At 41.5% G+C, this 72,089-nt stretch overlaps 1 protein-coding gene across 1 annotated transcript; it reads left to right on the top strand.

Moving 5' to 3' along the window:
- The first annotated feature begins 21,828 nt into the window (after positions 1–21,828).
- On the top strand, positions 21,829–68,206 carry SLC1A4 (solute carrier family 1 member 4). Its single transcript, XM_037807356.1, has 8 exons — positions 21,829–22,644; positions 41,505–41,547; positions 43,684–43,746; positions 49,623–49,789; positions 52,863–53,096; positions 54,350–54,544; positions 54,849–54,983; positions 65,178–68,206. The coding sequence occupies exons 1-8, from the start codon at positions 22,118–22,120 to the stop codon at positions 65,410–65,412; spliced, it is 1,599 nt and encodes a 532-aa protein (XP_037663284.1). The 5' UTR covers positions 21,829–22,117; the 3' UTR covers positions 65,413–68,206.
- Positions 68,207–72,089: the final 3,883 nt, after the last annotated feature.

The raw sequence follows: 72,089 nt of genomic DNA, 5'->3' as shown, positions 1-72,089 counted from the left end.
TATCTGATTTGGTGGCAGGTTAGGAAACCAGATAAGTTATTTTGTTGGGATTGTATCTAAAATGAGAATAGCAAATATTTACACAATACTCAATGCCAGCAACTGTTCTAAATGCTCTTGTGCATTATTTCCAGTCTTCTCAGCATCCTGAGAGTGTAGGTTATTAGGCTCATTTTACAGAAAATGAAACTGAGGCTTACAGAAGTGCTGCTGCTAATTAATGCCAGAGCTGGTATTTGAACCCATATCTCCCTGACTCTAAAGCCTATGCCTTATTAGCAGTTAAAAGACCAATAAAAGTGGAAAAAGCAGCAGGTTTGTTTTTTTTTAAGAATCAATAATTAGGTCAAAATAATTTTTTAAAGGAAAAAATCTTAGTAATCCCATTAAAATCCAAATCATAAGCAATATTATAACTAAGACACCACTTGTGAGATTCTCCAATTCCCTAAATACAACCTGATAATGTTTGGGAGCTGTCCTATCTTTGGCAATCACTAGCGGTTGCCCACCCAACAGCCCCATCCCATCCTCAGGTGCTATGATCCCACATTCTTTACGAGAGGCAAGGGGTGATTCGTGAATGGCCTAACTCTATCATAGCTGGCAGATTCCTGGGTTTCCAATCGCTTGTTTAGACAAAAGCATAGGATGCGATCAGAACTAATGAGACATGAGGAAGGACTGCAAGCAGATTTCCAGGAAGATTTTCCTCGTTTTTAAAGAGGAACAGATGATATGGACATTTCTTTTTTCTGGCTTGGGATGTCATTCTGTGAGTATGTGATGCTGCAGCCACCTTGTAATCATAAGGAGACAAGCTTGAAAACAAGAGCTTATCACTGAGCATGGGAGGGCAAAAAGATGGAGAAAATCTGGGCCTCTGATGTTGTCACTGGACTTCTGAGTTAAACCCAGGATTACTCCAACCTCCTGACTTCTTGTTATGACAGACAATAAAGATCCTTATCTTAAAGCCAATTTCAGTGGGTTTTCTATTTCTTATGGTGTAAGTAATCCTAACTAAAATATTATTCAGCTTTCCAAAAGAAAGATGTCTTTCAAGGGTAATTCTGAAATATTCTTGACACACAGAAAAAAAAAGGTTCTTTTTTTAAAAGAAGGTCTGAACAGAAAGCTTTGTTTTTTTTAATAGTTTATACTAGGTGTATTTTTTCCCATGTAACACCCTATTGTTAACACCCTGCATTAGTGTCATATATTTGTTATAACTCTTGAAAGAACATTCTTATATTTGTACTATTAACCCTGTCCATCATCCACAACATGGTTCACTGCGTTATACAGTCCCATATTTTATCTTCTAACTTTCCAGTAACATACACAACCCAAAACTTCCCCTTTCAACTACATTCACATACATAATTCAGTGCTGTTAATTACACTCACAATAATGTGCTACCATCACCACCATCCATTTCCAAACCTTTACCATCAACCTAAATAGAAATTCCACATGAATTAAGCATCAACTCCCCATTCTCCCATTCTCTACTCCCAATATATCACCTCGTAACCTATATTCTAGATTCTATCTCTATGAGTTTGCTTATTATAATTAGTTCATATAATATTTGTCATTTCATGTCTGGCTTATTTCACTCAGCATAATGTCCTCAGGGTTCATCTGTGTTGTTGCATGCATCAGGACTTTATTCGTTTTTACAGCTGATTAATATTCCATTGTATTACAAATGTATACCACATTTTGTTTATCCATCATTGGCTATTGGACACTTGAATTGCTTCCATCTTTTGGCAGTTTGGGACTTTCTATATATAGGATCTCATCATCTGCAAATAGTGAAAGTCTTCCTTCTTCCTTTCCAATTTGGATGCCTTTTCTTTCTTTTCTTTTCTCTTCTTTTTTTTTTTTTTTTTTTTTTTTTTGCCTATATGCTCTGGCTAGAACCACCAGTACAATGTTGAATAACAGTGGTGATATTGGGCACCTTTTCTTTTTCCAGATCTTAGAGGAAAAGCTTTCAGTTTTTCAACGTTGTGTATGATATTACCTGTGGGTTTTTCATATATGCCCTTTATCATGTGAGGAAGTTTCCTTCTAGTCCTATTTTTCTAAGTGTTTTTATCAAGAGAGGATGTTGAGTTTTGTCAAATGCCTTTACTGCACTGATCGAGATGATCATGTGTTTTTTCTCCTTTGTTTTGTTGATGTGGTGTACTGCACTGCTTGATTATCTTATGTTGAACCACCTTTGCATACCTGGGATAAATCTCAGTTGATTATGGTGTATAATTCCTTAGATGTGCTGTTAGATTTGATTTGCAAGTATTTTGCTGAGGATTTTTGCCTCTATAATCATAAGAGAAATTGGTCTATAATTTTCTTTTCTTGTATTATCATTATCTGGCTTTGTATTACGGTGGTGTTGGCCTCATGGAATGAGTTAGGCTGTGTTCCATCCTCTTCAAATTTTTAGAAGAATTTGAGTGGGATTGATATTAATTCTTCTTGGAATGATTGGTAGAATTCACCTGTGAAGCCATCTGGTCCTGGGTTTTTCTTTATTGGGAGGTATTTAATGACTGATTCAATCTCTTGTCATTGTTCTGTTCAGGACTTCTTTTTATTCCAGAGACAGTGTAAGTTGTTGAGTGCTCCTAGGAATTCATTTCATCTAGATTGTCTAATTTATTGGCATACAGTTGTTCACAGTATCATCTTAGATGCTTTTCATTTCAGCAGGGTCAGTAGTAATGTCTCCTCGCTCATTTCTGATTTTATTCATTTGGGTTTTTTCTCTTTTTTTCTTAGTTAAGGGTTTGTCAATTTTATTTATTATTTTCAGAGAACTAACTTTTTGTTTTGTTAATGCTCTCGATTGTTTTTTAATTCTCAATTTCATTTATTTCTGATCTAATCTTTATTTCTTTCCTTCAGCTTTGGAATTAGTTTGCTGTTCCTTCTCTAGTTTGTCCAGGTGTTAGTTAGGTCTTTGATTTTAGCTCTTCTTCTTTTTTAATGTTTTCTTTTAGGGCTATAAATTTCCCTCTCAGCACTGCCTTCACTGCATCCCATAAATTTTGATATGCTGTGTTCTTGTTTTCATTCATCTCAAGTTATTTACTGATTTTCCTTGCAATTTCTTCTTTGACCCACAGATTGTTTAAGAGAGTGTTATTTAACTTCCATGTATTTGTGGATTTTCCATTCTCTGCCTGTTACTGACTTCCAGCTTTATTCTGTTATGGTCAGAGAAGATGCTTTGTATGATTTCAATCTTTCAAAATTTATTGAGACTTGTTTTATGACCCAACATGCAGTCCATCTTGGAGAATAATCCATGTGCACTTGAGAATAATTTGTATTCTGCTGTTCTGGGGTGCAATGTTCTGTATATGTCTGTAAGGTCTAGCTCATTTATTATAATTTTCAAGTTCTCTCTTTCTTTATTAATCTTCCATCTATATTCTATCTACTAATGAGAGTGGTGTATTGAAGTCTCCAACTATTATTGTAGAGGTGTCTATTTGTCCCTTCAGTTTTGCCAGTGTTTGCCTCATGTATTTTGGGGCACCGTGGTTAGGTACATAAATATTTATTATTGTTATTTCTTCTTGGTGGATTGCCCATTTTATTAATATATAATGTCCCTCTTTGTCACTTATAACAGATTTGGACTTAAAGTCTATTTTGTCTGATGTTAGTATAGCTACCCCATCTCTTTTTAGGTTACTATTTGTACGGAATATCTTTCTCCATCCTTTCATTTTCAACCGAGTTCTGTATTTGGGTGTAAGGTGAGTCTCTTGTAAATAACATATAGCTGGATCATACTTTTTTTAATCCATTCTGCCAACCTGTGTCTTTTAATTGGGGAGTTTAATCCATTAACATTCAGTGTTTTTACTGTAAAGGCAATACTCAACTTCAGCCATTTTGTCCTTTGATTTTTATGTCATATCTTTTTCTTTTCTCTCTTTTCCTTTATTGCAACCTCCTTTTCTGTATAGTTGCTCTTTTGTGAAGTAGCTGACTGATCCTTTTGTCATTTCTGTTTCAGTATTTTAAAAAATATTTTCTTTTTGTTTACCCTGGGGTTTATATTTCATAACCTACATCTATAACCTACTAATTTGAAAAGATCCCAACTTAGCTTCAATAGCATACCTGTTCTCTGCTCTCATATCCCTCTGTTTCCCCTCTTTATGTTGTTTTTGTCCCATTTGACTACTGTATATTTTGCACATCCATTATGAGGAAATATTCTGATTCTTATATGAATTAATTAATAGAGTTGTACATTGAGGATACACTACTATTGGGTTTTGCATTTACCCATTTAATCACCCTTACCGATGATCTTCATTTCTTCACACTGCTCCAAGCCACTCTCTCCTGTCTTTCCCTTTCAACCTGCAGAACCCTCTTTAGTTATTCTTGTAGGGCAGGTCTCTTGTTGACAGACTCTCTCAGTTTCTGTTTATGAGTATTTTAAGCTCTTCCTCATTTTTGAAGGATGGTTTTTCTAGATAAAGAATTCTTGGCTGGCAGTTTTTATTTCTTTCAGTACCTTAAATATATCATACCACTATTTCTCACCTCCATGGTTTCTGATGGTAAATTGGCACTTAGTCTTATTGATGATCCCTTGTATGTAATGGATCACTTTTCTCTTGCTGCTTTCAGAATTCTCTCTTCATCTTTGGCATTTGACATTCTGAGTAGTATTTGTCTTGGAGCAGGTCCATTAGGATTTATTCTATTTGGAGTACATTGTGCTTCTTGGACATGTATATTTATGTGGAAGTTTTTGGCCATTGTTTCCTCAAATATTTCTTCTGCCCTCTTCTTCTTCTGGGACACCCAAATGTTTATATGTTTAATGCTTTCACTAAAATCCCTGAGACACTGCTCAATTTTTCCTATTCTTTTCTCTATCTGTTCTTCTGACTGTATGATTTTGATTGTCCTGTCTTCTAGTTTGCTGATTCTTTCTTCTGCCTGTTAAAATATGCTATTGTATGCCTCTAGTGTATTTTTAACCTCTACTATTGTGTCTTTCATCCCCATAATTTCTGTTATGTTTCTTTTTATACTTTCAAATTCTTCTTTATGCTCACTCATTGTCTTCTTAATATCCTTTATGCATATTTTCCTTCATCTCCTTGAATTGATTTAGGCTATTTGTTTGAACATCTTTGATTAATTGTTCCAACTTTTAAGTCTTCTCTGAAGTTTTAATTTGTTCCCTTGACTGAACCACATCTTCCTGTTTCTTAGAATGGCTTGTAAATTTTTGCTGATATCTAGGCATCTGATTATCTTGATGAGTTCATTCTGAAGGCCTGTTTCTTCCTCTTGTCTAGGGTTTTATTGTTGATTGGCTTTAAGTCTCTTCTTTGATGCTTTTCCAACTTGTTCTAGGCCTTTAGAATAGCCTGTGTTTAACTGTTCAGATTTTCTCAGCTCTTTTTCATCTGATTCTTGCCCTGGATATGCAATTCAATTTTTAAGATTGCACTTTTTGTTCAGTTGTTTCACCTCCAGGAGAGAGTGTTCTTTTCTCTATTTCATCTCCAGGAATCTTGATCTGTTCTGTTTGGTTTTGTGCAGACTTTTCTCCCCAGCTCCTGTGATTTATTTAAGTCCTCTCCCTTAGTAAGTGCCCTTTTTTTTCGGTTCTGGGACCCATCCTATCTTACAACAATTCAGTTTATACCACCTAACCCCCCTTTTTTTCCTGCCTCCAGTTTCTTTCCTGTCAGGGTACCCTGCTCCAGAGTGCTAGATGGGATCAATCCAGAAGGGTGGGTCAGTTCAGAAAAGCCCATTTTGCCTTTAAGTAGTCCAGCCAACTGCAACTGGATTGTGTGAAGACACAACAATTCTTGCCAGCATTTCTAGCAGTCTCTCCCTTCCACCCCACTGCCACCCCAAGGGGTCCTTTTGTATGCAACACTCCTCAGCGGCTTATGTCTGCCCTTGGTCTCTGTAGACTTTGGTCCCTGTGCTTGGATAGGTGTGGAGTTCTAACTCGCTGCTGTGAGTTGCTCTATAGTGTCTGTCTGTGATGCTATGCAACTCCTAAGCTGCCAGGATCGAGTGAGGGGGAGGGGAACGGGAACACACCGGCAGTCCCATATGGAATTTTCCTACCTGATATTTTCCTGTTTCTTTGATTCACTCTCTACCATCCTCTAGAGTTCCAAGCAAGTGGGATTGGTCCTTTTATTCACTAAATCCCAGGGGAGATTTTTTCAGGGGATGTCTTAAAGCTCCGTGTTGATCTGAATAGAGAGTCAGAACAAAATGTTTTTGATCTAATTATTCTCCAGAAAACTGGTTCATTCTGCTAAATCAGGATTTATAGCAAATTCATTTTAAGTTTGAAAGACTGGAAACATTCATTTGGAGTGAAATGCAAGATTAGAGAACCTTGCGGTGACGTCACCAAATTCACCTTTCAACTGGGAGTCCATAAATATAGAACAAATCAAAGAGAAAGCGATTGGTGGAATTAAAATGGAAGGCACATAACCATTCCATTAAGAGAGGCAGACTAGTAAACAACAAATTAAAACATGACACTGTGCTTCTGGGTGTTTTTTGTTTACTTTATGGATTCTGTTGCCTACTCAAAGATCACTTTACTGTGAAATTTTAAAAGCAAAGATACCACCTCTTCTCTGTCTGCCAGGGGCTGTGGCACGTTTGTGGGTGGGGCAAGGCAGGACTGGTGAGAATGACAACGCCAGTGGGACAAGAAGTTCTCGTCCTCTACCACAGAATCTCAGGCTCACAAGGAAACGGCAGGGGCTTCAGGGCAGATGGAAGACACCATTGAAGAAAAGCAGTACATATTAAATGAACCCAGAACATTGTTCCAGAATAACAAAACTCTGTGAAGTCACAGACCTGATTAAGCAGTGTGTAGGTGAATGCACTGCAAGATGGAAATTGGACTGTGTTACCAGACTCTGTATCCAAAGCAATGGGCAGCCACGGTTCTGGGTTTCCAGTTCACACAGGACAACATCCATGCAGAGGAGAGGCTGCCTCTGCCTGGTGACGTGTGTCCCCAGCAGACTTCCTCTTGAGTCCCATTGGCCAGAATTGTATCATGTGACCATTCTTAAGCCAATCCTTGGTACAGGAAACAGCTTGAATTTCCTGAACAACAGGGGTTGTTTAGAAAAGAACAAGGGTAGATGTGTAGGCAGACAACAACCTCTGCCATGTGAGCATTTTTACATATTAAAATATATATGCATAGAGAAACTCGGCAAGAATATAAATGACATTAACAGTTATCTATGAGAGGGGACTCGTGCTAAGATATGCATGGTTGTAATGTTTTAATATTTTTTACAATGAGCCTGTATTATATTTTTAAGTAGCAGACATTATTATTACATCTAAAAAAGAAGTCTTTTAGAATTAAATGCAGAAAAAGAGGATTAATTTCACACAGGACATGGGCCAGTGTCTATAGAAATATTTAAAGAAGAATTTTGGCTCTTGCAGGGGCAGAGGCCTCTCCACACAAAGGCAAGTCAGTACTGAGATGAAGACACTCCTGGATGCCATTTTATTTTTCCAAGTCAAATCATGTGTTATGGAAAACAATTTGAGAATGCCAAAACAATGAAGCAGACAGTAGAAAGAGTCAGGTTAATAAGTTTTATTGATTTTTTGAGAAGTTACCCAGGAAGTGTACAATGAAATGGAATTTGGAAATGAAAATTAGTGGTCTTAATTTGGATACAATAGGTTTGGTACTGAGATACATAAATAGATTTTTTTAATTCCCTAAGACAGCCTAATATTTAAAGAAAACTTGAGGTAAGTTTTTGGATTTTCTTGAAGTAAAATATATCTGTAGTTTGAAACAGGTTATTTCTATGACTTAGGCCCGAGTTTCTGAAACTGCTCTGAAGAAATTTAGTAAGTGTTCCATAAAAAATAATTGATGCCAGTGCTGTTTTCTACAAAAATGTATTCTAGAGGACACATGTACAAAAAAAATCAATTAAACAAATATTGTTATTTCAATTATGCGATAATCTGTCTATAACAGAAACAGCCAGAGCTATTGCTGGACATTTGCTCTGTGCTTTGAGGCAGGGGCTGTGTTCACCAACTGACTTGTAAGCCGATGATGGCATACCCTGCTAACTGTCTATACCACATCTGCTCTCCTGTCTTCCTCACCAATAAACTCCAAAGGCCCAGCTACAAGACTTGGTTTTTCTTGGCTCCCTTGCAGCTACTAGTAGCCACACAGCAGAGCTTTGGTCAGGGGGCTGTAAGAGGCTGTCTACTGAATGGGCTTCTAGAAGGATGTTATTTTCCTGCATAAAAGGAAAGACCCAGCTGCTTTGCACCCTTTGCGCTTTGTCTTTGTCCTCCTTCTTCTGTCACAGACTTGCTACCTAGAGATGCAGCAGCTAACATGTAACCAGGAGGACAAAAGCCACATGCTGCAGACGGTGAGTCAGGGAGCTAGACAAAGTGGGCTCCTCAGTGACATAAGAGAGTCACTGCACTAGCCAGGGACTGCTTGCTTCAAAATTTCTTTTTACAGGAGGGAAAATAAAACCCTTATTGAGTTAAGCCATTGTCATCAGATTCCTGTCCCATGCAGCTAAATGCAGTCCTAATGTGCACCCATGTACATCATCTATTGATTGATTACCATAAATGTCACATACCATGTCACATAATTTAAGCATATGCTCATGATATTGATTAATGTTTATTGAATAGTAAACAAATATACAGTACTATTTCTTCTCCTTAGATCTATGGCTAAAACAAGAAAGCTTTAAATGAAAAGAAGGCCCTTGGGGTTCTAAATGGTACCTGAATACACACAAATTTAGAATACTTTAAAGTGAAAATGAGCAAGCTGAGCTTTAACTTTCTAAAGGAAAAAGTACATATAGATGTGAGTTGCCCAAGATGAAACAATGAACACTATTTGGAGAAAACTAATATAAGAAGGCACAAATATCACACAGCATACAGCTCACATTCTTCTTTACTACAATGTATCTGTGCAGGGTGGGGTTTTTCACATCACACTGCACTAAAAGCACAGATTTGCTATACCTCTCAGCCACAACAAAGCTGTTTCCAATATAGAGATAGGTGATTTTAAAGAAACACAATGAGGTGTTCTTTTCAAAACTATCTTTAAGAGTTTTATGAGAGAAAAAAAAAAAAGACAAAGAGTTTTATGAGAAAATGTGAAGTAAAAGATGTTTCTCCTCAAGGTAATCAATCTGTAAGCTCCTTTCCTTAAGATAATCCAACTATAAGCTCCTTTCCCCTGCCTTCTTCAGTGCAAACTTGCATTACAGCATATGTATGTATGCTAAGGTGCTGTCAATATGTTATCATTTTTAATGTGTTCCACAGTCAAGGTTAAGATAGTTTGAAAAACACTATCCTAAACGGATAGATCTCTAGTCTAGACCTAAAGAATGTTTAAGAATCATAGTCTGAGAATAGGTGTTGTGTGGCCTACGAAACCCAGGCTAACATTCATAAGGAGAAGCTTCTACTCATCATTTTATTCAGATTTCTGCTGTAGTTTTTATTCCTCAGAAAATCAGATTATGAAAGTAGATCATATTCATTGGAAAAATATTCAAAAATATATATGGCCATTGTCTGATGGACTGTAAACTCTGCAAGGGCCTAGACATGCCCGTTTTATCCACCTTGGTCCCTCCAACCCCTAACTCTGCACATGTAAGGGCTCAAAGGGGCAGCCCCCAACCGCATTCCACTTCCCAAAGACAACCACTGCGAACAGGCAGAGACACTTCATTGCAGTCCTCTCCTATGCAGATTTTTAAAAATAAACCTTTCATTTTAGACTAGCTTTAGATTTACAGAAAAATTACAAAGATAGTACAGAGTCCCCATTTATTCCACATCCAGTTTCCTCATTTCTTAATATATAGTATGGTATATTTGTCACAAGAATGCACCAATATCAATACATTACTGTATTCAGAGTTCCATAATCTTTAGCCAATGTCCTTTCTCTGTTCCGGGATCCCATCCAGGACACCAGCTTACATTTAGTTGTCCTGTCTCTTTAGGCCCCTAGTGGCTGTGATATGTTCTCAGGCTTTCCTTGCTTTTGATGACTTTCCCAGTTTTGAAGAGTCCTGGTTAGTTGCTTTCCAGAATGCCCCTTATTTGGGGTTTCCACGATGGCTGTTTTTCATGATTAGACAGGGCTTATGGGTTTTACGGAGGTGAAGTACCATTCCCATCAGATCATGTCAAGGGAACACTCTGTCAACATGACTTACCACTGCTGATGTTCACCCTGTCTCCCATGCAGACAGCCATGCTTCCTGGACTGCTAGACTCCACGACCCTCTGCCTTTTACCTCAAGGCAGGGCTTTAGTGCCAGTTCATAACAGTCAGCATCCCCGATTAGCTTGGGTGTGGGCAGCCTAATCACGGAGATGATTCAAAAGAGAGCCCTGTGACCTTCACACTGGTCCTGGGTGTAGGAGAAGGGTGCCGGTGGAGTAGAGTTGGGATGACTTGCTCTCTCCTGCAGCATGCCAAAGCAGTGGGGGAACTTGCCAAGGGCCAAGATCAGCTGCCAAGCAGGGCCAAATGCCCAGTCCTCCTCCTGTCGACTGGTGTTGGCCTTTCGTGGTGCAGTTTAGATTTTTCAACCCGCTATGCTGTGCAAGGGCCTTGCTGTGGACAGTGACTCATTCCCCAGCACTGCTCAGGGGCAGGGTGAGGCCAAGAAAGCCGTGCCAGGCATGAAGAGAGATAAAAATAAAACAAGGAATTGGATCTGACAAATTCACCAGAAAATATCTGACCTCCCGCCCTCTTACACTGGAAGGTTTTGCTGGGATTCTTCTTTGCGTTATTCAGGCATATCATGAACAAGAATTCAAATTCCTTTTCCTTGGATGAAATTAGGACTTGGAGTGATTTTTTTTTCTTTTTTCTGACACATTAACTAGTTTAAGTAATTAAACAAGGCTGCACAAAATAATAATAAAAGTATTATTGTATAATTATTATTTTAGTAAACATTTATTAAGCATTTTACAATGTACAGGAATCGTGCTGATTATTTTATGTAACAGTCGTTTGATTTTCAACAGCCCAATGAGGTATACAAATGTTAGCTCCATTTTATGGAAGACAAAAACGAGGCACAGAAAGGTTAAGTAACTTCCTCATGATCAGGCAGTTAAGAGTGACTGTGGGAGCCCCTGGCCCCCAAGTGTCTTGAAAACTGCACACAGCAGTTTGCTTGACCTAGGACAGCTGAGGTTTTACCTATTCTTGTAATATCAGATGCTAACTGTAATTTATACCCAAAACTACCTCCTCTCTGAGACTCCCTGAGACAGTCATCTCTATATCCTCTCCTCCTCCCTGTTGATTATAATCAACCCCTCTCTACATTGCACGACCTCCCTCCCTGCCTTATGCTCTCATACGCGTTGGAATGTCAAGCCCTTATAACCAGCTTATTCAACCCCTCAAAGTGCGGACTGTTCCCACGTTGTGCTCTGAACACACCGCCATTCAGAGCAGCTCCTAAAACCATTCAGAGGAGCTCCTGATTTCAGGGCAACATGGCTCGACTTCCCCACCCTGTAGGTAAGCCCTGTAATAAAAGCTCATGTCTCAGAATGTGTCTGGTGCTTTGTTTAATCCTTTAGCTACAAAAGCTCTCTTGGGCCGTGACAGTAACAGAGAAGGATATGAGCACAGAGAGTCTGTTTAACCACTGGGTACTGCCGCACCATTCCGCAAGTCTACTCCGCACGGCAGTATAACCAGCACAGAGGACAGGTCAATCTGAGCAGCGGCAGCTTTGGTGACGGGGTGGGGCCAAGCATTAGCCCTGAATCTAGCCCCTAGAGATGGACCAGCAAGTGCCTGGGGTCCCCCAAGTCACCTCAGGGTCACCTAGGTGCCCCTCCATGCTCTCTTTTTTTTTTCCTTAAACATTTTTAAAAATTCATTTCAAACTTATGGGACAGTTGCAAAGATAATATAAAACCCATATAGAAAATTCCAACATACTGCCCCTCCCCAGATACCCAGAGCCACCAATATTAACATTTTGCCACATTTGCCTTATCATTCTGTCTATTTTCTAAACATTTCAGAGTAGGTGGTTTTCTTAGTTTCCTGGCTGCTATGATAAATACCACACAATGGGTTGTCGTAAACAAGGGGAATTTATTGTCTCATGGCTTTGGAGAGTGGAAAGCTTGTTCCTCTGGGGTCATAGCCTCCTGGCTGGCTGGCAGGCAATCCTTGGGTTCCTTGGCTTTCCCATCACGTGGTGACTCCTCTCCTTTCTCTTCCAGGTTAACGCTGACTTCCTGCTCCCAGCTCCTCCCCATGGTTCCCACTTTCTGACTTTCATTCTGTTTATAAAAGACTCCAGCAATCTGGATTAAGGTTCAATGGGCTCACACCCATAGGAATGTGGGATAAGATTAAGAACATGTTTTTTGGGAATACATAACTCAATCTGCCACAGTTGTATGCATCATGCTCCTTGAATACATAATACTTACATGTTCATTTTCTAAGAACAAGAATAGTCACTTATGTAACCACCTTAAGTACAGTTATCAAGGTCAATTTAACATTGATAAGAAGCTTACAGTCTATATTCTAATTTTTTCATATGCTTCTCTCATTCTTTGGCAAATATTTTTCCCTCTCACCTTTTGACCTTTTTCTTAAGTATGCAGTAAATGTAAAATAATTTTAAAATATATATATAAAGAATGTAATTAAGGAATAAATTCTCCATGATATCTTAAGAAAGGACCGGAAGGAGAGGGAGGGTTGGTTGGGTTTTTAGCATCCATGGGGTGCTATTGTGTGTGGAAAAGAATACTTGGTGCCACTCATGTTTTCATTAATATTGAATTAGCTTCTTAATCTATAAAATTCGTTTTTTCCTAAAGACTTTAAGCTCAACATATGGATTTTATTTATAAGTCTAGTAATTTTTGTTTTAAAACTGAAATTAAAAACACTCATTTTCACTTGTTCTTTGTTTTATTCTCAATAAGCTTATATACTTGACAGATTATTTCTCCCTAAATATTTAACACATTTACAAAGTTGATTAATTAAATTCCCTTACAGATTTCAAACCAGTCACAAATATATCTGATTCTTCCAAGTACTTCAAACACCAAACAGCAGACTTATAAATCTAATAAGTAAAATCTTCCTATTTGTGAAAGAGACTTATAAATCTAATAAAGCAGAGTTACAGATTTAATAAATAAATCAGATTCTTTCAATCACTTATAGCATCATAAGGAATAAACCATATACAAAGCAGCACAAAAATTTTAAAATGTGTTACTGTACTTCTATAAGCTCAATTTGCACAAAGGAATCAATACTGTTGATTCATTTCTTCATCCCAGAGTTACAGATTACTCATGTAACCAAGTGGAACAGAGTTGCCATCTTAGGCTTATTATAGTGACTGAGTTTATGGACTCTGGATAATGACGTTCCCAGAGCTGAATCCTGGGGTTTCGCATCTTGCCTATCTTCACTCCCTGGTCATCTCATCCAAGCATGGCTTTAAATGCCATCTACATGCTGATAACTTCCTACCCTATCCCTCCAGGCACTGTGTGACTCACCCATATTTTTTGGTTCTTCTCTTTGCTAGGGACACAGGAGAATTGCACTACCTCATCTTCTTGAGGTTAATTGTGACCGCATGACTTACTTTGGGAGAATTCAAGTCGGAGCTTTTAATTTTGGTCTGAGATTCACCAGCTCTTTTCTTCCTCTTGCCACAGTGACATTCCAGGTAGTACAGCCTCTATTAGTCTGCATCCCAGAGTGAAAATGACGTGGAGCTGAGCCTTATGCAAAAGAAATAAGCTTTTGTTGTGTTAATACAGTGAGGTTTTGTAGTTGCTTGTCATTGCACCCTAGGCTTGCCCATCAGGACTAGTATGTAACAGCCAAGACCTCTCTCTTGACCTCTAGATTCAGATCCCACCTGCTGACTCAGCATCTCCACTTGGATGTCTAAATAGACATTTCAAACTTAACATGTCCACAACCGAACTTCTCAAACCACCTCCTACCCCTGCCAAAAGATCTGCTTCTCTCAGCCTTCCCAGTCATAGGTGTCAGTTCCAGCCTTGGAATTGCTCAGGACCAAAATCTTGAGTCATTCTTGTTCCTTCGCTTTCTCTCACATCCTATATCTAATCCATTAGCAAATCCCTTTGGTTCTACCTTCAAAATGTATTCAGAATTGAACACCTCACCACCTCCTGTGCCACCACTCTAATCTCAGCCATATCACCTCTCACTTGGATAATTACGATAGCTTCCTGATAGGTCTCCCTGTTTTTCTATTGTCATATTCTCCCTATAGTCTTATTCTTCGCACAGCAGATCCTTTTAAATCAGCCAAATCCTACTGAAAACCCCACAGCAGCTCTACCTCTTACTTACTGTAAAATCCAAAGTCTTAACAATGACGTACAAGGCCTGTGGTTCTCTAGGTACCTCTTGGACACAGCTCCTGTCACCCTCCTCCGTATTCCTTTCTCTCTAGCCACACTGGCCTCCTTGCTATTCCTTAAACACTCCAGGTACCTTTCCAAGTTGGGGCTTCGGCTCTAGATAGTCTCTCAGTCTGAAATATTCTTCCCCCGGATATCCACTTGACAAATGAGCCCCAAGTTAATATTCAACCTGTCCATCTCTGGACCTTCCCATCCTTGCTACCCTGCTCTACTTTTTCTTTTTTTCCACAGCATTACCACCTTCCAACCTATTATATAATTTACTTCCCTTATTAGACTTATTGCAAACTGACTTCTCTCTTAGCTAAAATATAAGCTCCATAAAGAAAGGCATTTTTGTATCTCAGGTGCCTAGGATAGTATGCATAGTTGGCTATCAATTAGTATTTATTGAAATAATTTGTTGAATGAATGTTAATGAATGAGTAAATTACTATTTAGGACCAGGACACAGGATCAGTGTCCTCCTTCCAGGATAATTTTGTCCCAAGCAAGTATTTGTTGGGCTAAGCTGAATTGTTACTGCCTACTTTTTACTGCTATATTTAGGTACTTAGATGCTAACCAAATCTGACCATGGGGTGCATATGGTTTGGGTTTGCATTTAGAGTGGTTTCTGTAAACATTACTGGAAACTCATAATTGTCATTTCTTTAACATACCACATTTTAGTTGCTGCTTTTGAGTATCGATAGGTACTCATTGTTTTTGCCCAGGGATGTTTTTCTTTTTTAATGCTCAAATTGCCACATTTTTCCATTGAGAGTCCCAGAGACCTTTTAAGCATTTTTACATTTTTACAACAGTAAGGTTTTCTAACCCATTTCTACTTTCCCTGGTCAAACATGTAGTCAGCTACTCCCCAAGAAGCCCTGGTTCCTTTTACTAGAAAATAACATTAGAGACCAAAATCTTGGTGCTTTGGGGATCTGTAGTGGTTTGGAGCTGGGATGTACCCCCCAGAAAACCATGTTTTTAAAGTTAACCTTTTGATGAGGCTACTTCAGTTCAGGTGTGACCCACCTCAATCAGGATGGGTCTCATTCCTATTACTGGAGTCCTTTATAAACAGAATGAATACAGAAAGACAGGGAGAAAGCTACTAAAGCAACAAGCTGCAATCAGCAAAACCCAGGAGAGAAGGAAGAGACCAGCAGATACCTCCACATGCCTTGTCATGTGGCAGAGGAGCCAAGGATCTCCAGCAGCTGGTCTTCGGGAAGAAAGTATCGCCTTGATGATGCCCTGATTTGGACATTTTCCTGGCCTCAAAACTGTAAGTGAATAAATTCCCATTGTTTAAGCCAAACCAAATAACGTTTCATGACATTTGCTCGAGCAGCCCAGGAAACTAAAACAGGACCCACACCAGATTGTTCCCTGTGAGAACAGGTGGAGGCCACACTGCTACAAGGCCACTTTATTGACAGAGAGATGTGGTATATTTTTTAAGGTTTTATCAATTGGGATCCTGTCAGGAAAACAGAAATCACACTAGGAATTTCCAACAAAAGAGATACTATATAAGTAATTGATTACAAAGGTGTTAGAAAGCTGGAAAACAGCCAAAAGGGAATCCTGAAGTAAACCAGAAATTTGCAGCTGCACACTTAGAGCTGGGGAACAGAAAGGCTGATGCTCTGTGGGGGTGGTGTGGGGGACCCCACACATCTGGTGCTTAGTCCTCCCTTGAGGGGCAAAGCTCAGCGGGAACGCAGGCTGCTGAAGATGATGTGGGGTGGCTCACCTGTCGGGAGTGTGCGAAGCTGGTGCTGGAATTGTAGAAAGAAGCTAGAAGCTGGCGCTACAGCTGTCTACTGCTGCTAGTGATATCCCCGACAAGAGGTAGAAACAGAACATTTATCTTTTTTTCCCCATCTTCTGCCCTCCTGTTCCCCACCAGTATCTCCCGGGACCACAGGGAGCTGGCTGGTAAGAGAACATGGGAGACGTAGCTGTACCCCAGTATAATGGGGTGGGGTTGGGGGGCTGGAATGGGGGGACAACAGATGTATAACCAGCACAAAGGTCATGAAATGCCCCTGACATTCCAGCTTTCCAATTGAATGCCAACTCCCCCAAGTCCTTTTTAATTTTTTTGAATCTTGTTCTGGTATAAAATATTTTCTATCTGAGTTACTAGTTTCTCTGAGTGTCATATTTTTTCTTATCAACTTTAATATGATATCAAATATCATATATACACACACACAAACATTCATATGAAACTATGTATTAGAATTTCAATATAACATAAATGGACACTATTACATACTAGTACCCATTTATTTCTTATTTAAACCTTGCCTGGGCTGGAATTACATCCCCCTCTCTTTTATATGAGCTCTTTGATCCTCATTCTACAGGAGTGACTCTCAACCATGTCAGATCTAGCACCTCCTTTTGTCCTAATGTGATAAGGGACAGTCCTACCATGGTCTGCAGCCTTTTCCCAGGACCCACAAATACATTCTGTGCCCAGGGCCTAGCAGGATACAGTGCAATCCCCTAGTAGAGAAGGGGACTGCTGGTACGTTCCTTCCCCTATTGTGCCAGCATATGTACGTATTCACTGGGAACAGTCTGGCTCTGGTGGGCATGTATTATGACATCCAGCTCAGATCCTCATGTTGTATCTGCCCCCACTACAGCATAAGAGAGGGATGCTGTGTGCAGATCATCAACCTGTGTCGGCCACCATGGATTGCGACCATCTATCATGAAGAAGATTCAGTTTCTCTCATTAAAGCAACAGTTATGGATGTCTTGCTCATTAAAATTTAAGAATATTATTCCTCCCTTGTCAAAATGACTGTTTATCACTCCCAATATACTATATATCTGGGAATAGTTTATATTAGACATAAATGCCACTTTTTGTTAAGAAAGAGATTATCTCAGTTCTAACTTTCCATCTGATGACAGTTACATATTTGCTACATTATTAGTATCACTCAGCTATTGCCACAATAATGCACTAGGCTTCAACAACAAACATTTGTTTTTTCCTTACTCACAGTTCTGTGGTTTTTTACTGGGGTGCTCTTCCATAGGATGTGAGACAGCTGGGCTGGGCTGGCTTAAAGCTGTGGGCTAGATTCAGATGCACTTCCCTGTCTTTGTTCTGGGACCAGGCTGAAGGGACAGCCCCCACCACCACTACCACCACCTGGGGCATGCTGAGTCACGTGTGCAGGAGTCTAAGGTCAACTATGCAAAACGATTTTCATGCCTCTGCTTGCATCACTTCCATTCGCCAAATCAGTCACATGGTCATGCCCAAAGTCAATGGGGTAAGTGCCCTCCCAGCCAAGTGGGAGGAAGAAGGGAGGAAATACTTGCTGAACAATGCTCCAGCCCATCAAACGATTCAAGCCCCAGATGATGGTGGTGGTGAGAGTGAACGATGAGATGATGATGCTGGTGACAGTAAACGATGCCAGACCAGATTGCTCTTAATGTATTTCTATAATTTGGTATTTATACATCTAGAATCCAGAAAGAAGACACATTAGTGTTGGGGAGAAGGTGGCTAACACAGGACTCAATAACTGGGGTTTTTTTTGCACTAAAACCTACAAGCAAGAGGCAAGAAAAAATATGAAAAGACAAAAGAAATGTAATGGAAGAACAAAAAGAGGGTGTGCCAGTTTGGATGTATTATGGCCCCCAAAACACCATTATCTTTGATGCAATCTTGTGGAGGCAGACGTATTAGTATTGATTAGGTTGGAACCTATTGATTCAGTGTTTCCATGGAGATGTGACTCAATCAACTGTGGGCAAGACCTTTCATTGGATTATTTCTATAGAGGTGTTGCCCTACCCATTCAGAGTGGGTCTTACTTGGATCACTGGAGTACTTTAAAAAGAGCCACACAGGCCCAGACACAGAGCAGCTGTGAGTGATATTTTGGAGAGCAACTGAAAGTGACATTTTGAAGAAGAGCTACAGCTAAGACAGTACAAAATGCCCCAAGAGCAACATTTTGGAGAATGCCATTTTGAAATGCAAACTGTGAGCAAGCGGACAACAGCCACGTGCCTTCTGAGCTAACAGAGGTTTTCCAGACACTAATGGCCATTCTTCAGTGAAGGTACCCTATCGTTGATGCTTTACCTTGGACACTTAATGGCCTTAAGACTGTAACTTTGTAACCAAATAACCTTTATAAAAGCCAATCCATTTCTGGGTGTTTTGCAAAACAGCAGCATTAGCAAACCGAAACAGACGGGAATTAAGGAAAGAAAGGAGAGGAAAGGAAGGCAAAAAGTGAAGCATCACCAACTGTTTCAGAGACCAGAAGACACCTGTTTCTTGGATTGCCTCCCAAGTAGGCAGAACAGCTATAGGGCAACCAGGGGAAAGAGGTCCCAAGCGCACAGATCTTCCTAAGGGAAGATATTGCTAATTAAACAACAGATACATTCAACATGGTATAAGGCACCTCCAAATGCTGATTTCTCATTCAGCACCATACTTACGTCCAGTGAAAGTGTCAATAGTGCAAGGAGTTTCCTGCTCTAATTGAGGCTTAACTGCTAACACAGCTCTGGGGTGCACAAGAAGCTATGGACAGCAAGCAGAGTTGGAGCAAGGGGGATTAAGAAAGGCTTGGAAAAAAATATCCATGGAACTCTACAACCCAAACACTAAGGTAAATCATGGACTATAGTTAATAATACAATTATAAAATGTGCTCTCATCAGTTGTAACAAATGCATCACACTAATGCAAGGTGTTAGAAGTAGGGTGGTATATGGAAACTCTGCATTTTATGCAAGATTGTTCTATAAACCCACAACTTCTCTAACAAAAAAAAAAAAAAAAGAAAAGGAAAAGAAAGGCTTGGAGAGGTAAGTGGTATCTGAACTGGGACTGGATGGAGAGGCAAGAAAATGTGCGAGCAGCACACAGTCCCATTTTTGTTGCATGTGTAGAGGACATAAGACTGGAGAGTAAACTGAGGCCGGATCATGGTAGGCCCTTGAATGCCAGAATGAGGAACATATTCTTAATTCAGTGGAGAGCCACTGAAAGCTTTTGAATAAGAAGTGATAGGAAGGGAGCTGCTGGTTGTCCTCCAACATCATTCTTCCCTGCTTCTTCAGTAATTGAGTACATGCCTGTGCAAAATAAAGATTACATTACCTAACTTCTCTTGTGGATAGGTATGCTCATTTGACTAAATTCTAGTTAATGAAATATAAGGGAAATAATGCATGCAACCTCTAAGAAGTCTCCTTTAAAGAAGTATACCTTTATGTGCACTTTATGTTCACTATATACCTTTATGCTCACTGCCCCTTCTTCTTTCCTGCTGGATTGAAGCTGAAATTAATCCTCACATGTATAGTATTCATTAGGGAGATTAATTTGGGGAGAAGACGAGAGATAGGATGGTTAGGATGAAAGGAGCATTGTAGGTGGAAAGACCCATTAGAACATTTCAGTAGTCTGGGTAAGAAGTGAAGAAATCGTAGCAGTGAGAATAGATGGGTGAGGGTGTGATGAATATTGTGAAAGAAATGTCAGTGAGATTTGGCAATCTATCAGATGAGAGAAGACACTAGAAGGAGAAGAATCAAAGGTCACTTAGAGGTTTCAGGCAGGGATGATTGCGCAGTGAATGAGGATAACAGAAAAAGGAGAGTCAGAAGGATGAGCAGGCTTGAGGGAGACACCTACGAGTTCGGTTGTGGACATGTGGAATTGGGATGTCTGCAGGATATGTAGGTGGAGATGCAAAACAATGAATTGGAAATTCATTTCTGGAGCTTGAGTTGAGAGTCTTTTGCATAAAAGTGGTAGTCAAACCAAAGGGAGGGGCTGATTTGCAAAACAGAGCTGCGTGTCTGTAGGCATTACTCTTTCTTCAGCGTACATAGAGAAGAAATCGAGTTCTGCAAGACCAGTTAAAAGTAAGACTAGCCCTTTACTTACACGCCTCTCCCCCCTCAAATAAAGCCCTACAAGCGCCAGCCAATACATGGATTAACTGAAGAGATGAAATCCTTGCGCTCTCAAAATTTGGACAGCTCCTTTAAAGTTCCTTACCAAGGCCTTTTTGATTTGCACAAACATCTGTCATGACGTGTTTTAAGATGACTATTTTCTATAGTAAATTGTCTTCCTTCTTAATTCAGATAATGCACGCGTAAGACTTCCTATTTTCACAAGCCTTAAAGGAACGATTTCTGCCCAAAGAAAAGAGAGGAAATATAAAAAATGTAACAAAAAGACTTTGCAGGGGGTTCCTCTATTTCTTCCACAACTAGAGCAAATATTAAAGTTGAAATAAAAAACGAAATCTATTGAAAATGAATATGAAGGAACCATCTATTCATATCGGCGCCGTTTTCCCGCCAGGGCTGAGGGTGGAGGGAGAAAGAGGTTAAAAACCAGTGGCTTGTGTGTTTCCGCTGGAAGCACAAACAACTGGAAGGGATACAGGGAGGGCGCTGTTTCTTCTAGAACAGTTGTGCGTCTTCAGCCCGTCTCCCGCAGACAGCTGCCGGGCGACCCGGGACCCAACCCGGAGGCCCCAAGCCACCTGGAGCGGGCCCCGTTTCACTTGCGAGTGCAGCTTTTTTAGAGCTCTTAATGAGAGTGTGATAAGGCTTCTCTCATTCATTCGTTCCTTCATCCTTGGTCTGAGGCCCAGGGCCTGCGCTGGGTGCTTTATTTCACGCGAGCCCACCAGACGCCTCGGGGGAGGGATTTTACGCGAAAGGATAACGCGGCAGCGGACGGCACTGGTACGCATCACCGCTCGCGCCCCACGACTGGAGAGGCCGGAGAGCTCTCGGGCGGACCGGTGAGGCCAAGCGTGGGGCGAAAGCACCAACTCTGAAGAGAAGGATCCTCTCCTTCCAAATCGTCAGGAAAAGAAATGCGGCCACGGTCCACATTCTCCCGGGCCCTCTGACTCGGAGGGCCTAGACCCCGGTCTGCTTGAGAGACTCCGACAGGTGCCAGCGAGCCCCGGCCGTCCCCAGCCCCTGTCTCCCCGCGTCCACCCGCAGCGGGTCCCGGTTGGCGGCCCAGGAGGCGGCTGCTGACTCTGCGATTGGCCAGTGCCGCCCGCGCCCGCCGGCCTCTGGCGGCGCTCCCGGCCCGGCCGCCCCTCCCCCAGCCTCGCGCCGTCGGGACTCCGGGGCGCTGATTGGCCAGAGCCGCGGGGGCGGGGCGACGGGTGTGAAGGGGGCGTGGACTCGGGCGGCTGGCAGCTCCCTCCCAGACTGCGTCCGCCCGCGGTTCACGCGTTGCATCATCTCCAGCCCGCCGCACCTCTAGGAAGGCTGGGCGCGGTGAACTCCGTTCTGCCCGTGGTTCCGTGGCTCCAGACCCAGCTCGCACTCCCGCGCCTTTCGCCGCCTTCCCCGCATCTACCTCGGCGCTCAGGCCGGGCGACCCCGCGGGTCACACCTGGCAGACCTCGCTAGCTCTGCCTGTCTCCATTCATTGGGACAGCCCAGGCTTTCCCCCGAGCCCAAGTCCCCCGCCTCCTCCAGCTGGGAGCTGCGGTTACTGCCATGGAGAAGAGCAGCGAGACCAACGGCTACCTCGACAGCGCCCAGGCGGGGCCTGCGTCAGGGCCCGGGGCGGCCGGGGAGTCGGCGGTACGCGCGCGGCGCTGCGCGGGCTTTCTGCGGCGCCACGCACTGGTGCTGCTCACGGTGTCCGGGGTGCTGGCGGGCGCGGGTCTGGGCGCGGGGCTGCGCGGGCTCGGGTTGAGCCGCACGCAGGTCACCTATCTAGCCTTCCCGGGCGAGATGCTGCTCCGCATGCTGCGCATGATCATCCTGCCGCTGGTGGTCTGCAGCCTGGTGTCGGGCGCCGCCTCCCTCGACGCCAGCTCCCTCGGGCGCCTGGGCGGGATTGCTGTCGCCTACTTCGGCCTCACCACGCTGGGCGCCTCGGCGCTCGCTGTCGCTTTAGCCTTCATCATAAAGCCCGGGTCCGGCGCTCAGACCCTTCAGTCCAGCGACCTGGGGCTGGAGGAGTCGGGGCCGCCTCCCATCCCCAAAGAGACGGTGGACTCTTTTCTCGACCTGGCCAGGTAACGTTTCCTCATCTCGCCGAGGGCTCATGGGGAGCCTCCAGTTCTCCATGCACTGCAGTTCATAGACAGACACACCCGCATAATACTTCTAAGGGTTAATTATTGGACATTTTTTAAATACCAAAATAACCACTGGAGTCTTTGGATGCAAACCACACCTCTACAAACATCACCCCAGGCACACTGGACAATATCAATTTGCCGGCCCTCATCTTTTAGCAAGAACCAGTCCTACCATTATGGGGGAGTGTTTTAGGGAAGAGGCAGCCATCCCACCAGTTCTTAACGCCTTATGGTCTTCGGCTGCCCTTATGGGTAAAAATGCTCCGACCTCAACCCAATATTCCATTCTCTCTTCATAGTGCCAGAAAGTGTCCGGGGGCAATGGTTAAATTTTGGCTTTGGGGCTGTCTGGCTTGTAATCTGTGTGAGCTTCTCTGTGAGCACTTGGCTGCAAGGAAGCTGGCATTTTCTGGAGTTGTCAATGGACCCAAGGATACAGGGGTGGGCTTAGTTGTGTGGAGTATCTTGACCAGAAACGTGTCTTTCCTGGGGACAGGATTGCTGTCCACCCAACAGTCAGGACCAGGGCAAGTTACAGAGTTTCAAGGAGCTTTATTTGAGGGGAAGGTGTGAGTTACAGAGAGGGAGAAGCATCTTCACTGGGCTTGGGCTGCTTTTGGTGAATCTTAAAAGTTACATTTCATCCCTTGAGATGATGTGGTGTAGATTCTTTGGGTTATCCAAAGTCTCAGTCTCTTTGGTTTCTCAGTTAGCTCCAAGTTCACAGCTGGAAAAGCTGCATCCTGGAGGCATTTACTAATGCAGCCAGGTTCAGCTGAGAAAGGAATCCAGCTGGCTCCCTCTTCAGGTTTCCGATGGTTCTGGATTCTGAGAGATATGTTTTGTCTTGATCCACTGAGGCAAAGCTGCTCCTTACTTAGGCTGTGGAAACATCAAACTCTGGGCAAAGTGACTTGACCTCCGGTTTCCGTTTCTCCATCTGGAAAATGTGATGACTGTCTGCTACTTGGAGAGAGATTTTTGTTTAAAATAAAAATTCCAGGACGTTTGCATTGGATGTAATCTCTAGTGAGGGAGACCAAAAAGTTCTTACCAAAACCCTGGTGGGGAGGTGGGAGGGGGCCTGTTGTTATTTCAGTGACATCACAGCCTTTGCTCAGTGTCTGGCAACTTGATGTTTGGAGTCTTGAGAGATTCTTACAGTTTGGGAACTAATTTCTAGGTGGTTGCCGGAAAAAGAAAAGGAGGTCTACTGAGGTTGAGAGCGCCTTTGGCTTGCCCTCAAGTTATTATCAGCTGTCACCGGGAGGGAAGTCATTAGTGGGGGGAGTGGTCAAAGGATTCTTTTTTGCCAGGAGCCGTGACCCAGGAAGGCGTGGATATTTCAGCTGTGGCCTGCTTCAGTAGCCCACGGGAGAGGAGCAGTAGCCAAAAATGGGTGTAGGGGACTGAAGCAGGGGGATAACCTCCTTACCATCAGCCCCCAAAGGGACTACTAGTTTTCTGGTTTTAGTTAAGCCCCTTCAGCTCCTGCTTCTGAAGTGAGTGGCCACCCAGCACCATGGCTTGGCAGTCAGTATAAGGACAGCTTTTCAATGGCTTGGGCTGCAGATACAGGGAAGGGTTTAAGAGAGGCTTTTTCATTGCTTGTTCAGAATAGGTAGCATTTCATAATGTTTCCAAAGGCCAACTTCATTTAGTCTAGCAGCTTACAGATAAAGGTAGTGCAGGTGGTATGATCCTGTTTTACGACTGAGGAAACAGAGAGATGAAGTGATTTGCTCAAGGTCATGGAGTGGTTTATCAAAAGAGGGATTAGAAGAACTAAGGGTCTCCAGCCATAGTTCAGGGCTGGCTCTGTTTCTCCCACTCTCCCCTACCCCAAGTCAGCATGCCGCAGTAATGATGCTGAACGTGGGCCTGTTAGCCACCTGCCTGGTCTGGTCTGATTGACTCAGAAATGTTTCCTCTGGGCCAAAAGAGAAACCAGTAAGAAAGTGACTGGGTCAGGGCAAATGCATACACTTCTTCCAGCTTGGGTTGTGGGTAGGGAGGGGTGGGCGTGGTGCTGTGTCCCCTAAGTGAAGGAGAGCTTGTGTGCAGTTGCTCAGACTTGATTTTCAAGTGGAGAAGCTTGTGAGAACAAATGGAGTCCTGAGCCACATGCAAAAATGCTTCTAGGAACTGGAGAGTCACTGGGTAAAAAATTTTTAATGGCTTCCTTCAAAGAAACTTCATAGATTTTATGTGACTCAAGGCATGTTTTTCAGCAGAGGCAGCCACCTCAGCTGTGCTTGCCTGTGGGCACCTGGGTGAAATGAGACGCCCTCGGTACACACCTCAGTTATCCAGCAGGCCCTCACCTGGGAACTGCCCAGAACTTAGAACACCTGGAAGGACTGAAAAGTCTTTGATGAGTTGGTGACTTTCCATCTAAAATGAAATGGTTTGGGCAGTCAAAGAGACAGAAACAAGTTATGAGGAATCTTGACATTGTAGATCCTCTTGATCTCTAATAGGGCTCCAGGTTGTGGTTCCTGGGACACATCCACAATTTTTTTGTGCCTCAGTTTCCTCATCTGTATAGTGGGGATTGTGACAGTACCTACCTCATGGGATTGCTATTAGGGGTAAATGAGTTATAATGTATGTAAAACTTTAAGAACAGGACTGGCCCAATATATGTTTGCTCTTATAACAAATGTAGCAATATACAGAGTGATTGGGTTTTCACATGGGCTAAGGGGGATGGCCCTCTTTTCATAGCCTGAAATAAATGAGGGCAAATGGGAAGGAAAAGGACAAGTACAAAGATCTCAGGCTTTGAGGAATGTTGGGAAGCTCAAGATGACTTGACAGTAATGCAATCTTTAGGTATGTTGGGAGCTGTGTGGAGGCTAGAGGAAAAGAAAGGAACAGGTGGGAGTGACTCACGATATTCTGGATTAATGGAGTCACACTACAGAAAATTTGGAAAACAGAAAAAAGTTGAATCTAAACACCGAAGCTCCTCCATTATGAAATAGGGCAGAAATCCTAACATACCCTCTCTTGCTGACATTCGTTTCTTTCCCCCCTGCCTCGTACATTTATTGTCTTCGCAGTTGTCTCCACAGTTGACCTCACTTTTCTTCAGCTCCATTTTGAAGCGCTGGGGGTGAGGGGCTTCTGCCTTTCCTTAGGGTGCTAGGATTTGTAGTTTCTAAATGGAGACCCAGAGGCTTAACTGCAAAGGCGCAGGTAGGGACACCTTCTGGGCGCAGGGCTCCTGTCTGGGAGCCAGAACAGTGGCCCTGGGACATCGTCCTTTGCAGACGCATAGCAGCGTGCTGCCCATATGGGGCAAATAGAATCAGGATTTTGTCTGTTGCCTGATTTTCTAGGTTTTCTTTTCTTGTGCTCATTTTCTCAACAATAGGCAGTGCTGTGAGCCTTTCCCTCCGCAGAGGGAGGCACGACAGCTCCCTTTCCAAGGACCAGCGTGAATATGATGCCTCTCAAGCTGCGAAGAACACATTTCTTTGGTAGGCACAAAGACACCTATCTGAGATTGGGATCTAATACTAGCCCCTCAATTGCAAACTCAAGGGAGTGAATTATGAATCATTTCTTTTTAATGTTGACTGTGGCAGGCTGTTTTAACTATTCCTGTGCCTTTTCTGTAGGCAAGATGAAAACTCTTAGCAAACCCAACAAGGATTCTATTTACGGATCCCAGGAAGTTTCTCAGCCTGACTAGTTACTAAAGGAAAAAAAAAATGTAAATTGTAATTAAAAAAAAAATAAAGCGTTAACTCTTGCCACCATTCCTTCTACCACCCAGCAGCATATCTGAATGTTCCAGAGACTGAAAAGAGTGTAAACCCAGAGAAGTGGCTTGGGTAGTAAGAGTAGACACCAAAGCCAGCTAACTGGGTTTGAATCCCAGCTTTACCACTTACTAGCTGCATGTGGACAAGTCATTTAAGCCCTCTATGCCTCAGTTTCCTTATCTGTAAGATAAGGCTAATATTAGTATCTGCTACCTAGAATTGTTATGAGGTTTGAGTTAATATTTGAGTGCTTGTTAATATTCTGGTGTGTCCCAGCCTCTCAGGGAGAGCTGAAGATACTTAATACAAAGAATGAATGCGGTTCTTAGCCTTATTTCCCAAAAAGCCCCACCCCAGGGGCCCAGCACTAGCCTTTCTGGCTGCAATCTAAAACCGGATGTGGGCCTTAAACAGAGGGTGGGTTAACCCTTGTCCCCATAGAGTGAGCTCACCACTCCCACCCCTCCTCTGCTCCCAGCCCTGTAGGGGGTACCAAGATCTGAATGGGCACATCTCTGTTAACTCAGTGTCTAACAATAAACACTGGGGCTAATAAAATATTTATCCAATGTACATACCATGCCGTATCCTGTCCTGAAGGGTCTTTGAATTTTTCATAAATTTGGTAAAGAATTTTTGAACTTAAATGAAAGGAAATACTTCTGGAACAAAAAGTCTACCTAAGCAAAAGTATATTGTTTTACATTCTTTTCATATAGGACAGGAAAGTGAATGCCGCCTTGATAGTAGGATTAGAAGAACAAACAATACGAGATGTAAGGAGGGAACACTTTTGAAGTTTTTTATTGTGTGAGCTATATGAGTCTGTCCAGCACCTGTGACACAGTTCTGCTTTTGTCAACTTAGCCTTGGCCTCATACCAGTTTTTGTACTTGTTTGTCTGTTTTAAGTAATGTATCCAGGGATTCTTAGAGCACTGGGAAGGCTTTACATTCATTGTCTCCCAATTTGATCTGATTTGGGTGTTTGAATTTAGTAGTATGGTCTCAGAGTTTTTGCAAACGTTTTTGACTTTGACCTACAGTAGGAAATATATATTACATTATGGAACCCACAAACATGTACACAGACCGAAACACAAGTTCTGTAAACCAATATTTTAAGTGTGATACATGCTGATATTTTCTATTCTGTCTAATGTATTTCACCTTTTATAAAATGCTGGTTCAGAGTCAATAAGGTGATTTCAGGGCCCAATAATGTTTGGGAAACTTTGATCTAATGTGTTTGTGGTATCCTATTATATTCAAGTAAATTTCTCAGGATCATATGACAGAAAAAGGAAATATTTGAGAACTTGAATAAGATGAGGAGTTGTTGGTTAGCAGCACCCTACCACCTGGTGAAACAGGGGCAATGGTGAGCAGGAGAGGACCATCTCATCCTTCTGATTTCCAGACTCTGTATTTCAAACCTCTACATCTGTGCTGTCCAAGAGGATAGCCACTTGCCACATGGGGCTCTGTAAATTTTATTAGTTTAAATGTTAACAAAAGTTAAAATTCACTTCGTCAATAGCAGTAGGCACATTTCAAGTACTCATTAGCCATGTGACCAGCATATTGGCCAGCTCAAATACAGAAATGGAAAATTTGCATTTTCCAGAAAGTTCTGTTGGACATTGCTGATCTAGATGGAGCATGAATGGGAGATGTATCAACTTAATGTCTCTTGGCCTTGGATTGTCTTTGCGGGGGTGTTGAGTTGCATCTCCTCTAGATTATCTTCCAGTTCAAAGGTCCCTCATTTGGGGGCCCACAAAGTTACTGTGTGAGTGTGAAGAGCTGGGAAAAGTGACTGGAGACAGAACTCTGGGGAGCAAAACGGTTTGCTCTGTGTTTAAAAGCCAAAAGAGACAGGGTTAGGAAGAGTGCAGAGAAATGTTTTTGCTTTCCTCCCCCAGCTGGAGCTCCTTGCCCCTTGGTGCCAGTGGAGGAAACTGCTGCTGGTGTGTGAACAGAGGGGCAGAGTGGAAGGAGTGTGTGCTTTGTGGGTACGGGAGCGTCAGCTAACAGCCCTGGGTGATTCCTTCCTGGGAATTAATATCAGAGAACTTGCTGTGCAATCTAAAGAAATTTTAGTCATCTCATTGGATGTATCGTTTTTTTTTTAATTGTAAAATATCCTTCACAGCACTATAGCACTTTACAGTATCTTTTTATTTCTTTACTTTTTTTAAACAATTTTAAAAACTAATTTTAAATGCTTTTTAAATACAGTTATCCCTTCCACATCCCTGGGGTTAAGAGTGTGGAGCCCCCGCCATCTGGAAAAAACACATAAAATTTTTTTTTCAGGGTTTCAGGTAATTCCCTAGCTGCCTCCTGATTGGCAGACGCTACCTGTCCCATTACTTTTACATTGCGTAGGCTAAACTTTTTTCAAATTTTGCACACCAGCCTTTGCTGGCCTGAAAATCCATAGGAGTACCCCTCTGTTGACAACTTTGTGGGCCCCCAAATGAGGGACCTTTGAACTTCAGCTTCATTTTCCTTTAGGGAATCATATAAGGACTTAGTCTTTTCTCATATGATGCCAGAGTCTACAGGAATGCCTTTTTAAAAATTTTTATTATTTTTTTAATAACAATCCTGCACATTTCTAGCCTTTGTGTGTCGTCTGCTGGCCTTCATTTGTCATCTGCAGCTTCTGCAAAACTTCCCCCAAAATTCCCATTTAATTTCTTATGCTGACCTGTGATATGTCAAACTGCAATGGGGAAAGTCATGATGTGGAAGGAATAACTGTAATTTCTTTATTTCTGTACTTTTTAAACGATTTTGATACATACAATAAAATTCACCCGTTTTAAGTGCACAGTTGAATGAATTGAGAAAAATGTGTAACTCATGTAATCACCACTACAATCAAGGCACAATTTTTCCATCACCCACGACCCTCTCAGCAATCCTTACTTTCCACCCCTGGCCATAGGCAGCTGATCTGCTGTCTACTTATCACATCAGATTAGTGACTTTTTTTTAATTATTATTATTAATTTTTTTTGTTAGAGAAGTTGCAGGTTTACAGAAATATCATGCATAAAAAAATATATAAAATACAGAGTTCTCATATACTACCCTATTACTAATACCTTGCATTGGTGTGGTACATCTGTTATAATTCATAAAAGGATATTTTTATAATTGTACTATTAACTATAGTCCATAATTTACAATAGGGTTCACTGTGTTGTACAGTCCTATTTTTTCTTTTAACTTTTATTTGTAGTAACCTATATATGACCTAAAATTTTCCCATTTAACCACATTCACGTATGTAATTCAGTGCTATTAATTACATTCAGAATATTGTGTTACCATCACTACATCCATTAACAAAACTTTGCAATCAATCCAAATAGAAATTCTGTATAATTTAAGCATGAACTCCCCATTTCCTACCCCTAACCCAACCCCTGATAACCTATATTCTAGATTCTGACTTCATGAGTTTGCTTATTCTAATTATTTCATATCAGTGAGATCATGCAATATTTGTCCTTTTGTGTCTGGCTTATTTCACTCAACATGTTGTCAACATGTTCATCCATGTTGTTGCATGAATCTGAATATCATTCCTTTTTACAGCTGAATAATATTCCATTGTGTGTGTGTGTATATATATATACACACACACACACATATATACCGCATTTTGTTTATCCATTCATCAGTTGATGGATCCTTGGTTGTTACCATCTTTTAGCAATTGTGAATAAAGCCACTATGAACATTGGCATGCAAATATCTGTTCTAGTCCCTGCTTTCAATTCTTTAGGGTATATACCTAGCAGTGGAATTGCCGGGTCATATGGTAATTTTATACTTAGCTTTCTGAGGAACTGCCAAGCTGTCTTCCACCGTGGCTGCACCATTTTACATTCCCCTCAGCAATGAATGAGTGTTCCTAATTCTCCACATTCTCTCTAACACCTGTAATTTTCTGTTGTTTTTTTTTAATAGCCATTTTAGTGGATGTGAAATGGTATCTCATTTTGATTTTGATTTATATTTCCCTAATAGCTAATGATGTTGAGCATCTTTTCATGTGCTTTTTAGCTGTTTATTTATCCTCTTTGGAGAAATGACAAAGTCTTCTGGTCATTTTTTTTTTTTAACTTTTTTTTTATTTTGAGATAAATTCAAAGTTACATGAATAGTTGCAAAAACAATACTAGTCCCATACACAGAATTCCATCATACCCTGACCCCCTCCCCCGATAGCACAATCCACCAACTTTAACATGCTGTCACATCACTATTTCTTTCCCTCCCTCCCTCCCTCGCTATCTATCATCCATCATATATTTCTCTGTCTTCTGAACATATGAGAGTTAGCTGCACACAGCCTTGAACATACACTATAATTCACGTATGTACTTCCCATGAACAAGAACATTCTTTTATGTAATTCCCTTAAGCACAGCTAAATATAAGAGATTCAATAATGATACAATGCTTACATTCTATATTTCCTTTTCCTTATGTCTCAACTGTGTCCCTTCGAGCCACCTGTCCTCCACCCTCCAATCCCATCCAAGTTCATCCTTAGCATTCAATTGCTATCTAGTTAGACTGTCTTTTTTTTTTTTTCTTTTTTCAATTGTGGAAACATATATACAGCCTAAATCTTCCCATTCCACCCCCTCCCTAGACTTCCATTAGTGGGATTAATCACATTTAGAATGATGTTATGCTCTTTCCCACCATCCATTACTAGAAATTTCCCTTCACCTCAAACAGCAACCCTACACTCCTTTCTTAACTCCCCATTGCCCCTTCCCCCATTTCTCTTAACCCAAACTCTACTTTTTATCTCTGTGGTTATATTCTCTGATAATTTATTTGTGTTTACTGTGGGGCTTAAAATTAACCTCTTAAATCCCTATCAATCTTGTTTTTCTTTGATACCACCTTCACTTCAATAGGGCACATAAACTATATACCACCTTCACTTCAATAGGGCACATAAACTCCTTCATTCCCCCACCTTTATGTAGTTGTCTAAAATTACATATTTTACATTGCGTTCAAAACCACTGATTTGTCCTTAGAGTTTGTGTATTTTTTATCATGTAGGAAGTAAATAGTGGAGTTGTAGTTCAACAATTATTGACTTCTATTTGTATTCCATGGTGTTTGGAGAATGTCCTTTGAGTATATTCAATTTTTTTTTTTAATTTCTTGAGGCTTGTTTTATGTCCCAGTTTATGGTTCCTTCTGGAGAAAGATCTGTGATCACTAGAGAAAAATGAGTGTCCTGGTGATTTGGGATGTAAGGTACTATATGTGTCTGTTAAAATTCTCTATATCTCTTTCTCCTTTCTTTGTCTCTCTGTTGGTAGGGCTTCCTTTAGAATCTGAAGTAGGGCAGGTCTTTTATTGGCAAAGTCTCTCAGCATTTGTTTGTCTGTGAAAAATTTAAGCTCTCCCTCAAATTTGAAGGAGAGTTTTGCTGGATAAAGTATTCTTGGTTGGAAATTTTTCTCTCTCAGAATTTTAAATATGTCATGCCACTGCCTTCTCGCCTCCATAGTGGCCACTGAGTAGTCACAACTTAGTCTTATATTGTTTCCTTTGTATATGGTGAATTGCTTTTCTCTTGCTGCTTTCAGACCTTGCTCCTTCTCTTCAGGATTTGACAGTCTGATCAGAGTATGTCTTGGGGTGGGTTTATTTGGATTTATTCTATTTGGAGTTTGCTGGGCATTTATGCTTTGTGTATTTATATTGTGTAGAAAGTTGGGGAAGTTTTCTCCAACAATTTTTTTGAATACTCTTTCTAGACCTTTACCCTTCTCTTCCCCTTCTGGGACACCAATGAGTCTTAAGTTTGGATGTTTTATTTTATCTATCATATCCCTGAGATCCATTGCGATTTTTTCTATTTTTTTCTCCATTCTTTCTTTTGTTCTTTCATTTTCTGTTCTGTGGATTTCTAGGACACTGAGATGTTGTTCAGCTTCCTCTAGTCTTGTATTGTGAATATCCAGAGTCTTTTTAATTTGGCCAACAGTCTCTTTTATTTCCATAAGATCTTCTATTTTTTTATTTACTCTTGCAATGTCTTCTTTATGCTCTTCTAGGGTCTTCTTTATGGCACTTATATCGTGGGCCATGGTCCTCTTGATGTCCTTTAAATCCTTTGCCATGTTTTCGTTCTTTGATTGTAGTTCTTTAATTAATTTTGCGAGGTATAACATTTCTTCTGAAATCTTGATTTATGTGTTTGGAGCTGGATTCTCCATATCATCTGGTTTTATCATATGCGTTAAGATTTTCTGTTGTTTTTGGCCTCTTGGCATTTGTTTTGCTTGATAGGGTTCTTCCAAGTTGTATCAAAAAAAAAGGGTGGGGGATAGCGATCTAATTTTTCAGAGACACAGTTTGGTGACATACACTTTCTCTTACTAACCAGCAGATGGCATCTGTGAGTCTTTAATTTGTTAGAATTGCAGCTTGGTGACATACACTTTCTCTAACTAACCAGCAGATGGCGTCCGTGAGTCACTTATTCCCCTCAAGTCAGTTCTCCCCAACTTTGTGGTATGTGGGGATCTGATTCTTTTGGGGTCCAATTGGTGCACTTGATTTGGGTGTGTTGTTGGTGCTGTCTGCCCCCAATGAGGGGCGTGTGCCTGAGTGGTTAGGGAGGAAGGGCAGGTTTAAGAATCAGATCTCCCAGGTGTTCCCAGAGATTTAAGGCTGTTCTCTGCCACTGACACTAAAGTCCTCGGTATTGGCCTAGGTTCCCTGGGATTTCCGAGCAGTTCCCCCCTCTCTGCTGTGTTTTTCCAGGACCTCTGTTGGGTGGGGGGGGGCAGGCCCTGCCACGTCACAAGTGAGCACCGGCCTCCAGGGAAGCCCTGGGCCGCCGGGCTGTGTAGGGGCGTTCCCAGCCCGCTTCAAAGGTGGTTGAATGGGACACGTTAACTTCCCCTTTCCGCACAGCTCCTCTCTCCCAGCTCCGGGACAATCAGCCGTGGGTGTATTCAAGGCCACTGTCCACGGCCGATATTGTGTCGTGTGAGTGATGCTGCAGGAAAGACTCCCTGTCAGGCTGGGTTTCTCGGCTGGGCTCTACGCCGTGTGCTCGCCCCGGGCAGGAGCAGCCCCGCCCGCCGGGGGGACGGCCGCGAGGCTGGGTTTCTCGGCTGGGCTCTACCCCGTGTGCTCGGCCCGGGCAGGAGCAGCCCCGCCTGCTGGGGAGACGGCCGTGATTCTGGGTTTCTCGGCTGGGCTCTACGCCGTGTGCTCGGCCCAGGCAGGAGCAGCCCTGCCCACTGGGGCAACAGCAGTGAGGCTGAGTTTCTCAGCTGGGCTCTAGCCGTGTGCTCGGCCCCAGGCAGGAGCAGCCCCGCTTGCTGGGGAGACCGCTGCAAGCCACGCGTCTCCCCTTTGTTTCCCTGGACCCGAGACAATCAGCAGTGGGTGTGGGAAGGGGTATCCTCCACCCCAGACACCGAGGCGTTAGTCCAGAGCACTCCCGTCTTATCTGCAGCTGTTCCTGGGCTTCTTTTATATATATTATATATACATATATATATATATATATATATATATATATATTTTTTTTTAAAGTCCAGCCCACTGTTTCCCCCCAATGCAATGTGGCTGAGGGATTCAGCCTACTCACTCACTCGTTTCAGAATGCAGACTCCTGGTTTCGCCAAAAGCACATTCCCTGTGGCTTTAGCAGAACTTGTCCAGCTGGTGCTACTTTGGAAGTGGTGTTCTGGGGCCTTTCTGGTTTTTTATCTAGTGTTTTCCATGGAGGTGTTTTTTTCTTTGTCTCACCTAGTTGCCATCTTAGGTTCCTCCATTCTGCTCATTTTTAATTGGGTTGTTTGTCTTTTTATTGTTGAGTTGTGAGATTTCTTTATATATTCTGGATATTAAACCCTTATCCAATATATGGTTTCCAAATATTTTTTTCCCATTGAGTAGGTTGTCTTTTCACTTTCATGATAAAATATATTGATGCACAAAAGTTTTTAATTTTCATGAAGTCATATTTATCTAGTTTTGTTGTTGCTTCGGCTTTGGGCATAAAGTCTAAGAAACCATTGCATAACCAAGATGCTGAAGATGCTTTCCTATGTTTTCTTCTAGGAGTTTTATAGTCCTGGTGTTCCAGTTTGCTAGAGCTGCCATTATGCAAAAAACCAGAAATGGATGGCTCTTATAAAGGGTATTTATTAGGCTACAAGTTTACACTTCTAAGGCCATAAAAGTGTCCAGACTAAGGCATCAACAAGAGCATGCCTTCACTGAAGAAAGGCCGATGGCATCTGGAACACCTTTGTCAGCTGGGAAGGCATGTAGCTGGCACGTGCTGGTCCTTTGCTCCCAGGTTCTGGTTTCAAAATGGCTTTCTCCAAAATGTCTGTGGGCTTCTGTTTCTCTTAGCTTTTCTCTCTCTCAGCTCCTTTGAATCCTTGCTTGTTCTCCCAGGGCATTTCTCTCTAAGTGTCTGGGGGTGTCCTCTCTTAGCTTTCCAGGGCAAACTCTTGGCTTCATCTCTGAGCTTAGCATCTCCAAACATCTTTCTCTCTGCCTCTCTAAGCGTCTGGGTATGTGTTGGCCCCTTAGCTCTCTTAAGGACTCCAGTAAACTAATCAAGACCCACTTTGAATGGACAGGGTCATACCTCCATGGAAATGATCTAATCAAAAGGTCTAACCATTGTAAATCTCCCCGGCAACACAAGACATGATTCCCGTGGATGAGCCTAGACCTGGCATCGTGGGATTGAGAAAATCTTCTTGACCAAAGGGAGAAGCGAAATGAAACAAAATAAAGTTTCAGTGTCTGAGAGATTTCAATTGGAATTGAGAGGTCACTCTGGAGGACATTCTTATGTGCTGTATAGATATCCCTTTATAGTTTTTAGTGTATTGGAATAGCTGGAAGGGAATATCTGAAACTGTAGCAACCTAGTAGCCTTGATTCTTGAAGACAATTGTCTAACTATGTAACTTACATGGTGTGACAGTGTGATTGTGAAAACCTGTGGCTCACACTCCCTTTATCCAGTTTATGGACAGATGAGTAGAAAAATGGGGACAAAAATTAAATGAAAAATAGGGTGGGATGTGGGGATGGAATGCCTTAGGTGTTCTTTTTTACTTTTTTTTTTTTTTTTTTTTGGAGTAAGGAAAATGTTCAAAAATTGATTGTAGTGATGAATGCACAACTATATGATGGTACTGTGAACAATTGTACACTATGGATGACTGTATGGTACATGAATGTGTCACAAAAAAAATGAATTAAAACAAAGCAAAACAAAAAAGATACCACCCATAATAAGTCTGCACCCACAAGACTGGATTAGAAGAACATGGCTTTTGTGGGGGACATAATAGATTCAAACCAGCACACTTGGTTCTTATATTTAGTTTTGGTCCATTTTGAGTAAAGTTTTGTATATGGTGTGAGATAGGGATCCTCTTTCATTCTTTTGAATATGGATATCCAGTTCTCCCAGCATTATTTGTTGAAGAGACTATTCTTTCCCAATTGAGTGGACTTGGCAGTCTTATCAAAAATCAGTTGACCATAGATGTGAGTGTCTTTCTGAACTCTCAATTTGATTCTATTGGCCTATATATCTATACTTGTGCCAGTTCCATGCTGTTTTGACCACTGTAACTTTGTAATAAGTTTTAAAGTCAGGAAGTGTGTGTTCTCCTACTGCTTTTGCAAGATGGTTTTGGTTATTTGGGGACTACAGATTAGTTTTGCCTTTTCTAGAGTTTCATGTGAACGAAATCAATCATTATGTACTCTATTTTGCCTGGCTTCTTTTGCTCTGCACAATGTTATTAAGATTTTCAATATTGCTGCCTGTATCAGTGTGGTTCCTTTTTATTGCCAGGTAGTATTTATTCCATTATATGGATATATCACAATCTGTTTATCTATTCATCTGTTGATGGATGTTTGGGTTTTGGACCATGGTGAATAATGCCATTATTTTTGCAGATAAATATTTTCATTTCACTTAGGTAAATGTCTAGGAATAGAATTGCCAGGTCAGATGGTAAGTGTATGTTTAACTTTACAAGAAACCACAGAACCCATTGTGACCCTGTAGGAACTTGATACTTTTTTGCAGGAGTTGCTGATTTGCCTCTGGTATCATCTGCACTCTGTTCCCATTGGATGTTGTAGACTGTCTGAAAACAGGTCAGTGGGTCAATGGCTGTTTGGTGTAGAAATTCTTGGGTTAGGGTCAGTGTCCATTCTGAGTGAGATGTTTCCAGGTTGTTACTCTTAATAAAGAGACCAGGCAGGCTAGATAGAAGAGTTTAAACAAATAGTGTTTGTGCCTTTTGGAAGAGAGTGCATTTCAGTGCTGTGAGAAAGGCTTTGCTTGCACCAAATGAGGAAACAGTTAATCTCTGAAACATATGAGATATTTGCAGGGGAAATTGTTCCCTGTGGGGAAGATGAAGGACTTCTAACTGACTCTTTCATTAACTTCTCTGCTTTTCTTGGGAGAGAATCCAGTGGCTGGCTCATGATAGCTACCGTGTGGTGGATGTAGAACAGGGACATCTTGGTTCGGGATGGTTTCTGTATCTAACTAGTTTAACAAATGGAAACAAGATATCAAATCTACCCCAAAGATTGAAATATGCCACAAAGTTGTTTTATAATTTAAAGGATAGGCAGGTGTTAAGTAGCTGTTTGTCTGCATACTAAACAAGAGCCAATACAAGTTACTGCTTATTGATCTATTTCTACACTTTTTTTTTTTTAAGTGAACAAATATGTAATAGGACTCAAGTTTCTGACTACAGTTTTGCAGTGGTTAAGTCAACTGAAGATCACTTTTTGTCTGGTTAAATGCAGGCATGTAGTTGCTAGTATTCTTTAAATACGTTGCCGGTAATTCAGGTCTCATAGACAGGTAAGTTTAGGAAATGCTTTGCTGCCATCTCTAAATGCTGTCTCTCCTGCGGGAGCACCCTACATGTTCTAATGAAGTTGTTTTCACATCTCATTAACTAAACCCTGCTGGCTGGTGTATCAGTTATCTATTGCTGCATAACAAAATGCTACAAATTTATTTTGTGGCTTTAAATCACTCACATTATTTCTCAGTATCTTTTGTCAGGAATCTGGACAGGGCTTAGCTGGGTCCTCTGCTTCACAAGGTTTCTTATAAAACTTCAGTCAAGATGTTGGCCAGGATAGGGGTCAGGGTCTCATCTGAAGGCTCAACTGGGAAAGGACCCACTTTTTTAAATCATATTTTTTATTGTGGAATATAACATATATACATAAAAGTGATAACTTTCCAAGTGTAATTTAACAAGTAGTTACAGAGCAAATTTCAAAGATTATAGATTATAATTCCACAGTTTCAGTTATTTCCTTATTATGAAATAAAACATACATACAAAAAGGTAGTATTTTTCAAAGTAAGATTTAACTAGTAGATATATAGGAAATTTCCAAAATTATTATGAGTTGCAGTACCATAGTTACAGTCACTTCTTTATGTGAAATATGACATATATACAAAAAGGTATATCTTTCAAATTACAATTTAACAAGTAGCCTTATAACATATTTCAAAGGATGCTATGGGTTATAGTTCCACCATTTCAATTTTTTCCTTCTAACTATTCTAATACCCTAGCAACTAAGGAAAAGAAAATTATATAAAGATTCAGTATTCACAATCCTTTATTAAATTCCATCTTGTCTGTTGCTACGCGTTCTTCTAGTTTAATCACTTTCCTGATCTTCAGGGATGTCTAGACAGTGACCACCCTAACTTGTTCATGATGAAAAGGAGTGTCAACTTTATGAGCAAAGGGGACACATCTAGTTGATGTTTTTGAAGAAGATATTGCCTCTGGGTTTTGGGACTTAGCTAGCATAAGGGCACTCTGAAGGATTTACGTTTCTGACAAATAACCTTAGTGAGTGAAACTTCTATAGAGTATGGTATTCCTATTAATTATAGTCCCTAGTATGCAATTTGTAGGTTTTTCCCATGTACCCTTCTGTTGTCAACTCTCTGTGCCAGTGTCATACCTTAGAAGTATATCAGGCAAGCACCTATCTATATTTGTGGTGCTGATATGGGAAACATGCCTTTAAACAACCCCTTTCATTCCTATTCACCTTCAATACAACTCTGATACTTACAATCCCATTAACAAACACTCATCACCCCCATCCATTACCACACCTTTGAATTCACCATCATTAACATATCTGAACATAATAGACTATCATTCCCCCTCACTAGCTACTGTCTATCACTAGGTCCCCAATATTCTTACATTATAAGACATTGATTTTACATTGTTCAGATAGTTCATAGAAGTGGTAACATACAATGTCTCTCCTGTGTGTCTGAGTTATTTCACTCAGAATTATATCTTCAAGGTTCATCCATGTTGCATGTGTTTCAAGACCGTGTTGCTTCTTACTGCTGCATAGTATTCCATCATATGCATATACCACATCTTGTTTATCCACCCATCTGTTGAAGGACACTTGAGTTGTTTCCATCTCTTGGCAATTGTGAACAGTGCTGCTATGAACATCGGTGTACAAATGGGAAAGGACCCGCTTTGAAGGTCATGTGGTTGTTGGCAGAATTCAGTTGCTTAAAGGTGCTGATCTGGGAGCCTCAGTTCCCAGCTGACTGTCAGCCAGAGGCCACCCTCAGGTCCTTGTCCTGTGGGCTCTCCAACATGCCTCATCAACATGTGCAAGCCCAGAAGGCAGTAAAGAGAGTCTGCTAGCAAGATATAAGTTACGGTTTTATGTGATGAGGTCACGGGAGTACGTCCCATCACATTTTCTGTGTTCTATTGGTTAGAAGCAAGGTGGAGGCCCCACCCCCACTCAAGGGGAGGGGACTGCACAAAGCAGAGACTACCAGGAGGTGGGGATGGCCAGGGGATCAGTGATCTTAGACTCTGCCTACCATCATTGCTGGGTTGCAAGCAGATCTGAAATCAGGTGCACTGCAAATAATTGTCCGGAGATCCTAGTGCTAGCGCAGAAGTGAAAGTTAGCAGATAAGCTTGACACAGATTGTCAGGATGATTCCATCTTTTTCTCTTCTAGTCTTATGCTTTGTCAGATGTTTCTTGCAGGAAATGGGTAGAAAATATGGTCTGTCGGCTAGACTTTCCTACGTCTCAATATCAGTATCCAGCACAGAGCCCGACCCAAAGAAGCCCTTAAGAAAAACTGTATGAATAGTGTTCCAGTTTGCTAATGCTGCCAGAATGTAAAACACCAGAAATGTATCAGCTTTTATATAGGGGGTTTATTTGGTTACAAAGTTACAGTCTAAGGCCATAAAGTGTCCAAGGTAACACATCAACAATCGGGTACCTTCACTGGAGGATGGCCAATGGTGTCCGGAAAACCTCTGTTAGCTGGGAAGGCACGTGGCGGGCATCTGCTCCAGAGTTCTGGTTTCAAAATGGCTTTCTCCCAGGATGTTCCTCTCAAGGCTGCAGTTCCTCAAAAAATGTCACTCTTAGTTGCTCTTGGGGAGTTTGTCCTCTCTTAGCTTCTCCGGAGCAAAAGTCTGCTTTCAACAGCCATCTTCAAAATGTCTCTGTAAGCTGAAGCTCCTGTCTCAGTTTCTGTGCATTCTTCAAAGTGTCCCTCTTGGCTGTTGCTAGCCCACTCCTTCTGACTGAGCTTATATAGTGCTCTAGTAAACTAATTAAAGCCCATGCTGAATGGATGGGGCCACACCTCCATGGAAATTTTCCAGTCAGATAATCCAATCACCTACAGTTGGGTGGGTCACATCTCCATGGAAACACTCAGTCAAAGAATTACAATCTAATCAACACTAATACGTCTGCTCACACAAGATTGCATCAAAGATAATGGTGTTTTGGGGGACATAATATATCCAAACCAGCACAAATACATTTTGGTTTTGAAATCTAGCTTAATTCAATCAGCTCTATTGCCTTTCTTTCATAATAAGTATTTTTGTAACACATATAGCAAATATTTTGTAATAGCCTGCATCTGAAAATGAAATCCATAAATAAAATTTACCTAGGCACATAATTTCAAAACATCAAGATGACTTACCTATAACATTAAAGACAAAGAGAAAATTATTTTCAATAAACATAATGTATCTCAATGTATAAATGCTCTGAAACAAGTGACTAGATGTTCCTGAAGGGAGTATCATCATGAATGAGATAGTTATAAATGCAGACTGATACTTGATACTTGTGTGGAATTAAGGACTCAGATCCTACAAGTTCCTATTAGAAATGCGGTATTCCAGAAAGGTGAAAAACGTTGGAAACATTCTGAACAAAATAAAACAAAGCACTGTTCCATGCTTTATATAGTAGTTGTATTCCTGGAAAATTAACTTGTTGTTAAAACTGTGCAAAGAAAATACATTGTTTTGGAGTCGTCTAGACTCAGGTAATTATAAATGAGGTTTGCATCCATATGTTTGTCACACAGGACACTGGAAAGTCACGAGGGCCTTGAGATAATTTGTTGTACAGGACTTGCCCCACATAGCAGGACAGAAGGCTGACCCCTGGGACTCTCCCTCCCTCCACTCACTGCCCCCAATTCCAGGAATGCCTCCCAGTTATTGTGACAATAAAAACATGCCCTTGGATTTCACCAGTGGTCAGCACCACTCTCCATTGGAAACCACTGCAATAGGGCTAAACCTCAAGGGGAAAGGAAAGTAATTCAGTAGTTAAGGTTTAGTTGGACACAGTTAAGCCTAAATACCAACGTGTACCACGAGGGAGAAAAGGGCAAAAATCAGTGCACTCAAAATATCTACCTTGGCCCAGCAGCCAAGGAGCAATCCCCTTGCTTGGGTGAGGAAGATCCAGCAACCACTGGGGTGGGGGGAGAGAACAACGGATTTGGCCGTTAGAAATCGACAGTGCAAAGTAGACACTTAGAACTCTGAATTTTAAGGATACTGACAGAATGCTTTCTTTTCCAACAGAAACCTGTTTCCCTCAAATCTTGTGGTTGCAGCTTTTCGTACGGTAAGGTCTTAATGCTTTGCTAAATATATGAAACTTTGAAGAGGGGCGTGTATAAATTACTGCTGTATAGTTGGGTAAGGTGGAACTGGGAGGGACAGTGCTGTCAAGAAACTTAACACTGGCCTAAATTTTTAAAGATTGGCTTCTGGAGTAAAAACAAAACAACAAACAAACAAAACCTTTCTAAAACATCGTACTTGTTCTATCACCTGAGAAATACATTGATGACATTTTGGGGATCCCTTAAATACTTTAGAATTTTTTTTTAAATACGCTTTTATCTTTTTTTTTCCTGACTATAAAAGTGATATGTGCACATTGCCAAAAAATATCAAAATACAAAAAGTGGAAGAAAATGAAAATCACCCATAATCACTGCCTAGCTATCCATAATTAGCATTTTGGTATACAACCTTCAAAGACAGCTTTTCTGTGCATGTGCACATGTGTTTTAAAAATAAAAATAAGCTCATCCTACACATATTGTTTTGTTAAGGCAACATATCATGAACACTTTCTCATGTCAGTAAGTATCCTGCATAATTGTTCATGGCTGTACAGGGTTCTACTCGATGAGTGGGCCATAATTTTTCTCTGTCAGCCCCTTCGGATGGATATTCAGGATGTTGCTCGTTTTCCCCCGTTTTTTACCAATGGTGCAAGTAACAGCCCTGTGACTGTTCTGTACACAGAGGACTAGGAAAGTCTTGATGAGGTGTTCTAATCAGATTATCTTTCTCAAGCAAAGACTTTGCTCTTTCTACTTAGAACCTCTCTGTTTTGTTTTTCAAGCTGAGTATAAGCATAAGTGGGATTTGAGTATGTAATGTGAAGTAGGAGAGAAAACCAGGTTTATGGGGCCCTCAGTCACAGTCGGGGTGGGGTGGGTTTTGTTTCTCTTGCTGCCTTGGTTGTGGGATAGCTGAGCAGCTCTGCTTCTCGGAGTCCTAACCCATCAAAGCTGAGAGAGGCCCGAGCTCAGCAGCAGCAGGCAGGAGGCCAGCCTCTGGGTCTGCCCATCCTAACGGGCTCCCTGGCTGCCCGTCAAAGGGGTCAGAAAGGAGGTTTTATAACAAATTCTACTCGTTGCTGCCCCAGGGAGACCCCTTTGTGCACCATGCAAAAGTACCTGAAGTCAACCGTAGGACCAAAGCCAGGGAGACGCCTCACTTGTAAGTGAGTCTCCAAAGACAGCCAGAGGCAGCCCCTTGCAGCCCCTCGCCTTGCTCACATCCCTAACGCTGGAGAGAGAGGTTCAGACCAGTTAGAAACAGAGGCTGAAAAGCAGTCAAGGTAAACTAAGTTCTGGAACACAGTGGAGCATAAATAAATAAATGAAAATAAAGTGGGACATTGAAGAGTGACCTTTGCATTAGGAAGTTAATAGCAAGGTTATGCAAATAATGTAACTGTCAGCTGCTTTGGGGGCATGGAATTGTGCAGGCCTTCTGCTCCAAAACATTGCCCAAGGAACCTAAGGAAATTCCCCCTGGTTCTTCAGGTTCCTAAATAAGCCAGAGGCCTCTGGAGTACATGCTACCTTGATCTTTTTTTTTTTTTTTCTAAACTTTATTTCAAAATAATTTTAGCCTTACAAGACAGCTGCAAAAATAATTCAAAACCAATACAGAGAACTCCAATATAACCCCTACCCGGAGACCTAAAGATACCAGCTTTTAACATTTTGCCACATTTGTTGCATCATTCCCTCTGTCTCTCTCTCTCTCCCGTAAACATTTGAGAGTAGGTTGCATACATCATGCTCGTTGAACACTTAATACCTCATGTATTTTTCTAAAGAACGAGGATATTCACTTATGTAACCCCATGAAGTAGTTATCAAGTTCAAGAAATTTAACATTGATAGAAAGCTTAGAGTCTATACTCCAATTTTTTTCAGTTTTTCCATTAATACCCTTTGGGGCATTTTCCCTGTGATGTTAGATCCCACCCAGCTACCTCAATCTTAATGTAGCTTTTGTACAGTTCTCAGGGACTCTTGATAGACCAACCAAATGACAACTGCCCAGGACCCTCAGGGCTTTTGGGCAGGAGAGGCCTGGTGGTCCTCTTGGCTCCCCTGGGCCAGTCTTAGCCTGTGAATTGATGGCAGGTTTTCCCTTTTCTTGCTCACAGTATGCCACCGATTACAGAGTTGTGACCCACAACACGAGCTCTGGGAATGCCACTACAGAAAAGGTAAAGCCATTTATGAGATTACTTATGAAAAATGTTTATTAAAAAAAAGCAAATGATGTTTCTTAGTGGAAGATACATGAGGCATCTTTTTCTCAGCAGAGCATGAAACGTTGGGGTTTAAATGGACTATTTGGAGCACACGGGTTGAGCTGATTATTTTGTTTATTTACCACTATAGCCGAAAGCCAGTGTATCTGTAGTGCTCAGTTGGAACTAAGGTCCTCTTTTTTCAAAATATACTTATAAAACCTCATCTGCTATCCTGAAATTTAATTAATAAATGATTTAACCTACATATATATAACTTTAAAAAGTTCATGTAATACAAGAAAGAAATAAAGTGATTTAAAATAAAACAATATGTATTTTTCCATGTAAATGCACAACTGTACTAGAAGAAATAATGTTTTCAGATATTCACATCTACTTAAAAATGAATAAATTTGTATTTAGAAGCAGGGAGACAGAATTCAATCAAATATTGTTGACACTTTGTGGGGGTAATTTTTAATAAGGACTAAATAAATATTGTCATGTATGTGTATGGAATCACCCTGAATCAAACAACTATAACTGCAAACTGGCATAAATGTGATGTGCTCATCACCTGGTTATTATCAACACTTTGGCAAACACTTCATAAAGTTTAGAACAAAACACATTACAGTCTTCTTTCTGTGTGCATCAACTTGGCATTACTGGAAAACCCAGAGTGCATTAAAACTATGGAGAGAAAAGCCTGCATTTATGTGTAAAATGGACTTAGCTCTAGGCTCAGGTTATAAACCTGCTTGAATGTTGATGGAAAGCTCAGAAGCCTAAAGTGTGTGGGAAAGTCTGCTGTGCTTAGCTACACTGTCTTCCTGAACATTTCAAGGCATTTTGGCATACTTGGGGCTGTGCTCACTCTTTCCAGGTAAGACCCCACAATTATTATGACAACCAAAAATACCCCCAGGGAATGATATTTTCTGTGATTTAATCAGTGGCCCTTAATTAAGTAGGATGGATGTCACTGCCCACCCTCTGGTTAGAAGGTGCAGCTTCAGGCCCAGCTGGGCCCCCTGCTAACAATCTCTGGATTCCAAAGCAGGACTAATTGAGATGCGGGGTCAGGTGGGCCTACTCCCTAGGTAAGTGGCTCACACCTGCATGACACCCTCCTGGCACAGTTGCTCTCCTTATGTCATCCCATTTGAGACTTGGAACAACCCAATCAAGTAGGATTTATTACCCCCATTCTCAGTTACTTGAAATTACAGACCTCCAAGTTTGATCAAGACAATTTAAAATGAAGAATGATGAATAATCCTAGAAAAATTAATTGTCTCTGCAATACCTTCAAGTTTTGGCAAACGTGGCATTCATCAGCTTGCTCTATGCTCCTTTTAGAAATGCTGGTAACCTGTGAGCATCCACCCCAACTGATTAACTCTTGCCCTCACTATGAATTTAACTGAGGAGTGCCAAGGACTCAGGCTTTAAGAAAGAGAGAAGCAGTTATCTCCTCACTAGTCCCAGTGTTTCATAAACTCTTCCTATAAAACTGTGTCAAGACATAGCCAGGGTGGTCCTTGTCCCTTGGGATGGGGTGTTGGTGACAGTGAGAAGTCAACCCAGGGACCCAAGACCATCTAGAAAGGCCCTTCCCCCAGTCCATGGATCCATCTTCTATTCCCATTTTGATCCCCTGTGGTAACCTGCCATGGATGCGTACTTCTTAGGCTGTAATTTTAGTGCACATCATTAATTCATTAAACAGTGATTTCTTTGACACCCACTATGTGCCCTTCCTTGGTGCTGGATTATAGCAGTATAGACACAGCTTACATTCCAGAAAAGGGAAATATATAATAAATCAATGTCAGTTGAGGGTAAGTGCTAAGATGAAAAGTAAAGCAGGGCCGGAGGATGGACAGGGAGAGAGAAAGGGGGTGTGTGTGCATTGGTTGGGGAGGAGATGTGGTATTTTAACCTGGAGGCCTTCTGATAGGGTGAGGGAGGAGCCATGGGGAGGCCTGGGCCAAGAGTGAGTGGGCAGCAACAGTAAATGCAAATGTACACCTTGCTCTAAGTCTACCTGCTGCCTGCCTCCCCTACAGAAAGGGGGACAAGGCCTTGGGAGAATTGTCATTGCCTTCAAGTCAGAGAGCCCGTTCTCTTATCTGGAATCTCCTGACACCTTTAACATCACATTTTGGAATTGCATGCCTGCTAAACCCAACTTTTGGCTCTTAGTCAACTTCTCTGGTTGCATTGATTTTTGCCCCTCAGTTCCATTTAGGATTCGGATGTAGACAAAGAGTGTGAGTCAGCAGGCCCAAGGTCAACACCAGGTGTTAGCTGTGCAGCTGAAAGAATCCTGGCAGTGTCAATTTCTCTGGAATCCTCCTGTGAGCTGTGACAGAGCAAAGTCCAAAATTGAAGTCTTCTCTCTCACACAGCTCTTTAAATTGTACCTACCATAACTTCTGTAGGTCGAGTCGAGAGAAAGGATGGTGATTTTCAGAAGTCTTATTGTCTGTTGGATTAAAATAGTATTGTAAACACACATACACCCACACACACCCACACACACCCCACATTCCAGGCATCATAAGTCTGGAATGATCTCTAACAAAATATCCCATTAGAATAATAATAGCTAATGCTTGTTAGTTTTCATTTGCCAGACACAGTCTAAGCACTTTACACATATTAACACATTTAATCTTCATAACAATCTTATGGTAGCTGCTGTTATTGTCCCCCTGTTATAGGTGGAGAACTGAGGCACAGAGAGGTGAAGTAACTTGCCCAAGGTCCCACAGATAGAAAGTGGTGGAAGTCAGGCTCCAACGCCCATGTTCCTTAACTATTATTATTACTTCTCTATAAATAATATGAATCAGTATTAACAAAAGTGTTGTATATGGTGATCATTGTACTATATTTCAACTTTTGTATTATGTTTGAAAATTTTCTTCATAAAGTTAAGAGAAACTGAAAAGCTGCTCCCATCAGTTCTTATGGTACATTTGAATTCATGGTCCTTGGTGCATTTCAAGTAAATCTTACCTGTTACTAGGAGCCTCCACTTAACTCGGGAATTGGAAAAGTCTTTAAAAAGCATATTTGTCAGCAGATATGAATGTCAGTATTAGTGCATACAGCCACTGTTTAAAAAAAAAAAAAAAAAAAGCTGAAAAAGAGCCCAGACTTCAATTAGTGATATGAATGAAGCAGGTCTGGTTAAGACCAGGGCAAGCCAGGCCAAAGGGTAAAGGTTGAAACTGATAGTGTTTTAAAACTTCAACTTCCATATGAGACCAAGGGAAGAGGTATCTATTTGGTACAGGATCTAAATTTTCTAAACGGTACAACTCTACAGTCGATTTGTTCAAACACCACAGTTGCATGGAACTTTGAATAGGAAGTGAGATATGGTAGGTTAGTATAGGCTGGAGTGAAATAGTGACACATCCCAAAGTAATTTGGGCAGATAATAAAAAGTATATTTACAGCCTCCCCCTCCCCAGCCCCAAAGATCTGGGGGAAGGTGAGGATGTGTTGGACATCCTCACCTGGACTGGTGTTGATGTTGTCACAAACATTGGGACTGGCAGTTTGATGTGCTGAGCCCTCGATCATGGGACTTGCCCTTATGAAGCTCGTTACTGCAAAGGAGAGTCTAAACTTGCATATAATTGTGCCTAAGAGTCTCCCCGAGTACCTCTTTGTTGCTCAGGTGTGGCCCTCTCTCTCTCTAACTGAGCCATCTTGACAGGTGAACTCGCTGCCCTCCCCGCTACGTGGGACCCGACTCCCAGGGGTGTAAATCTCCCTGGCAATGCAGAATATGACTCCCGGGGATGAATGTGGACCCGGCATCGTGGGACTGAGAGTATCTTCTTGACCAAAAGGGGGATGCAAAATGAGACGAAATAGTTTCAGTGGCTGAGAGATTTCAAATGGAGTCGAGAGGTCACTCTGGTGGACATTCTTATGCACTATATAGATAACACCTCTTAGGCTTTAATGTATTGGAATAGCTAGAAGTAAATACCTAAAACTACCAAACTCCAACCCAGCAGTCTGGACTCCTGAAGACAATTATATAATAATGTAGATTACAAGGAGTGACAGTGTGATTGTGAAGACCTTGTGGATCACATCCCCTTTATCTAGTGTATGGATGAGTAGAAAAACGGGGATAAAAACTAAAGGACAAATGGGGTGGGATGGGGGGATGATTTGGGTGTTCTTTTTTCACTTTTATTTTTTATTCTTGTTCTGGTTCTTTCTGATGTAAGGAAAATGTTCAGAGATAGATTGTGGTGATGAACGCATAACTATGTTATCATACTGTGGACAGTGGATTGTATACCATGGATGATTGTATGGTGTGTGAATGTATTTCAGTAAAACTGAATTTAATTAAAAAAAAAAAAGAAAAAAAAAAACATGGTCTTTTATGGGGTACCTGACAGATTCAAACCAGCACAGTGCTCTTGGCCGTCATGAGGGCTTCCCTTGGCCATTGTGGGGGGATCAGATGAAGCAGAAGGGAGAGGAAAGGTTGGCCAGTGAGATCTCTGTCTGCACGGCAGAGAAGCTGGATGGGGACAGTCATTGTTCCCTCTGCCCAGTCTGAACTAGTTGGGGCCATAAAAAAAAAAAAAAAAAAAGCATATTTGTGGTGATTTTATTTAATAAATAAACATGCCTCTCGGTACTTCTTGCAAAGGTAATAATGTGAGATCACGGGTCCTAAACAGTTTAGGATCTCTCTGTCTTACGGGCTGAACTTGCTCTAGCTGTCGTCATTCATTCACACATGTGATTTGAGCACCTTTGTTTGCCAGGCACTGGGCTAGGCCCCAGCCTTCATGAACCTACATTCTAGATGTGTAACTGTTCAAACTGGAAGGGATGGGGCACCTCAAGGGTTATTTGACCCATGATATTCAGACTGTGTCATGAGCCCTCATGGGAAAGAGAAGGTACTTTTGGCCCCCTACACCTCTCGACCTACAGAAATAAGGGGCTCTGAGCTCTACCAGCCTTTCTTTGACTGGAAGAAAAATTCTACGTAAAAAAAGAGTTAAAGCTACTAATTTTAAGTCCAATTTGCTTCATCTTACAGATGAAGAGCCTAAAGCTCAGAGAAATTAGTCAATATCAGGGCCAGGACTACAACTCAGATCCATGGTAAAAATGCTTTTTTCCATTTTTACCATGCTGACATATGTTTCCTGTTCAGAATTTCATAACATGTTAAAATGGAATAAAATGTTGGTCTAATATGTGCTTGCAGTAGTGAGATTCAGCATTGCTAGAAAAAAATAAAGAATGCATTATGTCTGTATATTTTAAGTCAGTGATTTAGGAAAGAATGTCCAGAAAAAGCACCTTATTGATCCTCAAAATCTTTGGTGAAATGCGTCAGCTGGGAGGAATACATAAATCCTAACAACAAAAAATTGGTTGACATTTAGGAGGCAAAGTTACAACCATTGACTCTGGCTTTGAAGGAACTTTTCACCAACCAGCTATTCTTTTAAAAGCAAACTTTCAAGGAGATTGTCCAACCTCTAATTGAATATCTCCAAGTAGAGGGGAGCCCACTTCTTTCTGCTTCACCTATGCCATTTTCAAACAGCTTTTAGAGTTAACAATTAGGTGAAAGTTTTGTTGACTTTTGTATCCTCAGACTCTGTCTCCCCTGGGTTTCTGACCCCTTTAGTTGTGAAATCACTAAGGGCTAAAGTAAAATGTGAACATTTTTCGCATTCTGGGCATAGTGTTTTAGTCTGGAGACACCAAGCAAATTTATGTCTTTCATTCTCGCTTACTGGTTGTGAACTTGGGTCCTTCTATCCTCTCTGAACCTGCAGATTCCTGTTGGCACCGAGATCGAAGGGATGAACATTTTGGGCTTGGTCCTTTTTGCCCTGGTGTTAGGAGTAGCCCTAAAGAAACTGGGCTCGGAAGGAGAAGAGCTCATCCGTTTCTTCAACGCCTTCAATGAGGCGACAATGGTGCTGGTGTCCTGGATTATGTGGTCAGTGCTGCCCCTCCTCCTCTCCCTCTCATGACCTCTGCATCCAGAAAAGAACCCAGAACTGCTGTTGGAGGTCACCAGGTGGGGCCACCTGGCCTAGGGCTCTGGATGCGATTGATGCTGCGGGGTCTGGGGGCTGGGTGAGCTGGTCTTGGTTCAGGCGGTGGAGCTGGGTTTCTGCCTGTGTCGAGGTCCTCAGAAAGTTAGGCAGGTGCCACAGTTACCCATCACTTCCTCGGAGCCCACAGGGACCTCTTGTGGTTCTGTTGCCCATGGTCTCTATGGGTTCAATCCATATCCTCTTGTAGAGCACTGAATTCCATAAATTTGCCAACTGTTGCATAAAATAGGGCTCATTTATCTTAAAATGATAGCATTCAAGCTTCAGAGAGACCCCTTAGCTGTAGTATTTCACAACATGGAAGACAACTCCATCCTACCCCATGTGTACCAACTCCTAATTGTATAAACTTAAGATAGTCCTCTTTTATATAAGCTTTTAATTTATGAATGTTTCTTTGTGTAGTATTACTGAAAGGATGATTGTTCGATAAAAATAATTAAGTTGATTCCTGGCTGAAAAGTAAAAATTTAACCAGATCCCTCAGAGCAATCTCTCAGAAATCATACCAATTCAGCACCAATCCCTTATTATCTTTATCCATCTGTTTTGCCCAAGGCAGACTTCTTTGGTTTTAGCTTCTATCCATCAGTTGTCAAGAAACTAGTTTATCCTTTCAAACACAAAAGACTTTCCCTATTGCCGAACCTTAAAAAATTATCTTTCAAGGGTATTGGGGAGGCAGCTGAATGGACTTTAGGAGAGAAGCCTGGAATTTGGTGAGAAAATTGGGAATTGAATGGGAGACAAAGTCTAGAGGCCACGCCAGTGCTGTTTATCTTGCTCAACCCCAAAATTCCAGGGTCTGACTCCATTGTCATAACCATGGCACTTCATAGCACTGCTGTTGTTCTAGGGAATATCTTATATTGTCAGAAAGTTTTTTTTATCACATGTCAAGTTCTTTATCTGATTTATTTTTTTTAAGTCTAAAATCCTCCCAAGGTTAGGACTAAAGGAAACCGTATACAAGAAAGTGATGGCCTCATGTTAAGTCATTTGTTTTCAATCTGGAAGCAATTTACAGTCATTCCTTCAGTTTGGTGTGCTAGTCAGATAAACAGGTATTATTTGCTTAACTGCAGTGGGAGATCTGTTGCCAGAAAGCGGTTTTATACGGAATTGTGGTTTAAAATGCCTTAACTGGTTAAGGTATCTTACCAGCTATAGGACCTTCAGTACTAGCTCTTTCAAGTCCTCAAATCTTTTCTCCTTTCTCTCCTTCACTGATTACCTACTCTAGAATCAAAGCACCTGTCTACCCTGTACTATTCATAGACATAGATTCCAGATGGATTAAATACCAGGTCAGCAGTCTTGGCAGGCTTCGAGTCTCTGTCACAGCCAACTCTGGCATTGTAGAGTGAATGAGGGTGGCTGTTTTCCAAGAAAACTTTATTTACAAAACCCCATGGTGCTCACTTATGGGTGAAAGGAAGAAAAGGAAGAAGGAAGTTAGCCCTCTAACGTATGAGAAGAAAATATAGAGGTAATGAATATTTTCCTAAACAAGATACAAAAAGTAAAAGCCTTTAAAAGCTACTAAATTTGACTACATCAAAATATGAAATATCTGCATGCAAAAGAAATCAAGAATCAAGTTCTTTTGTAGAAAAAAACTGATACCTATTTATCTGTAGTATGTATGAATACACCAACACACACAAATGCAATCTCAAAGCATTGGTATTCAGAGGACTGGTGTCAGTTTGAACCATTTATCTGTTCCCAATGAGATGTGTAGGGAAACTGAGAATAAGTGGCATTGCTGCAACATCCAAGCCCATAATCGTTTTTCTAATAATTTATTTTTATTATATTTTATAAAATTATTGGTCCATGACCAATGATATTTTTGTTCTGAGGATGGTATTAGAAAAGAATAAGTTAGGTTTCTGTGTACTGATATGAAAAGATCTCAAGGATACAATGTGGGGTAAAAAATAAATAAACAGAATTAAGTATGTACATATGTACCTAAATGCCTAGGAAGTGGAAGGGGTTATCAGAGGAAGAGTCAGGCTTGAGGATGGTGCCTAAACAGGATTTTGGCCTCATAAGTAATGTTTTAATTGTTTTTAATGAGAATGTATTCACGGATTTCTGTGGAATTTAAAATGAATAATACTGTTACAATATCTCCGTCAGAAAATCCAAGAAACCAGTGACGTTGGCTCTTCCCAGGGAGGGAAACTTGGGTGCTCGGATGACAGAGGTGGGAGGGAGACTACCCATTTATATCCTTTGAAATTTAAACTATTTAATTAAACTGTATAATTAAAATTTACAAATAAATTCAATAGTTACAAAATTCTTCCTCAATTCATACAAAATTCAAAACAATTGCCTATAGTTTTTTGCAGCTCCCTTTGTTGGTTCCTTCCCTTCTTCATCCCCTTCCCACCATTAAAAAAATCGTCACACTTCAGGAGTGTTCCTGGAAGTGTCAGTGTTCATGACTTTTTCCCACAGAATCATGTTTTCCAAGACACACAGAAGAATTTAAAACTCAACCAAAGCCCCAGCTTTGGCTCAGATTTTTATCACAGCAATTCTGCAAAATCGGCATTAGTCTTTTGTGTTTCTAAGGTCTCAGAACAAGCATGCGCAAAGCCAAAGTCAAGCTCACAGTCCCCAGGGGCTTTGATCTTAAGTTTCATGGCTTTCCGCTTGGGAGCCCACCTGGTAGGTGGTATCCATCTGTTAAGAACAGATTATGTCTGAGGGGGAAGCAGCCTGGGGTCTGGTCCTCACTCCATTACCCAAAGTGAGCAGTCATCTTAATTTTGCTCACGGCCTGTGTCAAATGGGAATGGTGCACTCCCTTCCTTTTCTATTCCTCAGGCTTATTCTAGGGAGACCGAAACCACCTAGTTGAAAGGCCCTGGATTCTGCAGATGCCACTCCCAACATCACCATCCTCACTGACGAGTGCCCTCGCTTATACCCTAGGTATGTGCCTGTGGGCATCATGTTCCTGGTCGGAAGCAAAATCGTGGAAATGAAGGACATCGTCGTGCTGGTGACCAGCCTGGGGAAATATATCTTTGCATCTATCCTGGGCCACTTTATTCATGGAGGAATTGTTCTGCCACTTATTTATTTTGCTTTTACACGAAAAAACCCATTCAGATTCCTGCTGGGCCTCCTCACACCATTTGCAACCGCATTTGCCACCTGCTCCAGGTGAGTGGGTTTCAGGGGCCCTTGGCTGCTGTGAGCCATGTTTATGGAACCAGATGAGCCCAGTGGGAGATGCACAACCAGCATCTCAACGTATGTGAGTTCCCTGAAAACTCTAAATTCATCTTGTCTGATTTTTTCTTTTTTAATTACCAGCCCCACCACTCTTCCATATTCTTCTGGGACTGGGTTTTCTGTTTTGTTTTGTTTTTTCCCCCTCATCTATTGAGGTTACCTCATTCTTTTCTCCTCCTTCTTGCTCCTTAGAAGTTAGATCATTCATTAGCCCAGCTGTGGATCCCGCATCCTAATCAGTAAGGCCTTACCTGGGTGAAAAAAAGAAAGCCCACCTAACTCCTGAAATGCAAAACTGGGCATTTTCTAGAAAGGAACCTGCCTAGTATTCCCCTGTCATTCTGTGAATTAGGAAACAATACCAGGGCACCGTGGTGAGGGCTAGACACTCCTTTCTCTAAGAGTCTGAAGTACTATTTAACACAAGAAAGCCACTTGTCATTCATTGGGAATACTTCAAAAAACATTTGGCCTACCAAAGGACATTCAAGAAAACTTTCAAAGGATGGCAGCCCGTTGTTTCATTTGAACACTTCATTTTTACCTGTCTACTGAACAATTCCTCCCATCCTTGGGAGGAAGGTGGCAGTGGTAAAAAGAATGAGGGAGGTCATTTCTCTGACCTAGACAGAAACAAGTTCTCAGATGCACTCGCTCAGCTCTGTGCAGAGAGGATCCTGCTCTTACAGTGAGCCTGGACATTTCACTCCTGCTCAGCTGCTCTGTGCAAACTGTCAGAGCCATTTCTGCTTTTTTGCTTAAGATAAAAATAAATCATAGTTTGTGTTGTACTTTTGGGGGGGAGGAAACATTCAAGAGAGGAGATGCACAGAAAATTCAGTAAACAGATTTTTGTCCTCTGGAGAATATTTTGCACCAAGAGACAATGTATGAGTCTTCAGAATTTTGGAACAGGTGAATGCAGGTAAATAACAGGTAAACCCAGGGAGTCATATTTCCAAGACTGGGGGTTGACAAAACCCCCTGTTGTGCCAGAAATCTTCAAAACAATTCTGCTTAAAAAATTTTTTCCCTCTTGCTGCAAAGGAAGAATCCCAAAACAAGGATGGTGCTCATTAAGCTGTTCAGGGGTCCGAGATGAGTGATGTGGTAGTCTGGCCTGAAGGAACTGTTCTCATGTTTTCTGTTTTTTGTGTTTTGTTTTGTTTTTCCATTTCTAGCTCAGCAACACTCCCCTCTATGATGAAGTACATTGAAGAAAACAATGGTGTAGACAAGAGGATTAGCAGGTTTATTCTCCCCATCGGGGCAACTGTGAACATGGATGGAGCAGCCATCTTCCAGTGTGTGGCCGCTGTGTTCATTGCCCAGCTGAACAACGTACAGCTGAACGCAGGACAGATTTTCACGATACTGTAAGTTCATTCTTCTTTCCCTCATTTTTGGGCCTGGGACAAAACTTGAGCTTTTCTTTGTGACTTCCTTGGGAAAACCTCATGAGAACCAATCTCCCCACGCCCAAGGTGTCCCATTTGTGAAACGAGGAGAGTGAATTCATTTCTCAAAGAGAATGGATCATCTCTCTAGGGCTTTGCCGGCAGAATTTATCACTGTGCAGTTTTCAGTTTCCAAGCTAAGGCTGGCCTGGCATGCTCTGCATTGCTCCCTGCCCTCTCTATGCTTTGGGTTAATGGCTGACCCTGCTTTGCAATCCCCTAGGGTGACCGCCACCGCATCCAGTGTTGGAGCAGCAGGTGTGCCAGCTGGAGGAGTCCTCACCATCGCCATTATCCTGGAGGCCATCGGGCTGCCCACTCATGACCTCTCTCTGATCCTGGCTGTGGACTGGATTGTGTAAGTAGCACGTCTGAAGGGCATCAAGTGGATTGAAAGAGAGCACTATTGATTCTTTATTTTTTTTTTCTTAATCTTATTTTGAAATAATTTCAAACTTTCAGGACAGTTGCAAAATACTACAAAACCCATACAGAAAGTTCAGCATCCCCCCCAGATAATCCGATTCATCAATTTTAATATTTAATAGTTGCCACATTTGCTGTATCATTCTATCTGTCCATCTGTCTGTCCATTCATATAAATATCTTTATCCATCTATGTATCTCTATTTCTAAATATTTAGAGTAAGTTATATATACATCGTACTCCTTAAATATATAATACATCCATGTACATTTCCTAAGAAAAAGGATATTCACCTGTATATCCACCTTAAGTAGTTATCAAGTTCAAGAACTTTAACATTGATATAAAACTTATGTTCTGTATTCCAATTTTTTCTTATGTCCTAATAATGTCCTTTTGGACCGTTTCTCCTCCATTATTAGATCCAGTCCAGGATCATGTATTGCATTTAATTGTCATCATCTCTTTAGTTGCTCTTTATTTTAAAATTGTGGAAACATATATACAAATAAGCTTTCCTGTCTTCAAAGTATACCATTCTTGCGAAAGCAACAATGGGTTAAACTGTGGTGCTCTAGCATGAATTGAGGCAGTGGCACCAAACTGTACTAGTGATTGTATTATTCACCCTGCACTCAAGATTATTTTAAAAAGTCATTTTCCCTCAAGAATGACCTTGATGGAGCATTAAAAAATATTAATTTTATTTTTAAAAGTATACCATTCAGTGGGATTAATTGCATTCTCAATGTTGTACAACACTCACCACCACCCATTACCAAAACATTCCCATCACCCCAAATGGAAACCCTACACCCATTATGCATTAGTTTCCCATTTCCCCATCCTCCTTCCAGTCCCTAACAACCTATTTTCTACTTTCTGTTCCTATGCAATTGCATATTCTAGCTATTTCATGTAAGTGGGATCATGCAACATCAGTCTCTTTGTGTCTGGTTTATTTCACTCAATGTGATGTCTTCAAGGTTCATCCATATCATCACAGGTATCAGAACCTCATTCCTTTTTAAAGCTGAGTCATATTCTATTGTATGTATATACCAAATTTTATTTATCCTTTCATCTGTTGATGGACACTTAGGTTTCTTCCATCTTTTGCCAATTGTGAATCATGCTACTATGTACATTGTGTACAAATATCTCAGTCCCTGCTTGGAATTATTTTAGCTATATACCTAGAAGTGGGATTGTAAGGTCATATGGTAATCCTATGTTTAACATTTTGAGGACGTGCCAAACTGTTTTCCAAAGTGGCTAAAATATTTTACGTTCCCACTAACAACATACAAGGATTCCTATCTCTCCACGTTCTTGTCAGCACTTATTATGTTCCTTTTCTTTTTTAATAATAGCCATTCTAGTGGATATGATGCCATATCTCATTGTGGTTTTGTTTTAATTCCTTAGTGGCTAATGATGTTGAGCATCTTTTTATGTGCTTATTGGCCATTTGTATGTTCTTTGGAGAAATGTCTATTCATTCCTTTGCCCATTCTTAATTGGATTCTCTTTTTGTTGTTCAGTTGTAGGAGTTGTTTGTATATTTTAAATATTAAACCCTTGTCAGACATATGGTTTCCATATACTTTCTCCCATTCTGTTGGTTGTCTTTTTACTTCTTGATAATGTCCTTAATGCACTAAAGTTTTTAATCTTGACAAGGTCAAAATTATCTATTTTTTTCTATCGTTGCTCATGTAAAGTCTAAGAATTCATTGCATAATACAAGGTTGTGCAGATATTTCCCTGTATTTTCCTCTAAGAGTTTTATAGTTTTAGCTCTTATGTTTAAGTTGTTGATCCATTTTGAGCTAATTTTTGTATATGATGTGAGGTACGGGTTCCCCTTTCATTCTTTTGCATGTGGATATCCAGTTTTCCCAGTACTGTTTGTTGAAGAAACTAATTTCTTCTCCACTGAGTGGACTTGGCTCCCTTGTCAAAATCACTTGGCCACAGATGTATGGGTTTATTTCTGCATTCTCAATGCTATAACATTGTCTATATGTCTGTCCTTGTGCCAGTACCATGCTGTTTTGATTACTGTAGCTTTGTAATAAGTTTTGAAAACAGGAAGTGTGAGTCTTCCAACTTTGTTCATTTTTGAAGATGGTTTTGGGTATTCATGGTCCTTTGTCCTTTTGGATGAATTTGATGATTAGCTTTTCCATTTCTGCAAAGATGCTGTTGAAATTTTGATTGGGATTGTGTTAAATCTGTAAATCGCTTTGGGTAGTATTGTCATCTTAAGTCTCCTAATCCATGATTACAGAGTATCTTTCCATTTATTTAGACCCTTTAAATTCTTTCAGTAGTGATTTGTAGTTGTCTGTATATAAGTCCTTTACATTCTTGGTTAAATTTATTCCTAGATATTTTTTCTTTTAGTTGCTATTGTAAATGGAGTTGTTCTCTTGATTTCGTTTTCAGATTGTTCCTTGCTGGTGCATAGAAACACACTAATTTTTCTGTCTTAAACGTAATACCCTGCCACTCTGCTGAAATTGTTTATTACCTTCAATAGCATTCTTGTAGGTTCTTCTGGATTTTCTGTATGAAGGATCACATTATCTGCCAATAGGAATAGTTTTACTTCTTTTCTAGTCTGGATGCCTTTTATTTACTTTTCTTGCCTAATTTCTCTGGCTAGCTCTTAAAGAACAAGTTTTATAGCAATGGTGAAAACAGGCATTCTTGTTTTGTTCCTGATCTTAGGGAGAAAGCTTTCAGTCTTTCACCACTGAGTATGATATTAGCTGTCCTTTATCATGTCGAGAAAGTTCCCTTTTGTTCCTATTTTTCTGAGTGTTTTTATCAATAAATGGTGCTGTTTTGTCAAATTCCTTTACTGCATCAATTGAAATGATCATGTGATTTTTGTCATCCATTCTCTTAATGTAGTATATTATATTGATTGATTTTCTTATGTTGAACCACCTTCCATTTCCGGGATAAATCCCATTTGATCTTGGTGTATAATTACTTTGATATGCTGTTGGGTTCAGTTTGCTAGTATTTTATTGAGGGTTTTTACATCTATAGTCATAGGGATATTAGTCTGTGATTTTCTTTTCTTGTGTTATCTCTATCTGGCTTTGGTATTAGGGTGATGCTGGACTCACAGAATGAATTCAGAAATGTTCCCTCCTCTTCAGTTTTTTTGGAAGAGTTTGAGAAGGATTGGAGCTAATTCTTCTTTGAATGTTCTTTGAATTCACCAGTGAAGCCATCTGGTCCAGGGATTTTCTTTGTTGGGAGGATTTTGATTACTGATTCAATCTCTTCACTTGTTATTGGTCTGTTGAGATCTTCTGTCTCTTCTTGAGCCAGTTTTGGTAGTTTGTGTGTTTCTAGGAATTTGTCCATTTCATCTAGTGTTCCAGTTTGCTAAAGCTGCTGTTGTACAAAATACCAGAAATGGATTGGCTCTTATAAAGGCGTTACAAATTTACAGTTCTAAGGCCATGAAAGTGTTCAAACTAAGGCATCAACAAGAGGATACCTTCACTGAAAAAATGCCAATGGCATCCAGAACACCTCTGTCAGCTTGGAAGGTATGTGGCTGGCATCTGCTGGTTTCTGTCTCTCTTAGCTTCTCTCTCTCAGCTTCTGTGCATCCTTGTTCTCCCAGGGTGTTTCTCTCTAAGCATCTGGGGGTTCTCTCTTAGCTTCTCAAGGGCAAACTCTAGGCTTCATCTTTTAGCTTAGCATCTCCAAACGTCTTTCTGTCTGCATTTCCAAGTGTCTGGGTCTGTGTCAGCCCTCTTAAAGACTCCAGGAAACCAGTCAAGACCCACCTTTTGAATGGGTGGGGTCACACCTCCATGGAAATAATCTAATCAAAAGGTCTCACCCACAATTGGGTGTGTCACATCTCCATGGAAACAACCTAATCAAAAGATCTCACCCATAATAAGTCTGCCCCACAAGATTGCAGTAAAGAACATGGCTTTTTCTGGAGTACATAATAGATTCAAACCAGCACATCTAGGTTGTCTGATTTGTTAGTGTACAGTTGTTCATAATATCCTCTTATAAGCCTTTTTATTTCTGTGGAGTTAGTAGTAATATCCCCCTTTTCATTTTTTATTTCAGTCATTTGCATTTTCTCTCTTTTTGTTGTTGTCAGTCTAGCTAACAATTCTATTGATCTTTTCAAAGAACCCACTTTTGGTTTTGTTGATTTTCTCTATTGTTTCTCTATTCCCTATGTCATTTGTTTCTACTTTAATTTATTATTTCCTTCCTACTGCTCATTTTGGTTTTGGTTTGCTCTTCTATAAGTTACTGATTTTTGGTCTTTCTTTTTAATATAAGCATTTAAAGCTATAGACTTCCTTTGAGCACTACCTTTGCTGTATCCCATAATTTTTCATATGTTGTGTTCTCATTTGCATTTGTCTCAGGATATTTCCAAATTTCCCTTATGATTTGACTCATTGGTTATGTAACAATGTGTGGTTTAATGCCCACATATATGTGAATTTTTCATTTCTCCCTCTGTCATTGGTTTATAGCTTCATTCCATTGTGTTTGGAGAGGATACTTTGTATGATTCCAGTCTTATTAAATTTATTGAGACTTATTTTGTGACCCAACGTATGGTCTAATCCAGAGAATGATCCATGTGCCCTTGAGAATTATGTGTCCTCTGCTGTGGTTGAAGTGATGTGTATATGTCCAGAAGGTGTAGTTGATATATAGTATTGTTCTTGTCCTCTATTTCCTTATTGCTCTTATGTCTAGAAGTTCTATTCATTATTGAAAGTAGTGTATTGAAGTCTCCTACTATTAATGTAGAACCGTCTGTTTCTTCCATAAAATCTGCCAGTGTTTGATTAATATATTTTGAGGCTCTGTTTTTAAGTGTATATGTGTTTATAATTGTTATATATTCTTAATGAATTGCCATTTTTATCAATATATGGTGCCTTCCTTATCTCTTTTAATAGTTTTTTACTTAAAAACCATTTTGTCTGAAGTTAGTATGATCATACCTGCACTCTTTTGATTACTGTTTGCCTGGAATGTTGTTTTCTTCCTTTCACATTCAGTCTACTTGTATCTTTGAATTCAAGGTGAGCCCTATAAGCAGTATATAGTTGAATCATGCTTTTTAATCCATTCTGCCAATCTGTGCCTTTTGACTAGAGATTTTAGCCCATTTACATATAAAGTAATTATTGATAATTCAGGACTTTCTTCTACCATTTTACTCTGGTTAGTGGAAGTCTTACACCTTCTTTGGCGCCATCTTCATGAATAGCTTGCTTTCATTTTTTCAGTTTCCTTTCTCTTCATTTGGCACTCACTGTTACCGCAGCCCTTTAACTGTTTTCTGGAGCTTTAAGAAAGATGTTTCTGCCAGCGCTTGCTGGTTTTTCAAAACTTCTGTGTGGGGATGGATCCCTGGGACATCTCACTGTGCTGTTTTCATTGGGGCGGGGACATCTCACTCTGCCGTCTTCATTGGGGCAGGGCACCATTCATTCTGTAAGAAAGTCTGCTGTGTGCTCTAGGAGCCTGATACCCCGCAAAGCCTGGGGCGTGCAAAGAAACTGAATGCAGGGTCCTGCCTTTGTGAAGGAGCTTATAGTTGAGCTGACAAGAAAAGATTTAGAGCTAGGAAAAATGAAACAATATGAAAGTCAAATGACCGTGAATGTCCTTGAATGACCATGAAATGTCATCATTACTGAAAAGTTCTTTAGAACATCCAGCAAAGTGGGGTTTCAAGGTCCAGGCTGTGGGCTCAGGGCAGGCCCAGGGGGCAAGAGGGCCTGAGGAGCGTGTTGGCTGCGTAAGAGTAATAAATCACTGGAGCAGTGATCCCTCAGGAATGATTATCCCTGCCCTGGAAACACCCAAGAAGTGATTCCTCTGAGGGGAGAGGAGATGAACTCTCCTAATTCGAGAGGCTGGGGCTTGGGCTCAGGGGAGTAGTTTGAGAAGGAGACAGGATCCAGACCACCATCTCCAGGGCTGCTGTGAAGATCCAAATGGTTTCTGGGTGTTGGTTCCTTGAGTCTCATGATACTTCTTGTAGGTTTAAAAGAACCTGTTTTATAGGGAAGATCAGCTGAGGTACTAACATGGAGAGTAGAACATATGGGTAAGAACGGAGCTCAGGAGCCTGAATGCCTGAGTTCAAATCCCGGCTTCACCATTTTGTAGTTGTGTGATATTAACTGTTCTGTGCTCCAGTCTCCTCATCTGTAAAATGGGAACAACAATAGAAGTAAACCAGGGTTGTGGTGAAGATGAAATGAGACAGCGCAAGCACAGTACACAGAAGAGTCCTGGGCACGTGATAAAGCATTCAGTCAGTGTTGCCTCTTGGCCAGGCTAGTGAGGCCAGTGCCTGGCACTGGGCTTGTGGCTCTGCCCATTGTGTTGTGTTTGTTGGTTTTTTGTGCCACCACTACCTGTATCTAATTCCAAAATATTTTCATCACTGCAAAAGTAGACCCTGCACTCACGAGCAGTCACTCCCCATTCTCCCCTCCTCTCAGCCCCTGACAACCACTAATCTATTTTCTGTCTCTATGGCTTTGCCTATTCTCGACATTTCATACAAAGAGAATCATACAGTATGTTATCTTTTGTGGCTGGCTTCTTTGACTTAATGTAATGTTTTCAAGGTTCGTCCATGCTGTAGCATGTGTCAGAATGTTGTCAGAATGTTGTTCCTTTTTATGGCTGAATAATATTCCATGGTATATATACAATACCACATTTTGTTTCTGCATTCATCCCTTGTCCATCAACAGATGGGTTGTTTCTACCTTTTGGCAATTGTGAGTAGTGCTGCTGTGAACATTTGTGATAAAGTGTCTGTTTTCAGTACCTGTTTTCAGTTCTTTGAGGTGTAGAAGTGCTGGGTCATGTGGTAACACTGTGTTTAACTTTTTGAGGAACTGCCAAATTGTTGTCCATAGAGACTGTATCATTTTACATTCCCAACAGCAATGCACGATCGTTCCAGTTTCTCCGCATCCTCACCAACATTCTTATTTTCCTTTCTTTTCTTTCTTTCTTTTTTTTTTAGTTATAGCCATCCTAATGCCCATGGCAGTTTTCAACCTTCTTTTTTTTAGCCCTAGAACTTTGAAGGAGCTTTTCAGATTCCTTGGGGCTCCTCAATGGAAAGAGGGGAAACATGCATCGGGGACCCCTGTTGTCCAGACAACTCATCTAAGGGAACTTGGTCCCTGAATGCGCAGCCCATCCCTTCCTCACCCAGCTGCCTCTTCTGCATGGGTAAAGTGGCCATCTCAGAGGCACTCAGCCAGGAATGGGGAAATAGGGCACCAAGCGGCTGCCCAACAGCGACCTGAAGTCAGGTGAGCCTCCTGCAGGCCTCCGGCTTCTCCAGTGCCTCAGGCAAATCCACATTTTTCCCCCTTTTCAAATTGGGCACAATACTCCTATAGCTGCAGGGACTGGGGGATAGTTTTTGAGCCAATCTGTGGGAAGACAATTAGGCTTCTGGAAAGGACAGTGCTGTCTTTGAGGTGGTTTAGTGAACACCCATGTTGTGTATGAAGATTAATATTCAGTAGTGAAGCAGTGTCGAAATGAGAAAAAGAAGCATAACCCCCACAGTATAGTGTTGAGTGGAAAAAAATCTGAGCATAAGAACATATGTTTAAAAAAAAAAAAGTGTATCTATTAATAATAGTCCATCATTTATATCTGGGGTTCATTATTTGGGTTGTACAGTCCTATGTTGTTATTCTTAATTTTTATTCTACATTCATATATACAGCCTAAAATTTCACCATTTAACCACATTCAGATATATAATTCAGGGCTATTAATTACATTTACAAAGTTGTGCTACCATCACCACCATCCATTACCAAAACTTTACAATCAATCCAAATAGAAACTTTGTACAATGCAAGCATTAACTCCCCATCCCTACCCTCAACCTGACACCTCGTAACCTGTACTCCAGATTCTGACTCTGAGTTTGTTTATTCTAATTATTTCTTATCATGGAGAACATCCAATATTTGTCCTTTTGTGTTTGGCTTATTTCACTTAACATGATGTCTTCAAGGTTCATCCATGTTGTCATGTAAATCAGAATTTCATTCCTTTTAATGCTGAATAATATTTCATTGTACGGATGGAGCACAATTTGTTTATCCATTCATTGGTTGATGGATACCTGGGTTGTTTCCATTTGGGCAATTTTGGGGAATAATGCTGCCATGAACATTGGTGGCCTAATGTCTGCTTGAGCCCCTGTTTTCAATTCTTTGGGGTAAATGCCTAGAAATGGGATTGCCGGGTCATATGGTGAGTCTCAGGAACTGCCAAACTGTCTTCCACAGTGGCTGTACCTATGTTTTCTTTTAGGAATTTTATATTTTAGCTTTTATATTTAGGTTTTTGTTCCATTTTGAGCTATTTTGACATCTGGAACTTTGGCGAGTCCTCCAACTTTGTTCATTTTTCTCAAGATGGTTTTGGCTAATTTGGTCCCCTTATCCTTCCAAATAAATTTGATGAGTGGCTTTTCCGTTTCTGCAAAGAAGGCTGTTAGAATTTTGATTGGGATTGTGTTGAATCTGTAAATCATTTTGAGTAGAACTGACATCCCAACAATATTTAGTCTTCCAATCCATGAGCATGGGATGCCCTTCCATTTATTTAGGTCTTATTTGGTTTCTTTTAGCAAATTTTTTTAGTTTTCTATGTACAAGTCCTTTACATCCTTGGTTAAATTTATTCCTAGATATCTGATTCTTTTAGTTGCTATTGTAAGTAGAATCTTACTAGTAGATTGCTCATTACTAGTGCATAGAAACACCACTGATTTTTGCATCTTGTACCCTGCCACTTTGCTGAATTTATTAGCTGTAATATCTTTGTTGTAGATTTTTTCAGGACTTTCTTTATATAGGATCACATCATCTGCAAATAGGGAACATTTTACTCCTTCCTTTCCAATTTAATGCCTATTATTTCTGTTTCTTGCCTAACTGCCCTGGCTAGAACTTCCAGTACAATGTTGAATAACAGTGGTGACAGTGGGCATCCTTGTCTTGTTCCAGATCTCTTAAAGGGAAAGCTTTCAGTCTTCACCATTGAGTATGATATTATCAGTGGGATTTTCATATATGTTATTTTTAATGTTAAGGAAGTTTCCTTCTATTCCTATTTTTCTAACTGTTTTTATCAAGAAAGGATGCTGGATTTTGTCAAATCTCTTTTCTTTGTCAATTTAAATGATCATTGTTTTTTTCCCCTTCGTTCTATTAATGTGGTGTATTATAGTAATTGATTTTCTTATGTTGAACCACCCTTGCATACCTGGGATAAAATCCACTGATCATGGTGGAAGATACTTTTAATGTACTGTTGGGTTCGATTTGCTAGTTATTTGGGGTGGGGGGGAGGATTTTTACTTCTATATTAATAAGAAACAGTGGTCTGTAATCTTCTAGTATCTTTACTGGACTTTGGTATTAGAGTTATGTTGACCTCAGGAATGAGCTAGGTAGTGTTCCCTCCTCTTCAATTTTTTGGAAGAGTTTGAGCAGGATTGGTATTAATTCTTCTTGGACTGTTGGTAGAATTCACCTGTGAAGCCATCTGGTCTTGGGCTTTTCTTTGTTGGGAAGTTTCTGTTGACTGATTCAATCTCTTTACTTGTGATTGGTCTGGTGAGATTTTCTATTTCTTCTAGAGTCAAAATAGGTTGTTCATGTGTTTCTAGGAATTTGTCCATTTCATCTAGGTTGTGTAATTTGTTGGCATACAGTTGTTCATAGTATCCTCTTATGATCCTTTTTGTTTCTGTGTGGTCAGTAATGTACCCCCTCTCATTTCTGATTTTATTATTTGTATCTTCTCTTTTTTTCTTTGTCAGTCTAGCTAAGGGTTTGTCAATTTTATTGGTCTTTTCAAAGAACCACCTTTGTTTTTATTAATGCTCTCTCTTGTTTTGTTTTGTTTTTCATTCTGTATTTCATTTATTTCTGCTCTAATCTTTGTCTTTTCTTCTGCTTGCTTGCCGACGACAGGGCTCGCCCCCCTGGCAGCTGCAGGCAGCACTGGGTGTAACACCTGCCTTTCTCCTTTTCCCATCAGGGACCGCACCACCACCGTGGTGAATGTGGAAGGAGATGCCCTGGGTGCAGGCATCCTCCACCACCTGAACCAGAAGGCAATGAAGAAGGGGGCTCAGGAACTGAGTGAGGTGAAAGTGGAAGCCATTCCCAACTCCAAGTCCGAGGAGGAGACGTCCCCTCTGGTGACACACCAGAATCCCACTGGCCCTGTGGCTAGTACCCCAGCATACGAATCCAAGGAGTCGGTCCTGTGATGGGGACTGGCTTCAGGCTTGCCTGCCAGCGGAGGCACCCACCTTGTCAATCCAGCCGCCAAACACGGGCCCTGCCCTTGCCGACTACCAACCTCCCAAGCGATGCTTTGACCCAACAATCAATTTGAGTATTACTTCTTGGCACAGGCATCGGGCTTCCCAGCAAGAACTGGTTACCAAGGACCAGGACACTCTGATATTTGACTTGATCCATGTCCAGGTGCAAACGTGAACACTGGAGATCTGTTTGGAAACAGCCCGTGGGGCTGCCAGGCTTGAGGAAATACTGGACTCACGGGGAGGGAGCCAGCGGCTAAAGCTTGGAAACCTGCAGGTGTAGTTTTCATTGCACCCAGTTAGCTCTACCTTAGGCAAACCTAGGGCTTTCTAGTCATCTGTTGCATTGCTTCATGAGTGGTATTAATTGAAAAAAATTCCCACATTCTTAGCCTTGGCTAGAATTCACTCAGCTGGGGCTCAGATGTTTAAGGAGTTTATACTACAACAAGGTGAGGTGGCTTCTGATTCATGGATTGTTGGTGGGCTGGAGGTGCTGTACATCGTCCAGTTAGAAATACTCCAGGTGGGTGTTAGCACTGCTTGGGTCTCTGATCAGTGGCTTATTAAGGAAACAATATAAATTCTCTCATCAAAGAAGTGAGAGAGAGTATAGCCTGAAGAGGGAGGGGAAGTGCCGTAATCAGGAATAAACACACACAATTTTCTCCCTTTTCTGCCCGACGCTTGTGAAGTTTTCTGCTTCTATGAGATGGGCCTATAACAACACTGTAGCTTTTATCTCCATCAAGTCTGATTTGGCAACAGAAAAGAGAGGCCTCTTCCTCTGGGGTGGTTTGACGAGGTCATCATATTCAGACCCAGGGCGGTTTATCAGTGCATTATTTTAACCCCACTAGCCCTTCCTGAAATGCTATATTGAAGCAACACACTCTCTCTCTCTCTCTCCCCCACCCCCCCCACATACACACAAGCCACCCTAGTAATTGAGGCAGGTGTCTCCACCCCCAGGCCCCCTGGCTTCAGCTGATTTCCATGGAACTTGGTTTCCTTTCCTGCTACTACAGCAAAGTAAAAAATTATAAGCAAAATGGTCCACCTTCCTCCAGCTACTTGCCAATTTGTTTTTTTTTACCCTTCCTCCCCCAAGATTTGGTTTTAAGCTAGATGAGGGGGCTTTTTGTAGAGAAGACTGTGTATTTCCAGTGAGAAGGGAGACCTAAAGTGCAGTTGGCTGTTTCACTTGGCTGCTGGACCCTGCCCGCGGGATGACCTTGGGCCCTCATTTTACCCCATTTGTAAGATGGGGCTGATGCCGCGTGCTCTTACCTACCTCAGAGGGATTTGGTGAGGCAAACTGAGTGAATCCATGAAAGCAACCATTTTGCTTCTTGACTATCAAGTGCGAACACCCATATGCTCTTTTTTTTTTTTTTTTTTGTCCCAGTGATATCTTTCTCCGTGGAGGCCTCATGCTCATTGTAAAGGCACCTTTTTTGAGCGGGGCTTTTTTCTCTGCATGCATTTGCAAACTTGTGTACTGCCACTTGTTCTCTCCGCAGTTGTTTTATAGCATCAGATGCAGTCTTTTCCTAATGTCCCTCAAGTTTTGATGACTCAACTACCCCACCTTCTGCCACATTTCTGACTTTGCTGTGACTCCCAGAGCCAGGCACTGTTTTCTGCCACCACATAATGGACCATTAAAGCCCCCGGATTTTTAGCCTTACTTGTTTCCTGTTTTCCCTGTTGCTGAGTCTGCCAGGGCCCTGCAGAGGAAGTACACACCATTACAATATGTTACCACTGCAGTGTGCATGGATGAGTGGGTCAGAGATGACCAAGCTCTCCCCATTTTAAAATTGGAGGCCTGTGCCTGAGCAGAAGAGGTAGGGAAGAGCCAGGCAGGGCACCAAGCTGGCCCCTGGCCTGTGGGAAGCCCCAGCTCCCTCCAGCCCTGTTTATACCAGCTAAGCCACTCCATTCTCTTGCTAAGTCAGGAGTGAACAGCAATTGAGCAGAGCAGTGCCCGGAAACTTTTACCCTGTGGCTAGAGCTTATAACTAATACCTTTCTCTTTTCAAAGGGGAAACATGTTTTAATTCCAAACTGCAAATGAACATTCACTGCTTTTCTGGCTTCAGTACATCTCTTTCCTTCTTCCTTATGTATGGCTACACATATATGTGAAAGTTTTAGCTCCATATGTATAGTTTTAGCTCCAATCCAAGCAAGTGTGAGTTTGGATAGAGGTGCACTAAACTGCAAGTTGGATGGCTTTGGTATCCTGATTTTCCCGTTTCTAAAGATGAATTTCTCAAAGGGTAGAGATTAGAACTGGAAAATAAGACCCACTGACTGGTCATCCTATATTCCGACCTGCAAACGCGGCAGGAATGCTGGGTTCTGGAGGAGGGTGCCTCTGTATAAATTCAGGTCATCGGTCCCCTTTCCCTTGGGAGGCCAGAAGAGGAGGGGAGGAGGTGCCAAGTCCACTAGAGGAATCAGTAGAACCAGGAGAATCTCAAGCGGGGAATATTCCACTTTCTCAGTGTCTGAAAACATCTCCCCTGGTATTCTCTTTCTAACATGTTGTCATAAATACTGTTCAAATCCTGTTCATCTCTGTTTTGTATGTGTGACACTTGCCTTAAAATGTAGCCTAGTCCTCAAAAATTAATTCCCTATTTCTACTGGGATCTGCATGTTCCTTTAATCCTTTCTTGTGTTTGGAAATGTCATTTATTAATAGAGCCATTGCTCTTCTGGGGTTGGCCCGGGGGTGACTGAATTGGTTTTATTTGTCTCACGTCTCCCGACATGAACCCCTCAGGTGGGCAGAGCTGCTGCTGGGGCCATCAGGGGAGCTTTTGGCTCCTCCACACATCATCAACTAGCAGGGCTCTTGCAAAAAGCATGTGGTTTTACCACGTTCCCCCACAAAGTTAAGCCTTACCCGAACAAGTCAACGGACCTTAACTGAGCATCTGCTGTAATCCAAGAGCCAAACCGGGCAACAAGGAAGAATGTCCTAGGCCAGAAAATTACTGGAAAGTCCCTAAGGACAGTTGCCCATCTGTCAACCATCCATCACCGCCACACCCAGCTTATTCTTTGATATAATTCTGTTTTCAGTGACGCCACATTCCAGCACAATTAGGGACTCTAGAAAATTTACAACAGGATTATCCTGCAAACTCACAGTAGAAGCCTTGGTTCCCAGGCCCCGGGGCCTCTGAAGAAACAGTCGACCATTCTGACCTAGACATTTCCAGCCCTTCCTGTTGTATGGGAACCGGCTTTGATTTCTGGGCAAGACCCGGGAGGGATAAGGAAAGAGTTTTCAGGGATCGAAGCCCCCATGGGGCCCGCAACTAATGACAGTGTGGATTCCCATCTTGGAGCGTGGCTGCCTTGATTCCCTGCTGTGGAGTGTTGGAGGTCGAGACCAATACTTAGTGATTCAGCTGTTCAGTGTGGCCAAGTCAAGAGGAGCACGTTCTTCCCAGGTGACCAGGTGGGTCACCTGACCCTGCTCAGCCGAGAAACTCCCAATGGCATCTGTGAATAGCATAAATGGTGCAGGAGTAGCAGGGACCGTCTGGGTTCCAGTCCCAGCTTCACCACTTGCTTGCAGTGTGACCCCTGGACATGTTAACCTCTCTGTGCCTCAGCCTCCCCATCTTCAAAATGGGGATGACAGGTGTACCAATTTCATAGGCTAGTGTGAGGATTTGAGGATTTAGTATACATAAAGTGCTCGGACAAGCACCTGCACACGGACTGTGGTACGTCAGTGTTTGCGCTCAGTGCCCCTCTGGGTTCAGCCTCAAGTAGACCTTCCCAGGGGCTGAAGTGGTCTCCAGGACAGGAGGAAGTTCAAGCCCCTGCTGAAAACCCAACCTTCTGACCTTGTCTTCATCCTGGCTTGGTCTGTTAGAAGTAACCCACTACGTCATTTTCCAAACCACAGTTTATTTTTTTACTACATCCTTGTCCTTCTGGTAAATATTTACTTTCCAGCAGGACTCAGCAGCAGTCAGGCCCCATGGGGCTTGGGGTGACTGTTGGCACTCAGCTGAGCCCGGAGCAGGCTTGGGCTACATCTCTGTCTCCTGTTCTCTGATGTTGGCATCCGGCCCTGTGTGCCCAGGGCAAGGCCAGTCTGAGCCACGGGGCACCAGCAGCAAGAAAAATGACTCAGGAAAACCCTGGCTTGTCACATGCTCTTAGTACTGCATCTTCTGAATGCAGGGGTGGAGAAGTGTCCACAGAGAGCAGTTGAGGTTTGAATCCATTTCTGGGATCCCAGACACCAGGATCATCTCTTAAAAGCATTTTGCAAAGTGAAGTCCCAATAACCTCTTAATTAAAAAAAAAAATCAATTAGCTGAACACCTTGAGTAACCTGCCTCATTTAGATGCACAGTTTGAACCTTGAAGACAATCCCTGCTCTAGAAGTTTTTAAATAAATAACTTGCTAAGGGAGGGGAGGTGGGAAGGGGCCGAGGGGGCCTGTTCCGGGGGTCCCTGAGGCACCACAGTGGCATTCCCACTCTTGACTATTTTCTCTCCCCCTTACATCCCCAAATACTAGGACCTGGAATGACCTTGAAAATCCAGCCAGCCGACTTAGGACAAAACAGAGGAGAAAACAACATTCGTTTCCCTGGTAGGTGCTGCAGGCAGAGTGTGCATCAGGTCCAGAAGGGTTTGGATGGATTACGATGTATGGGGCTTGAAGAGGCTGTCCTCGAGCCAATATTTTGGGCCACTGTAAGGAGGAGAGGCGTCCACTGGGGCAGGAGACAGAAGGCCTGACCAGAAAGATCCTGGGCGTACCCTGCTGTCAGTCCTTGTGTTTCTGCTTGTTTTCCTCACTCACTCTTCCCTCCCTCATACCTTCACTGCCAGGGACATTACTTAGCCCGGGGGTGGGAATGAGGGTGCTCCGGAAAGAAATCGGCTTCCCATACTAATGATTATTTTGTAGCTTACTCCTGAAGACTTGAAATTTAAGTAGTATTGGAGTTAAATGGTTTGTTTTTTTTTTCTTTCCTGAGTATAATTTACGTGCAGGAAAATACTCAAATATTAAGTGTATAATTCTACAAGTTCGACAAGTGTATATACTCAGGTTTCCATCCCCTGAATCAACATTTCCATCAGAAAGTTCTCTCCTGCCTTTTATATTTCTTTTAAAAATAGTTTTATATATGGTATTTGGGTTCCATAGAGTGCAGGAATCATAAAAATTATATGCAATTCTACAAGAGTCCATCAGAAATTTAATGAGCATATATTATGTGCTCTGGTTAGGTACAAAAATGGAGCCCAGGATACCTCCCTGACTTTAAGAGATGGTCTAGTTGTGTGGGCCTATTGTCTTGGAAATGCCCTTCTCTCTGAAATAGCCAAAATAAACCACACCCAAATCAGAGTGGCAGGAAGGGGTATTGACCAGCCCGCATCTCTTTGTATCCAGCCCAAGTGGCATACGAGTATTTGATCCCTTTACCCCTTGGAGAAACCAGCAAGGAAGACCCATCTCAACTTCTGGGCCTTCTATTCACTCGTGCCTGTGTAGTACCCAAGGGTGTCCACTTGGCATTTGGTTCTAAATATATTTCGACTGCTGCCTTGTAAACAATTGTCAGGATGAACTCGAATGCCTCTTACTTCACAAGGGTAGCCCTCTGTTGACACGCTCCTCTCTTCTCAGTTATATCCTCCCAAGTTGCAACCCAGGCTGCAGGCTGCTCCCAGCATTGCCCATCTTCTCGGGAATTCACCCTCTTGGCCCAGGCTTGGCCCCTTAAACATCACGCTCGGGGGAGGCAAAGACAAGCTTGGATGTGGGGTGCCAGGTCTGCCTCCCGATCTGAGGACCTCAACCAACAGGACCCATCACTAGGGGACCTCAAAGAGTGAGGGAGTGCACAGCAAGAGAGAAACGCTTAAGTATTTGAAAGAAAACTTCACCCTCTCAAGGGAAGACACTGGGTTTTCACCTTCTCAGAGAGAACGTTGGGCTGGATTTTAGTATATTTAGGATCATTTGGAGCAAAACATAAGACAGAGAACATAGTCTTGGGATTCTTTGCATGGTTTGTAACAGGTGAACTTGCTCTAGGGCTCAGGGCACAATTATCCCCAAACTTTGCCTTTAGGGGAAAAGTAAATCATGCATGAAGCTCAGAAGGGTTCCTGCCTTGAAAAAATAGCTTCGGGGCTGTCTTGAGGTCAGTAAAGATTCAGTGCCTCTTTGCATTTTTTTAATAACAGCTTTATTGAGATATCACATTCCATAAAATTGACCCTTTTAAAGTGTACAATTCAGTGGTTTTTAGTATATTCACAGAGTTTGGGCAACCATCACCACCACCTAACTCCAGAGCATTTTCGTCACCCCAAAAAGAAACCTAGTACCCATTAAGAGTCACTCCCCCAGCTTCTGGCAACCCCTAATCTACTTCCATCTCCATGGATTTGCCTGTTCTAGATATTTCACATAAAGAGAAATATCTCTTTTGGCTTCTTATAGATACATCCCAAATGAGGAGAATAGATGTTCAGAATGTAAATGCCACACTCTTACTCACTCTCCCTGACTCTCCCCACATACACTCAAAGGAGGCACGGTGAGATTCTCTTAATC

The sequence above is a fragment of the Choloepus didactylus genome, chromosome 17 (genome assembly GCF_015220235.1).
Source record: "Choloepus didactylus isolate mChoDid1 chromosome 17, mChoDid1.pri, whole genome shotgun sequence".
Lineage (NCBI taxonomy): Eukaryota > Metazoa > Chordata > Mammalia > Pilosa > Megalonychidae > Choloepus > Choloepus didactylus.
Note: the sequence above shows the minus strand (reverse complement) of the source record. Positions and strands in the feature narration are given on the sequence as shown.

Excerpts from the sequence above, each read along its gene's own strand:
- SLC1A4 (XM_037807356.1), top strand. The coding sequence starts at position 22,118 with ATGGAGAAGAGCAGCGAGACCAACGGCTACCTCGACAGCGCCCAGGCG. Across the intron at positions 53,097-54,349 it reads GCATTTGCCACCTGCTCCAG|CTCAGCAACACTCCCCTCTA; the intron begins GTGAGTGGGTTT and ends TTCCATTTCTAG. Across the intron at positions 54,984-65,177 it reads CTGGCTGTGGACTGGATTGT|GGACCGCACCACCACCGTGG; the intron begins GTAAGTAGCACG and ends TTTTCCCATCAG.